Here is a 72,089-nt window from a genome sequence, read left to right as displayed (position 1 = left end):
TCTGAGCTTGAAGAACCTCCAGAGACTGATAATGCAAGTGCTAATCGTTAGCATCTCCCAGAATTCTTGTAGTTCTCATCTCCTCCAGTTTTTCCGGCTGCTGTTTGTGTAATTGAAGAAAACAACACAGCCAAAGGGAGGCAATTTATCTTGCGAGCCTCCCTGTAGTAGAGCAAACTAGCTGGGTTGCATAACAAAAATCCAGGCAAAGAAAATAATTGATCATCAGGGGCCTATGGGTGTGGTCTCTCCTGTTATATAATAGACCTCAATTGTAAGATTTTCTAAAAAGTAGTTTTAAGAGGAATTAAATTTCTTTGGACTTTAAGGCAGTCTTGAAGAGGCGTCTTCCTGCCAGAAAAAGCAACCTCAGCAGAGAGACCTGCAGGAAGATCTGCATTTATTATTCAAAGCCCAATAAACATTGGGGAACGACATCTTAAGCCAAATAGTCTATCTTGTGCTCACTGGCTTTGAATCATTAAGTTGAAAGGGTACTGAAAGATTATTAGTGTAACATAACCAGTTACATGCAGAGTATAAAGTATAATACAAGCGTGCTGACAGCATCTTGATATTTAGTCTGCTATTATTTTCTTGCCTATCACAATAAACATATACTCGTAATACCGCAATCCAGAGAACAAAAGTCAAGTCATTTAACTGCCAGACTAAAGGACACCACAAATTTACAGGTCAGACATTCTTTTACAAAACTCTCTAGGTATTCAGTTAAAAATGCAAGTGATCTCAAAATATCTTTAGGGTTTTCAGTTCGTCTGGTAGCTTGCAGGGCCACTAAATATACAAAAGCCACAAGAAAAGAGTGGGCCTAACATCTACTTAGCAATATTAACATTTTCAGCATCACCTGGAAAGGTGTTAGAAAGCACAACCTTGAGCCCAGCCCCAAACTTACTGAATCAGAATCTGCATTCTAACCTGGGCATACACAATGTACGTGGTGCTCTTAATTAATTTCCACTAGTTAGCCTTCTAAAAACTTTACTTCTGTCAGCCATGCCCGAAGTAAGAATAATAATAAAAGTATACAAGTGTACATTAAGGATAAATGGGATCTGAAATATTATAGAAAGACATCACAAAATCTTTTTGGTCAGTTTAGAGGCTTATTTTTAAGTTTTTAATATGTATATAATTTTTAGCCCTGATTTATTTTTCTCTTTCAGCTTTACCTTCTGCATGTAGACTAAATTCTGGCACCATCATCCCAACTTGTCCTTTTTTGCATGGGGGCTGAGGAGCTGATGCTCACCTGGGGTACAATGGCTTCGTGGTTATTAAGCTTCCACTGATGGAGTTACACCTCACCCAAGCCACTTATTATAAGGTCTCACTTAGCAAATCTCCCTTTATCTGATATTACTTCAATTTACCCTCTTACTAGTACTTCCTTCCCTAATGTTTTATTGGGTCTGTCCTCCCCTGGGTGAAGGTGACCCCTGAGATGAGACTATATCAGTGTGATTAAGGTAATCATGCTAGACAATTAAATGACTGGAGAGGAAGCTAATCAAAAGTGAGCTCTTAATATGGTCCTCTGAAAGCAAATACGTTATCAAGGCCATAAAAGTGCTAAATATATTATCTCTATCCCCCATATACCTTGGTCAGAGTAGAAGATTGGAAACAGTAGGAAGTCTTTAAGGCTATTTTCAACTAATTGGTACTAACAACCATATGCATTTACAATCTTAACAATATCAAATAAAAGCTCAAAGCTAAGGTACTAAAGAATTCTTATGCAGCCCTGTATGGGAGTTGCTTTCTCATGAATTGCCAAAGAAAAGGGACCAAAAAATTAATAACCCAGAAAAAAAGTTAATTATAAACAAAGTCCTACTAATACAAATTTCAGTGGGGTATTTGGGTGAAAGGAGGCAGGCTGGGCTCTAAACAATATAAGTGAAACCAATGACTATGAGAATAAGGTGGAAGAAGCGGCAGGATACTGATGATAGGATCCAAAAGATGAGAGTTCTTCCTATGAAACCAGTTTACTGATTAAAAGAAAAAAAATTCTGGCAAAATTCACAAGAAATGGCAAATTAGTGAATTGTTGCCCATGTTTTTATTTTTTTTATTTTTTTTATTTTTTTCCTGAGATGGAGTTTTGCTCTTGTTGCCCAGGCTGGAGTAGAGTGCTGCAATCTCAGCTCACTGCAACCTCTGTCTCCTGGAATCCAACGACTCTCTTGCCTCAGCCTCCTGAGTAGCTAGGATTACAGGTGCCTACCACAATGCCCAGCTAATTTTTTGTATTTTTAGTGGAGACAAGGTTTCACCATGTTGGCCAGACTGATCTCAAACTCTTGAGCTCAGGTGATCCTCCCGCCTTGGCCTTCCCAAAGTGCTGGGATTACAGGCATGAGCCACTGCACCCAGCCCAATGTTCTCATTTGTAATGTAAGTGCATTATATCATGTATTTGTCTGTATTATTGAAACTCCCATATTGGAGAATATTCAAACCAAGATTTAAGTAAGCAAATGCATACTATGTGCTGTTCTATTGTTCAAGCCTTTAGAAACTGCAGATGAATGGCTGCAGTTGCCAGTTAAACAAGTTGATGATTAATTTTAGCTGTGCATACACTCAGATCTATGTTTGGAGTTGGAACATTTTATGTGTTGAGCATAATATCAACTTAGAACACTCTCTTTACCAGATATTCTGAAACAAAATACAGTAACTTCTTAATCATAGCAAAATAGCTGTTTCTGTAGATTGCAGCTTATTTTCAAGAATTTAACTTATTGAAAAAAGGATTCTTACTTAAAAATAATTAAAGTTAGAGTTCACTGACCTTCTCAAATCTACTATTTTTTTCTAACACTTGGCAAGAAGGACCACTTCCTGGGATATCTCTTTCATGAAGAAAGGATTCAATCCCAAGATTTCAGATTCAGAAACCTCCCTGTTTGATTACAACCACCTGTTTCTTCTTGGTTCTTTGCTCATGTACTTCCATTTTGACCTTCCTCTAGCTTCATTCTGAACTCTCTATCCCTGGCTTCTCTACATCCCCTCAGTTAGAAGTTTCATTGGCTTCCATTTGTAGACTGCAGACCCCCACCAATTATTTGCTCATTCCTAAAATCTTTCAGAGGTTTGTCCTAGTGCCAATCCTCAATCATGAGTAAGTCCTAGCACCTCCTTGACTAATTAGTGAAAAAGAGAGGTCTCCCAGTCAGTGCCCAGCACAATTTCTGGTTTATTTTTTTCTTTCCTCTCAGCCAGGTCCTCAGAATTATTAGGAATTAATTCATTTTATTTACATTGATTTCTTTCATGCTTCTGATAGAAACCATCCCTATTATTCTCCCCTTTTCCCCTTGCTCTCCACAGTTTACCCCGCTTCTTCCATGATTGGTGCCAGGTCAGAGATAACCAAGTCCACACATGTTTGTGTCTTTCCACAATGTCAGACATTTATTGATGCTATTTCAAACACAAAAGCTAGGAGCTACATGGAGCTCCCAAGGAGGCAAATCCCCGCATTACTTCCAGATCACTCGGTAGTCACAGCCACAGGCATACAGGCTCAAGCCACTCTACAAGTCAGTCCATACTGCAAACCATAAAGAGAGTAAATCAATATATTAATATTATGGATTAAACATTCCACCACAAACAAGGTAACATTTAACATCAAGAGAAAGCGGATAGGAAAAAGGATTAATGATTCCAGTCCAAGGAGAGCGGTATACACAAAAGGAATCCCCTGGTCTGGGCCAGGCGTTCTGAGAGTCATGCAAGGAACGGTCTTTGATGTGGGCAGAGCCTTTGCTGATAGATATTAAGTGGCTTAACACAAATCACAGCAAGACAGTGTCAATTAAGATGACCATTTTGAGCTGAAGTCCCTCTTTTTATGGCCCCCGGGCCCCCTGATGAGAAGTGTTAGTGGAAGAGTGTGCTTGTTTATGCCCTTATCTGCTAGGATGCAGTATTTATTTATTTATTTTTATTTTTATTTTTTTTTTTTTTGAGACAGAGTCTCGCTCTGTCGCCCAGGCCGGAGTGCAGTGGCGTGATCTCAGCTCACTGCAAGCTCCACCTCCTAGGTTCACGCCATTCTCCTGCCTCAGCCTCCCCAGGAACTGGGACTACAGGTGCCTGCCACCACGCCCAGCTAATTTTTTGTATTTTTTTTTTTTTTGTAGTAGAGACGGGGTTTCACCGTCTTAGCAAGGATGGTCTCCATCTCCTGACCTCGTGATCCGCCCACCTCGGCCTCCCAAAGTGCTGGAATTACAGGCGTGAGCCACCACGCTGGACGCACAGTCTTTATTAAGCAAAGCATCTGGTACCTGTTGGCAAAGTGCCTTAGGAAACGTAAGATAGAATCTCTTTCTAAGATGAAGTTATTTATGTCAAAGGTGCTATATACACTTTCTAAGAAAACTCCATCTATTTCACATGAGCTCCTTTGACTTCTGGTCTACGTCTTCGGGAATCTTCCAGTATCCTCCTTGGTAAAGCAAATCCTTCTACTTATTTCTTGAGTCCCATGACCACAAGACTCCCTGGCACCCTCTTCTTTCCATTATTCTCATGCCTTCAAGTTGTTCCTTTGTATTGGTCTTCGTTCTTTCTTTCCAAATATGATTGAATCTCCTGCCCTAAAAGGATGATACAGTTATCTTCCTGAAGACATAAATTTATTCTCCACCTGGAACAAATTCATTTTGTATCCTATCTCACAAATAGTTCTCTCAGAAGAATCCCATACACTTACCAGTCTATATGCACTTTTCATATGTCATTACTGCAACAGAATTAAAAAAAAATTAACCTACACATCTTAATTCCTTGAACTTAATTTACATTCAGTAGCAAAGAAGGATGTGATAGAACTCACTATAACTTGGACAAATCTCTGAAACAATAGGTTGATCACAAAGTCTAACCATATGCAGCTGCTCTAAAAGGAAAATGAAGCTAGAAAGGCCCAGACCAAGAAGATACAGAGAAATCCAGAGAGTAGAAGTCAAGACAAGCCTGTAAGTGCTAGTTCTTTAATTTCTTAGTGCTTAATTTATAGGAGGATCAACTGAAAAGTAAGATATTTTTTAATGAGTTTTTGAATATTTAATGCATAAATTTACTTAAATTTAGCTAATATTTAACACATAAAATCCTATAAGTCTTTACAAAGATTTCTGAAAAATAAAAATATTGAAATAGCCATTGGCTCACTATCAACAATGGCAGATATGGAACCAATAAGATATAATGTTCTACTTATTTTTTATATTGGCATACTTTTTTAACAGAGCAAATTAACTGAAGTTTGAGTAAAATAAAATTAAGCCTTTTCATTTCAAAAATGATTTCCTCAGCACATTTTTTCTAGCTTATATTGCTTATTAAAAGAAATACTAGAAAACCTAAAAAGAAATTTAAACATAAAGTAATATGTGATCTGCAAAAAGACCTTTCTTTGTTCAGATGATTTCTGACCAATAATAACATATGTTAGGAAGCTTTCACATTATGTGATAACACTTTACCCTGCCATATTATAAAACAACCAAATCTCTCCTATTAGGCTACAGCAAAATGTGGATGGAGAGTATATCCATGAGCCTTCTGTTCTTGAAACAATATGTAGAGCACCCTCACACACATTTTTTCTCATCTCATTCAGTACAGAATCACTCTTCAAGCATATGCCTCAGGTAGTTATTTGCTGTTTTAAAAGACAGAGTGATGTGGGTGTTCAGGTCTTTAGTTTTCACTCCAAGGACAACCACAGAATTAGCTCTTACGCAACCTTCAGATATAAAAATTTTATGAAATTATAACAGGGACCCAAAGTTCTCACAGTGTCTTTTCTTACCCATCTGTCATCCTTCAGAAAGCTACTAAACATAATACCTTTCCACATTTCGGCTCTAAATATATTAATCTAAAATATTTTAAGCTCCGGGTGATCTATCCATGAAGCAAATGTGTAAACTCTTTATTTTTAAAAAATCAAACTGTTAGTTTTAAACGAGAATTGCTGTGAAAAGTAAATTCAGTTGAAATGATTTTTCTTGTCCAGAGCACAAATATCGCAAGCACAAAGGTAAAATAAGGTGTAGAATTTGAGACCGAATGTTCAGAATTATTATCCTTGTTTTAGCAAAGTATATAGAGGCTCATTTTATTGCAAATACTCCCCATGTAAAAATATTTTTTTCTTAATTAGTGGGCTTCGAAATTCTTTAGTGGGCTTTATGTTGTTTAAAGCAGCAATACTGACTGCACATATGTTAAAATAGCTGCCAGATGATGGCTGTTCTAGGACACTCCCACAGTGTGTAGGAATAGGGTGGGAGAGAGAGAAGGACCAATGCAGAACTGATGGTCCTGATAGGAGCAGATGGTGGTGAATACTCAAAAAGCTTTTTAATACATACCATTCCTTATTCCAAGCAATTGTATGGGGACTTCCTGTATGCCAGAGTTTTCAAAGCTAATTGCCTTTGTATCTGCTGCCATAACTGTGTTTGACTAAGGGGAAAGCAGGGGGTGGGGGGACAGAAGATAATATCATGTGAACTTTTTGACACTCTACTACTTATTTTTCAACTATCAATTATGTAATTTCACAGTTCATTGATTTCAGAAGGTGCAGCAGGAATAGATCAGATGTCCTTGGGGGCTAGAGAGTGGAAAAAAAAAAGAATGGAGAAGGGCAAATATTGGAAATGGCTATGTTTAATTTTATTAGAAAACCATTAAATCAAACGCATTGTTGGGAAAAAGCTATCTTCATGAAAAATAAAGTTTATTCAAAGAAAAGGTAGGAGAGATTGAAGGTTGCTCCTGTAACTAGTTGAGAGTTTCTGAAGACGTATTCTTCCTGTACATTTTCTGTGGGAAATGTTTCATTTCCACAGATCATCTTTAAAGCACTTTCTGTCCATCATTTTTACTTATAGAGCAACCATTCCATGCTGTTTGGGAACTACAAAGGATGGCAAACACACCATGTATTAGTGTTTTCCAGAGAAACAAACCAATTGTTTGCGTTCTGCAGACTAGAGTAAGCTGGCAGGCTGGAGACCCAGGGAAGAGTTGATTGATGTTGCAGATTGAGTCTGAAGACCACCTGGAGGAAGACAGAATTCTCTCTTCCTTGGGGATCTCAGTAATTGTTCTCTTAAGATCTTCACCTGATTAGATAAGACCCACTCAAATAATGGAGGGTAATATGCTTTTACTCAATGTCTACAGATGTACATGTTTATCTTATTTTAAAAATACCTTTACAGCAATATCTAGACTGGTATTTAACTAAATATCTGGGTACCATAACATAAAGTTAACACATAAAATTAACCATTACTCACCTTCCTCGATTAACTAAAAATGGAATAATCTCCAGAAAGGTGCTCCTCAAGGACCCATCTCACATTCCTTTACATAAAAATGTCCGTCTACAGGGAAGATCTGTTTAGGAATATGAAACTTTGTTAACCCAGTTTCCTATGGACATTATTTAAATATTGTTTTATTTTTAAAAATAAAAATTCTGAAATATCAAAAAATTCATCAGTTTTTTTCTTCTGATATTCAAAAATATCTTTCTCAACCCAGTTCTCAGTTGTACATAATTGACTTAAAAGCAAAAAATATTGCCGTTTCATAAACTTTGGGGCTTCCAAAGACCTGGATAGCCTAAGGCTTAATGTTTTAGTTCTGGTTATCAAAAAATCATTACGATTGGTATAATGTGTGTGGAAGAGGTAGAGGGAAGAGAAGAAGAGACAGGTAGATTTCCTGGTTATTTCAATTCATGTCACTGACTGAAATGCCATTGGGTATAATACATTAAAATTTTCAATCTCTGCAAATTCTGAGTGAGAAAGAAATAAAGCTATGTACCTTTAACTAAGAATGTGTGAATAATAAATGTAAAAGTGCAATTTATTTTACGTGCTGCTTCATTGTTGACAAAATGTGTTATCTAGTTACAATTTGCTCATTTGGCCTCACCAAGCTTTTTTTAGGCCATGCAGGGCAGCTACTGTTGGATCCCTGTTTCAGAATTGGCAGCTGAGGGTGAGAGCAATCATGAAACTTGCTTTTAGCCACTTAGCTGGTAAGCGGAAAAAACAGGATTTAAATCATGTTTATCTCATTCTAAATTTAAAGAGACTTAAGGGCTGGTCAGCTGCATATTAAGCTCCAGGTATGTGCCTTGCTTTCTTCATCTATTGAATGGGAATAAAATAACACATCACAGAATTGTTTTGAAGACTACGTAAGGTAGAGCAGGAAAAGTGGTAAGTGCAGTTTTTGGCCAAAGAAAATATTCCATTCTTGCTATTCTTTGGAATTCTTAATTGGCAATAGCTACAACTTTGTCAATGAGCCACTCAACCCCAGCAGCTAAACAAGAGACTGCTTGTTCTGCACTATAGGGTTGCTCAGCTGCAGGGATCCCCCATTGTGGAGAATACAATGTATTCAGTGTGAAAGGTGGCCCTTGGAGTTGAGCAGTCTCTGGTTATTATGGCAGTACAGAAGCAGCTGCCACTTTACTGTCAGTAGTCAAAATGTTATTAAATGTAAGAATAGCAGCTTGGAAAAAAAGAACTGGGCGAGAGATGGCCAATTGAAGTAACACCCACTGGGGCTGAGTACTTTAAGGTTTCTTGTGGCTGACAGCAAGGAGAGCTGCATGAGGCCAAATTTTGTAATGTTCTCTACCCCACCACACCCTAGTGATATGATGTCTTTCATGTGCCTCATTCTTATCTCTTTGTATAATTTTAGAGATGGAAGTTTATAAGCAAAATTAAATTTTTCATCACTTAAAATTTGTGGTTAAGTACAAAAATCAAATTAAACCTTTTCTGACAAATTACTTTATAATCCCATATTTTAAAATGGAGGATAAATGAATGCACTTGGTATATAACGAAACTGAGAAATGCAGAACTTAATTAGAATGTACTTAGATTTATAAATCAGTGAAAAAACCCAGAATGAAATTCAATTTTTTTATTTATATTGTCTATTCAAAGAATCAACTGGCATCACTTACATTTCAGAAAGAACAGTAGATCAACCTAAATTTCTTTCTCAAACCCTAGATAATATAACTCTACTATTCCAAAATTAAAATAGCATCTTAGATTAAAATATCAATATAACTGTCTTCAGAGGAATAAAATAAAATATTAAATCTAAAAGAAGTTTGTTTATACTGACAGGCTCAGTGAAAAATATCAGTTTTTCTAAGGAATAAACCTATGAAAATCAAGCTGCCAGACACAAATGCTTACGGGCAACATTGTCTGTCGTTATGGTCCTAAACAAATACTGAAGACAGCAAGACAATACATCTTGAGCATGTAAGACAATGATTTACCATTCTAATTTTTTCTGCTACCTTCTTTTAAACATATTTTTGAATAGCAAAACTTGAGGAAGACTGACTGCTGAGAAAGAGACCAGTCTTAATTTAGAACTTCCTGATTCACTGAGCAGCTAACAATTCTTGCTATTTCTCCATTTTTTTCGTGCAGCATCTTAAATGTGTTTAGCTTTGAGCATGGTTAATGGAAGGAAAAGATGTTCAGTTCTAGCTTCTGGCTTACAATGGGTTTTTTCAGATGCTACACTGTTATACTAAGATTTACCTGCAAGTAATCTGGGTGATAATCCCAGAAGAGTGAAGAAGTGGGACATGGAAGGGAAAGAAGCCTAGGAAGCCAAAATAGGGTGCTGAATAAGCAAGCTACTCTTGTGGAACCTAGGTGAGGTACTTTTGATAGATGGTGAGAAATATGGCCAATGCTTTTACAATGGGAGGGGAGAGAGAGCTGGGTTATTTATGCACCAATTCCTATTTGTCATTTGTGGGCTGCTGGTGGTTAGGGGTCTTGGTGGTTAACTCCCTGGCACTTCCAGTCTACCCTTCCTCAAGGCCCTGTAGCCATAAAAAGCCTTTGGAGTAAAACCTGAAAGTATTTGCCTTCTCAAGGCATTGAGTGCCAAGGGGATATAGTTTGAAAACTCACAGTACCTGTTATCAGTTCTTAGTCCTAGACATAGACTGGATTCATAAATATCATGTGCCCATCAATCTTTGACACTTCTGGTGCACAGTCTCTCTTCAACTTACCTGAGCGGTAGCCTGGGAAAGGAATTCTCAATTACCCTGATAGAATCATATGTCATGAGATATGCAGCACTAACATGTGACTGGTAAGAGTTCAGATATCAAAATTTAAAAATTTTAAAGTTTCAAACTTTTGTTTTTTTTGAAACGGAGTCTCCCTCTACCACCCAGGCTGGGGTGCAGTGGCGTGATCTCGGCTCACTGCAACCTCCGCCTCCCAGGTTCAAGCAATTATCTGCTTCAGCCTCCCGAGTAGCTGGAATTACAGGCACCCACCACCACGCTCGGCTAATTTTTGTATTTTTAGTAGAGATGGGGTTTCACCATCTTGGTCAGGCTGGTCTTGAACTCCTGACCTCATGATCCACCAACCTCGGCCTCCCAAAGTGCTGGGATTACAAGCGTGAGCCACCGCGCCCAGCCCAACCTTTTTAATTCATTAAACAAAACCAAAGATTATTCTTTGGAAATACTTGTTTTACTCCCTGGATTGATATTAAGTGAAACAGTGAGATTAGAATGAGAGCTTGTGTTCTGAAATGCTTATAAACAAGAGTCCATTTGTCCTATACCACAAACTATAGTGTCTTTTTTATGGAAAAACATTTATTTTGTAGTTTATGTATTAAAAGTGTTGAGAGTCACTGGTATAGTGTCTTTTTTATGGAAAAACATTTATTTTATAGTTTATGTATTAAAAGTGTTGAGAGTCACTGATAAAGGCAATAATTCATCTCATATACATTCTCTCTGAGTCACATACTTGCAAAGAAACTGTCATGCAAAAATCCACAAAGAGTTTGAGGCAAATTCTATTTTTGTGAAAAAGTTTAACTTTTATGAGAAATTTAGTTTGACATCAGATCAAGTACTTTTCAGAGGGCAGGCAATTATCAAGATTGCAAATAGCATTCAAAATGGGAAAAGATTACCATGTTATTACATGCTAGTTAAACTGGTCATAGAGAAGTATAGTGCATTATAATTTTTAGCCACTTGGAAGAACAAAGAAAAAATATATACACTTAATAATATTTAATAAAATTTCTCAAAGGAGAATTTGTTGAAATTTTTAAGATGTTCCAGAGATCCTATAAGAATGGACAGCATGTATTTTGGTGTTATTTGTGAAACAGAATCAGAGTAAAAATTGTTTGAGAGACCATCATTAGGAAAGATACTAAATATTAATTCAAAACTTTGAAAATTTCGTACTATGCTAATAAAATGAACTTGCCCTTACAGAGTTTAATTCATGTGAAGAAGTCTGAATATGCACATCAAAATTTAAATGATAGTAAAAGCATCAGACAACTGTGTATAATTATTTGGAAATGACAGATTGAGACAATAAGTGCTAGAAGATCATAGGAGGGCCTTATCACTAGTGATGACCATGGAAAAGATGAAGATTGAACTGCACCTGAAAAATTGGTACAGCTTGGATAAGGTCAAACAATCATGAGGTTAAGGTCAAAAGGAAAAAAAAACAGTAAGTATAAAGGCCTTAAAAAAGTACTACTTAGAACAGCATCTCACATAATGATTATTGATATAGTAAATATTTAATAACACAATATTCAATATCTCAATATTATTTTTAAGCATTTAACAATCATCAAAAGGACAGAGCCATGAGTTTGAGATCCATTTTAGAGATATAATGCATCTCTGCCTTCTGTTTAATATTTATATCAATCCTTCTCAAGCATCAGGCTGTAGGTCACCAATTAAAGGATTTAATGCTACCATATTTTGAAAAGTGTTTCTTCGAGACAGGAGGAAAAAATGTCCTTGTTAAAGACAACTGTAAATAATCTTTAACCTGCATTATTCAGGGCTTCATTTTCAAGTCAATCCAGATTGTGGTCCTCTGATAAAAATAGTGAATAAATTACATAGACAACAATAAAAACCTTGGCCCCTCTATCACTGATTTTGCCTTTTTAATAAGGAGCAATAGAGAAATTTTTTTATCTTTAGGGACATTAGGTAGCTATCTAGACAATATAAGTTGGGCAAAATTATCTCAAAAGGAATAATACCTAAATGTCATATATTCATTATTTTCTAGATGCCACACTGATAATGTCCCTGAAATCTCCCTTGATAACCTGAGTTACCTGACACCATAAATATAGCTAAAATTTAATGGGGTTTAAAAATTAGATACCAGGAACATTTTTTATGATATGCTGTATCTATATTCCCATTTATTCTTTACAATTACCTTAGGTAATATTATTATATCTATTTTACAAATGAGGAAAAATAAACTATAAAAAGGCTAAGAAATTTTCCCAAGATTTTTAAGGTAGTAAGATTTGAACCCAAGATATTTGAGAAACATGCCTGAATTTAGTTTTAATAATATTAACTTTCTTTACTATAACTAATTTTGTCTGCCTTTGTCCTGTCAGTGATTAATCTGACAAAATTTTCAACAATAATCACATATATTACACCCAAAATGTATCACCTCTATCATAAAATGTTCACCATTTTTCTTCTCTTGTTCGGATTATCCTTCTGCTGCTGAGGTCTCTGGTACCTGTGAAGCCTCAAAAGGGCTCTTAACATGACGATTGCTGATACTGTTTATCATTATGATTAAATGTAAATGGGGCTGTTCTGTCTGAACATATTGTCATACTGTAACAAATTAGTGGAATGAGTGACACTGCTATGTGGCACCCAACACTGTACACTGGATGCCACTATATTCATGACTGGGTACTAAACCAGCTACTAGGACATGTTACTACAGGAGAAAATGATCCTAGTAATATTCGCTGCCAAGCACTTAAATCATGCTGTATTCTGTGACTAATTGAAGAAAATTCCTGTTGGTTATGTTATTCTTGTGTTGGCTCCAAAGCAATAAATTTTATGTAACTTAGTATCTCATAGGAATTTATATACAAATAGCACTTTTTTTCCACTTTATTTTAGGTTCAGGGGTACATATGCAGGTCTGTGATATAGGTAAATTATGTGTCATAGGGGTTTGGTATACAGATTATTTTATCACCCAGGTAATAAGCATAGTATCTGATAGGCAGTTTTTTTATTCTCTCCATCCTCTTACCCTCCATCCTTTATGTGTCCCTTTATGTGCCCACGTGTACTCACTGTTTAGCTCCCACTTGTGAGAACATGCAGTATCTGGTTTTCTGTTTCTACATTATTTCACTTAAGAAAATGGCCTCCAGCTCCATTCATATTACTGCAAAGGACATGATCTCATTCTTTTTAATGACTGCATAGTATTTCATGGCATATATGTACCATATTTTATTTATCCAGTCTACCATTGAGGGGCACTTAGGTTGATTCCATGTCTTTACTATTGTGAATAGTGCTGCAATGAACATACATGTGTATGTGTCTTTATGGTAGAATGATTTATCTTCCTTTGGGTATATGGCTGATAATGGAATTGCTGGGTCAAATGGTAGTTCTGTTTTATATTCTTTGAGAAATTCCCACATTGCTTTCCACAAGAGCTGAACTAATTTACATTCTCACCGGCAGTGTATAAGTGTTCCCTTTCCTCTGCAACCTCGCCAGGATCTGTTATTTCCTGACTTTTTTTTTTTTTTTTTTGAGAGGTAGTTTTGCTCTTGTTGTCCAGGTTGCAGTGCAGTGGCGTGATCTCGGCTCACTACAACCTCCTCCTCTCTGGTTCAAGCAATTCTCTTGCCTCAGCCTCCCTAGTAGCTGGGATTACAGGCACCCGCCACCACACCCAGCTAATTTTTTGTATTTTTAGTAGAGATGGGTTTCACCACGTTGGCCAGGCTGGTCTGAAACTCCTGACCTCGGGTGATCCGCCCACCTTGGCCTCCGGTGGGATTACAGGTGTGAGCCACCATGCCGGCCTTCCTGACTTTTTAGTAATAGCCATTCTGACTGGTGTGAGATGTTATCACATTGTGGTTTTCATTTGCATTTCTCTAATGATTCCTAATGTTGACCATTTTTTCATAGGTTTCTTGGCCATGTGTATGTCATCTTTTGAAAAATATCAGTCCAAGGCAGGGATAGTGTGAGGAGAAATACTTAATGTAAATGACGAGTTGATGGGTGCAGCAAACCAACGTGGCACATGTATACCTATGTAACAAACCTGCACGTTGCACACATGTACCCTAGAACTTAAAGTATAATAATAATAATAATAAAAGAAAATCAACACAAAACAATAAAAAGAGCTGAGATCACGGCATTGCACTTCAGCCTGGGAGACAAGAGTGAAACTCCATCTCAAAAAAAAAAAAAAAAGAGAAAGATCTCCAAAAAAGAAATTCCCAGGCCAAAATGGCTTTACTGGAAAATTAATAAAAACAACACAAAACAATAAAAAGAGTCTATTCATGGATTTAAGTAGGAGGGGTAAGGAGGTTGATACAAATAAAAACTCAGTAAGAACAAAAAAAAGAAAAATGTCTGTCCATGTCCTCTGCCCACTTTTCAATGAGGTTGTTTGTTTTTTCCTTGTTAATTTGTTATAGATTCTGGAAATTAGACCTTTGTCAGATGCAAAAGTTGCAAATATTATCTCTGATTCTGTAAGTTTTCTGTTTAGTCTGGGGATAGTTTATTTTGCTGTAAAACAGCAGTCTTTATGTGGGCCAGAACCAGAATCTATGTGTACTAGGCTGGAGGGAGTCAAATTGGTGTGACTGACATAGCACTGATTTCAAAATTGCCTCCTCTTGTTCAGAGACTTGAGCACATGACTTCTCAAGCATGAGTTTTTTCCTCACAGGCTTTTCAGTTCCCTTGCATCTGAAACTCTAGTTCTGGGCATTATATAGATCCCCAAATACATTGAAAATTGTAGAAATTAGACAAGTCCAATGGAGAAAATGTGCAACTATCTTATAATTCACCTGCATTTTTGAAATAGATTTTTTTCTAGGTATAAAATTCTAGGTTGATGGGCTGTTGTTTTTTCACTTTGTTTTTTCTTTCCTTGTATTAAAAACTGCTTCACTGTCATTAGGCTTGAATTGTTTCTAATGGAATGTCTTCAATTTCACTTATCTTTGTTCCTCTGTGGGTGCATCTTTTATTCTATGGCTGTTTTTAAAAAGGTTTTTTTTAATATATATATCATTGGTTTTAACCAATTTGATTATGATGTGTCTTGGTGTGTTTGGCATGAGACCTACTGAATTTCTTGGATCTATAGGTCTACAGTTTTCTTTAAATTTGGAAAATGTTCAGCCATTATTTCTTCAAATATTTTTTCTTCCTGCCTCACTTTGAAATTCCAATTTTATGCATATCAGGTCACTTAAGATTGTCCCACAGCTCTTTTTCTCTGCAGGCTTTATTCTGAATTGATTCTATTGCTATATCTTCAAGTTTACTAATCTTTTCTTCTGTAGGATCTCATCGCACCAGTATAATTTTTATCTCAGACGCAGATTTTTTCATCTCTAGAAATTTGATGTGTGTATTTTTTGTATGTTTTCTGTCTTTCCTTAACATACTCATGCTTTCTTCTAACTCCATGAACACATGTAATATAGTTATAATAACTTTTAATATCAGTGACTACTAATTCTATAATCTGTGTCATTTATAGACCTGTTTATTTTGACTAACTTTTTTCCTCATTATGAATCATGTTTTTCAGCTTCTTTGCATGCCTGATAATTTTTGGTTGGATATCCAACATCATGGATTTGGTCTTGATAATGATTTTTTGTATTCCTTTAATTCTAGAGCCTCATTGTGAGATTCAGTTAAGTTTCCTGAAAATAGTTGGAGACTTTTGATGCTTGCTTTGAAGTTTTGTTAGGCAGGACCAGGGTCACCCTTAAGGCAGAGCTAATTTTCCCCATTATTGCTGCAATGCCCTTAGGACTACTCCACTCTATTCCATGTATTATGGGATTTTGTTTCTTTTACTTTGGCTAGTTGAGAACATAAAATATTCCCAGTCCTGTATGAGAACTGAATATTGTTCTATTTGTTTCTTTTTCTTGGTGCCCCACCCGCCTCCACACACACACACACACACACACACACACACACACACACACACACCCCATCAGATGCATGCCCTAATTAATACTCATTTGAAAACTTGAGGAGAACCCTCTGCTTGTCTCCAGAATTCATACTCTATGTAGCTGTTTCTTCCCACTATTATACCCTCCAAATTCTAGCCACTTTGGCCTTCCCGAATTCTTAGCTCTGTCTTCTCAATTCAGGAAGACTAATAGGCTCTCTTTGGGGTTTGCATACCTGTACTGGCACTCGAAAAATCTCCTCAAACATTAAGGGAGAGCAATTTTAAGGACCACTTTGTGTCCCTTTTCTCAGAGATTCTTGTCCTATGGTACTTGTTGCACAAAGTCTGTAAACCAATGTTTTCTTTTCTTTTCTTTTCTTTTCTTTCTTTTCTTTCTTTCTTTCTTTCTTTCTTTTTCTTCTTTTGTGCTCTCTCTCTTTCTTTTACTTTCTTGCTTATTTTTTCCCTTTCTTCCTTGCTTTTCTTTTTCTTCTTCAGAATTTTAGTTACTTAACTCAAACAGATTAAGCCAGCCCTTATTACTCTATCTTAAATAAAAATAGAAAGACTGCTGGAGATACACATTTCCAGAGCTCTAATTCCAGGCATCTATCTACTAGTGGTAAGCATTACATGAACATTAACTGGTAGGGTTCAAAATTGTTATAAACCTTCTTAGAAGTCAAGTTATGAGCAGGAAACAAATAATTTGATAATCTGAAGAGAACTTAATAAAGATGATTTAGTAAAGTATAAATATTGTTTATAAAAAGCAACAATAAATGGTTCAGTACCTCAAGACTAGTAGTAGGAGGGAAACTGTTATCACTATACACCTGAAAGCTGAAGAATAAGGAGTACTTATAGAATACAGAAAATAACTGTCCCTGAGATTTCTCAATAGAGAAATGCAGCTGACCTAAACTTACCTAGCAAAAAAAAAAAAAAAAAAAGAATTAGGTAAATATAAATGTCCTCCTCACAATAATCCCACCTTCAAGATCTCCTGCCAGTACATTCTCCAGATACCAATCACAAGCTAAAAGTTAAAAGAGTCATTTAATCTGTTCTAATTGTCAGTTTCCAGCCTGGAGAATAGAGACTCGAGCTGGAAGAACAAATAAAAAATATCCAGGACACTCCATCAAGATAAATTGGAATGATGATGTGTACATTATTACCAACTCTAGGAATTACTGGAGATGAGCTGAAGGGAATAGTCTGTCACATCAAATATAACTACAGTAAAAAATGGTGACCATGTTAGCAAGTCTAAATAAACAGTATCTTAATAAAGCATCCACAGCACAGATAATTATATACAAGGAAATTGGAATAGGCATTGTGTCTACTCACAACCAACTTAACTACTTAATCTTTTGTTTTAACAGTGATTTAGTAAGTAGTTGTTAATCTATCAGTCAGCAAATACTTAAATACTCAACATTATACCAAGTAGGGTTATATAAAGAAGCAAAATGCATGGTTGGTGTCAAGGACTCTACAATATACTTGGGAGAATAAACTACACAAGCAACTAAATAATCAATTAATTACACATACATGGCTGCTTGCAGTGGTTCATGCCTCTAATTCCAGCACTTAGGGAGGTGGAGGCAGGAGGATCGCTTAAGCCCAGGAGGTTGAGACCAGTCTGGGCAACATAGCAAGAGTCTGTCTCTACAGAAAAAATATAGCCAGGCACAGAGAATCATGCCTGTAATCCTAGAGCTTTTGGAGGCTGAAGTGGGCGGATCACGTGAGCCCAGGAGTTGGAGACCAGCCTGGGCAACATGGCGACATCCCATCTCTACAAAAAATACAAAAAAATTAGCTGGCCATGGTGGCACATGCCTGTAGTCCAAGCTACCCAGGAGGCTGAGTTGGGAGGGTCCCTTGAGCCTGGGAGCAGACGTTGCAGTGAGCTGTGATTGCACCACTGCACTCCAGCCTGGGCAAAAGAGAGAGACTCCATCTAAAAAATGATAATAATCAATAAATAATATATAAAATAAATATCTGTGAAGGTCAAATTAGAATCTATTAAAAGTTGAATTCTTAGTTTCAGAAGCCTCTGAGACATCTGGAAAAGTTGTTTTTTAATGATAGCTCTTCATGCAGATTTCACAATGCAATGGATTAGATCAGAATTTCCAAATTGGTACTGGCTGAACATTTCTGAAATAGCCCTTCATTTTGTAGATAGTGCCTGATATTTACATTATGTCTGATTGAAAAAGAGTTCCAATAGCTTCAGATCAACTTCGTGTTAATAAAGAGAAAGTTGGCTGGGGTGGTGGCTCACACCTGTAATCCCAGCAGTTTGGGAGGCCCAGGTGGGCAGATCACTTAAGGTCAGGAGTTTGAGACCAGCCTGGCTAACACAGCAAAACCCCATCTCTACTAAAAATACAAAATTTGCCGGATGTGGTGACGTGAGCCTGTGGTCCCAGCTACTCAGGAGGTTGAGGCAGGAGAATAACTTGAACCCAGGAGGCAGAGGTTGCAGTGAGCCAAGATCGCGCCACTGCACTCCAGCCTGGGTGACAGAGCCAGACTCAGTCTCAAATAAATAAATAAATAAATAAATAAATAAATAAATAAATAAAGAGAAAGTTAAATGACAATTTAGTAGCTCTGGGTTGATTCAGTCAAAGAACTCCTAAAGTATCTGAGAGAGAGCTTTATATCATTAATAAAAAAATCTTTATTACAGGTGATAGAGACATCTGTCTTATCTATTGGAAGACAAAACAAGAAGAGGAGTATCAGAAGGTAGCTCTAGGTGGAAGCTGATCATTTACATCTCTATTGATTGTACAAATTACATTACCACATTTATTGAATGACTGCATGGCTCTAAATCATGTATGTGAAAATCAGGTTTTAGTCTCTGCCAAGTAAATCAGGATAGCTACTTGATAAGGGAATAACATGCTTTATCAAAACAATATTCCCATTTGGCCTTTTGGGACCCTTTAATAAAAAAGCAAGTTTAAAACATAATTTTTAAATTTGATTTTAGATATTTTACTTCTGAATCATTTATTAAACTAAGATCCCTTTGGCCTTACTTTTCTGATTTGTAGTATCTATTTGTTTTTATATTAGAAGCATAATAAAAACTGATAGATTTAATATCCATTGACATTTTTCTATTTGTCTTATAATTTAGACTCTAGCAGCTGTTCATACGCACGTCACTAGTTAGTATTCATTGATATTAATGTTCTGGGAAGAGCCAAATAAGAGGACATTGTTGCTGAGTTGGGACCACAGGAGCACGCCACCACACCCGGCTAATTTTTTAATATTTTGTAAAGATGGGGATCTTGCTACGTTGCCCAGACTAGTCTCAAAATCCTGGCAACATAGATACGCCTGCCTTTGCCTCCCAAAATGCTGGGATTATAGGCATGAGCCACTGCACCCGGCCTTTACAGATACTTGATTTAAGAAGGGTTGAGCAATTTGTGAAATCTGTATTTTCTGTTTTGTAGTATTAGAAAAAACATTTGAATTCTTCCCAGAACCAAATTATTTGGCTTTTCAGTTGCACAGAAGGTAAGTAGGTTGCTTATAGGCATAGAGAGTACCACTAAAAAATCAGGAAAAAAATTGTATTCCCTAGTGTAAGTTTATTACAGTTTGTTTTCTATTGTTTCCCTTTATTTTGGAAAATATAGAATAGATAAAACCTTCTCTTACAAATACCATCACTCAGAAATTCTAATAACAGACTGAGTGACAAAGGAGGAATAAAGAATATATGCTACCATAGTTCTTTAAAATTTCACCTAAAATTTCTTAGCTAGGAAGTTATTTAAAATGAAATAAGTGAGTCTTCATCATTTAAAAAATAAAATTAGATTCAAATACTTCCCAGAGGAAGTTCTTTCTTTACAAGATACCAGTAGTTCATTGGATCTGACTCAAGCGGATCAAAGTTTTTTCCCTAAATATTTTAATTTTTCCTGTTTATATTTTAAAATTAAAGAGTCCTTTTGTGGTGACAATCCACATTTTCTCTTCAATCCCTACTTTTTCATATAAAATTTTATCAGAAAAAGGTAGAAAAGATGTATGAGTAGAGATAGTAAACTGAATTAAACCATACTTAATCTGTTTTCAATTACTGTAAGCCTCTTTAAAAGGTAATTATTAAATGTTAAGATCACATAAATTTTTTTAAAGAATTCATTTTACTCCATTTGATAAAAAGCTTTAAGGTTCACCAGAAACTCAAAGCCATATGTTTCATAAGATTAAAAGCAAGTGGTAAGTGTTTCTATATCACTATAAATGATCTGTTTCAGGGGAAAAAAGATGATAAAAAGGGAAAAAAAATACTACCAGCAATGAGCTTGAGTAATGGACTCTTAGAAAAAGATAATCAGACTCTAGTTAAAACTATAAATTGGGATGCTGCATGATTCACTTTCTGTGCAACTACATATAAATTTGAACTGCTATTTATAAGTGGGTGGTTCCATAGTGAGGCCATGTAATGTGCAAAGATATTTAAGCAATTTATCAGTGATATTAAGAAGTATTATATAATGTGCTGCAGAATACTACACATTGTACATGGTGACACTCTTAGAAATTGGACTTAGAATAATAATCTCTGTTCAAATGACACAGTGACTTTTGAAGGGAAAGGAGAGGACTGTGATAAACTCCATCAGTCTTAAGACCTCAGCTTCCACAGGGAGCTTATTATACACTGCTTTTAAAATCATGTGTATAATCTTGAAACAACAGCAGGAAAGAAAAGTAGCCAATGCTAAACAAAGTTTGAAATCTATACTAAATACATAAACAAGACTGATACCATTTATGAAAATCAGGAGATGGGGAGTTTTCAGCATATTTCTCAATGGTAAGCCCAGCCAGCAAGAGAGCCAATCATAGCATGTCTCTTTCTTCCAAAAAACTCATCTAACTTCCCCCACTGCAACCCTAGTTTACTTGAGACATCTCTCACCTAAACAAATTTTTAAGAATTTTATGTTGCATTAGTGATTGTTTTCACAGTGGCATCTCCCCAGTGAGTTATGAAAAAATGCAGGGAGAAAGATATGCTTAGAAGGTACAAAATGCCACAGCACACATGGCCATAGAAAGAACAAGCAATTGAAGACTTTATGCAGACTTAAACTTCTTAATTCTGCATAATTCTTAATTTTGCATAATTTTATATCATTCTTAAATTAATTTTCAAATAAATGTGGATTAAGTGGTATTCTTCCTCCCACTAAATCTACATTTATCTGAAAATTCACTAGAACTTAGGAGACAAGCTTTTAATTTTTTTCCTCTTCTTTCTTAAGAGAGAAAGAAGATTAGGTTTATAGGCTATCTAGTATGATTGTTACACTTTTGACCCATTCCAAATAAAAAATCCAAAGGATGTGAACTATAATTCTACATATCTAAAATCAAGACTATCGAAAGAGAAAGAAAAATGAAAGACAGCTTGGAGATCTTAGCTGCTGAGAAAAGCATGGGATCTGAGCGAAATCAACTTAATAAAAGCTGAATGCAAATATTAGGCTATCTTCTGCATAATTTTCATGTTCAGGTTAATTTTCATGTTCATGTGAAATTCTAATTTCTTAGACATTGAAATTCTTGTGAACTCAGTAGGACAGTGTTCCAGATGTCATACTTTGGTGAGTCATTTAAATGCACTAAGCTAATGATAGCATTCTCCAATGTTACCAAGAAAATAAGATATGTTACAAATTGTGGTAGAATTCCAGATGAAATTGCTGGGGGAATCTGCTATTGTATGAAATAAATTATTGAACCTTTTTGTTTTGTTTTGTTTTGTTTTGAATACCAGCCCTAAGGATGTGCATGTTTTGAAGGCAGGGACCTGGAGCCAAAGCCCATCTAAATCAGCGTGGACAGTGCAACTGGGACTTTGTAATTCAACAGGTTTTACTGCCTTCCACTCACATTGCAAAGAGAATAATGTAAATACCACAGGAATGAGCTTCCTTTTCCCTGGCTTTATATTTCAGCTTAGACGACATCATTTAGTGTACCTCCCTTGTCACGCACTCATTCACTTCTTCCTAGGAGAGAAGTACATTTTCTCTTTGGTAGGTTCAGAAACACACCCTGAGAATGTTCAGCTCAACCTGTTCTCTTCCTTTTATTTTTTGAGAATCTGCCAGTGCATGGGAAAAATTTTCTCTGGTATGCCCCAAGCTAAAGAAAATGTTTAGCAGAAAAGGCTTTCCTTCTGCCTGGGAAACCGATGAATTATCCATCACTGCCTTGGATAAGCCTGTTTATGTGTGTGGTTCAGTAACAGAAAGCACATATAAGACAGACACCATATGTCACCAGTAAATGATTAAAATATTAAGTTCATGTGACTCAAAAATAAATAACCTACATGATAAGTGATCAATGATTCTGGTTTACTGTTGGAAAATAATATATATTAAATATATAGTTATTTGATATATAGTGTGAGGAGTTTTATTGAACACAGAAGAACCAAACAATTTTAACACAAGGAAAAAAAAGTTTACAGGAAATTACGTATAAACTAAATCATAAAAGATAATTTAAAGTATCCTGGTTGAGCAGTTTATGTAGCATAGTACACTGGAGTGGTGGTGGAAAAGTGACAGAAGAGTCATCCCAGATATATCATGATAAAAAACATAGATACGAAATTTCAAGTACTCTTAGGAAAGCAAAAAATGGAGATGAGAAGCAAAGTGTATGGGAGATAAAATACAAGATGATACTGTGCATGTAGGGATTTTAGCCTGGAGGAAATGAAAGCTCATCAAAGTTTTCTCATATGGGCAGGAATATAACCAAATCTATAGTTTAGATATATTATGATAAGTAGTGAGTATAAACTTAATTTTATGAGTTAAAAGTCTGAATATAGGTGCAAATTTGGCAGTTAAAGAGACTAGAGGCAGGTAGACAAGAGGCTCTTATAATCATCCATGCATGAGATAATAAGGGTTTAGAGATGGTGGAAGATAGTAAATGAGGAAAGAGGTTAAAGAGACATTTTAAGGGAAGAATCAACACAGCATTGATTTGGTTATTATATAAAGGGGAAAAATAAAAGAACAGAAAATAAATTAATTTTTGACAACAATAAAAATGATAATTATAACTATTATAATAGCTATTACTTATGTGGCATTTGTGTGTAAAGCAATGTCTTATAGGCTTTGCACAAATTAATTTGCTTACTCCTCCAAATAAGGTAGATACTATTATTAGCTCCATTTACTGATAGAGGAAGACACTGGAGCATAAAAAGTGGTTATTTAACTAGTCGCTTGTCTAGTCAAAGACTTAGTAAGTGGCAGAGTTAAGATCTCAATACAGGTGATCTAGCTTCAGCATCCACATTGGTAATTACAATAGTATGCTAGGCTTCAGTTAGTATTCCACTTGAATAATCTCTCATAGCATTTCAATCGGCACAATGCTAAACATCCTAAAATATGCAAAAAATCAATACAACTCCTAGTCATAAATACCATAAAATGTAATGGAAAAAAAATTGGTCATAATAGCAACAAACTTGAAAGATGTAAGAAGAAACCTAATATTTTAAAAATGTAAAAAAAAAGGAAAATTATAAAGTTATTATAATTGTTTGGGCTGCAATAACAAAATACCATAAGCTGGGTGGCTTAAACCAACAAAAATTTATTTCTCACAGTTCTGGAGGTTGAAAATCTGAGATCAGAGTGAAAGCAGGATCACGTTCTTGATTAGGGCCTCCTTCCTGATTTTATTCCTGGTGTAAAGACAGCCATGTTCTTGCTGTGTCTTCCTACAGTGGAAAGAGAGCTAGGTAGCTCTCTGGCCTCTTCTTATAATGGCATGAATCCCATTCATAAGGGCCAAACCTTCATGACATAATTATCTCCCAAAGGCCTTACCTCAAATAGTATCACACTGGAATTAGGATTTTAACATATGAATTGTGGCAATACACAAATATTCAGTCCTTCTCAAAAATGTTAGTGGAAAATATAAAAGAGAAATGGAATAAGTGGAGATATACTGTTTATAAACAAAATATAATAAATTTAGTATTAAAATGCCATTTTTCTCAAAATGAATCTATAAATTCCATTCAATGTCAATGAAAATCCTAGAAGAATTTTCCTTACTGACTTCAAAAGACTGATACTAAAATTTATATAGTTAGGTAGTAACATTAGGAATACCAAAAAAATTCTAAAAAGTAAACTAAGGTGGGGAAATTACCCTACCAACCACCAAGGCTTATTATAAAACCATGAAATTAAAAGGGTGATGGTGAACTTTAAGTAAACCGAAGAATATTCTACACTTAATAACAGAAACGTTTAAGATAATGATGAGGGAGGGGAATAGAGAAAGTTTAAGAATTTTAGATAATATTTATACTGGGTAAAGTTTACACCAAATAATTTTAATTTGGCTGGGCGCAGTGGCTCACACCTGTAATCCCAGCATTTTGGGAGGCCGAGGCCGGTGGATCACCTGAGGTCGGGAGTTCGAGACCAGCCTGACCAACATGGAGAAACGCCATTTCTCCTAGAAATACAAAATTAGCCGGGCGTGGTGGCACATGCCTGTAATCCCAGCTACTTGGGAGGCTGAGGCAGGAGGATCGCTTGAACCTGGGAGGCGGAGGTTGCAGTGAGCTGAGATTGTGCCATTGGGCAACAAGAGTGAAACTCTGTCTCAAAAAAAAAAAATAAAATAAATAAAATAATAATAATTTTAATTCTTTATTATTTGACATGTGTATAGCCTTACAATATCACATTATATGTGCGTATTTCATAATAAACTTTAACCTAATCAAAAATATTAAAAATAGAAAAATCCTGTATTGACACAGAAAGTGACAAATACATCAACAGAAAAAAAAATAAATCAAATAATATGGAAATCTGAAACATAGTATGATATTCAAATTATTTGATAAAGTACAAATTATTGTACCTTTTGATACAATTAGGTAACCACATAGAAAATAATATATTAAATGACTGAATATACAACAGACAAAATAAATTTCTGAGTAAAGACTTCAAAACTATTTAAATATAAGATATATCTGTATAATATTTTGTTCAGATAGTATTTCTTAAACAAGATACAAAAAGCATTACCATAGGATAAATTATTATTAAATTTGATTAACTCAATTTTGTTTCATTTAGAGAAAAATGATAAACAAATAAAAGGACAATAATAAAATTGAAACAATCTAAGAGAATTGTAGAAGAAAATAACTACAAAACAACAAGGAATTGTTATCCAGAAATTTTTTTAAAACATACACACAAAAATAACAAAATGTCATAGACACTATTGCCTGAAAGAAACAGACTGGTTAACTCAGAAAAAAAAAAAAATAGCTAAAAATAGCAGAGAAACAAACAATGGGTAAACAAAGAAATTTTTTAAAAATAAAAAGAGTAAAAATATCTGAATAAAAATGACAATGAACACACAATGTCCCCAAATTTATGATATAGAAATATGTGCCTACATTAAAAAAGGAGAAAGATCCAAAATAAACAACATAATATTATATCTCAAAGAACCAGGAAAACAAGATCCAACTAACCCCAAAGTTAACAAAAGGAAAGATATATTAAAGATTTCAGAGCAGAAATAGGTAAAATAGAAAGCAGGAAAACAACAGAAAAAATCAACAAACTAAGAGTTTATTTTTCCAAAAGGTCAACACAATTATAGCTAGACCAAAAAAAAAAAAAAAAAAACACACCAGAAGACTCAAATATAATAAAAAAAAAAGAGACATTGAAACTGATACCACAGAAATGGAAAGGATCATAACAGATGATTATAAACCAGTATGCATGAATAAACTGGACAATCTAGAAGAAATGAACAAATTCCTAAACACATACAACCTACAGAGAATGAATCCCAGAGAAATTAAAATCTGAACTGACTAATAATGAGTGGTAAGGAGGCTGAATCAGAAATAAAATGTCTCCCACCAAAGAAAAGCCAAGAACCAGATGGCTTCACTGATGAATTCTACCAAACATTTAAAGAAGAAATATTATCTTTTTTTCCCAAACTCTTCAAAAAATTAAAAAAAGATGAAGTACCTCCAAACATATCATACAAGGCCAGCATTACCTTAATAGCAAAGCAAGGCAAGGACACTAAATGAAAAGAAAATTACAAGTCAATATCCCTCACGAACATAAATGCAAACATCCTCAGCAAAAAAAGAAAACAAGTTTTTTTTAACAGTACATTTAAAAGGATCATTCACCATGATCAACTGAAATGTATCCCAGGGATATAAGAATTGTTCAGCATATGCAAATCTACAAATATGGTACACATAATTAAAAGAATGAAGGACAAAAAAAAAAACATGTAATCATCTCAATAGATGCAGAAAAAGCATTTGACAAAATTCTGTATTTTTTCATGATAAAAACTCTCAACAAATGATGTATAGAATGAATGTACCTCAATACCATAAAGACCAAGTATGACAAAACCACAGCTAACATTATACTCATCAGTAAAAAGTTGAAAGCTTTTCTTCTAAGATCCAGAACAAGACAAAGGTACACATTCTCACCATTCTATTTGGCACAGTACTAGAAGTCCTAGCCAGAGCAATTATGCAGGAGAAAGAAATAAAGCATCCAAATTGGAAAGAAAGAAGATAATTCAACCTTAGTTGTGATGACATGATTTTATATATAGAAAACCCTAAAAACAATTTCAAAAAGCTGTTAAAAACAATAAACAAAATCAGTAAAATTACAGGATGCCAATTCGACATGCAAAAATCAGTAGCATTTCTATACACTAAAAACACAGTATTCGAAAATGAAATCAAGAAAGCAATTCCACTTACAATAGCTACAAAAGATAATCAAATACTTAGGAATAAATTTCATCAAACAGAATAAAGACCTGTACACTGAAAACTACAAAGCATTGATGAAAGAAATTGGGGGAGACACAAATAAATGAAAAGATATCCCATGTTTATTGATTGGAAGAATTAATATTGTGAAAATGTTCATATTACTTGCTGTGGTTTGAATGACACATTCAGCATACGTTGAAAAATTAATGCCAAATGCAATAGTGTAGACAAGTGGAGCCTAATGAGAAGAGATTAGCCATGAGGGCTCTTGTGAATGGATTAATGTCATTATCTTAGGAATGGGTTTAGTATTGCAAGAGTGGATTTTCTATAAAAGAATGAGTTCAGCCCCCTTTGGCTCTCTCCTCCTCTCTTTCCCCTTTCACCTTCTGCCATGGGATGACACTGTAAGAAGGCCTTCACCAGATGCCAGCTCCTCAATCTGGAACTTCCCAGCTTCCAGAAATGTGAGGAAATAAACTTCTGATATTGATAAATTACCCTGTTGGTAGTATTCTGTTATAGCAGCATAAAATGAACTAAGACACTATCCAAAGCAATCTATAAATTCAATGCAGTTGCTATCAAAATTCAAGTGACATTTTTCACAGAAATAGAAAACAATGCTAAAATTCATATGGAATCACAAAAGACCCTGAATAGCCAAAGCAATCTTCAGTAAAAAGAACAAAGCTGGAAGCATCACACTACCTTACTTCAAAATATACTACAAAAATATAGTAAACCAAACAGCATAGTACTGGTATAAAAAATGAACACATAGAACAGTGGGACAAAATAGAGAGCCCAGAAATAAGTTCACATATTTACAGTCAATTGATTTTTTTTTTTTAATGGAGAAAGGATCTCACTTTGTTGCCCAGACTAGAATGCAGTGGCACAATCACAGCTCTCTCTACCTCCTGGGCTCAAGCAATCTTCCAATCTTAGCCTCCTGAGTATCTGAGACCGCAGATGTACCTTCACACCCAGATAATAATTTTTATTTTTTTTGTGCAGGTGAGATCTCTCTATGTTGCCCAGGCTGATCTTGAACATCTAGGCCCAGGTGATGAACTGATTTTTTATGAAAGCGCCAAGAACACACACTGAGGAAAGCACAGTCCCCTTGATAAATGATGTTGAGACAACTAAATATCCACATGCCAAAGAAGGAAATTAGACCCTTATCTTGTACTATATTAAAAAATCAAAATGTAAGACTTGAAATTGTAAAAATATTGGAAGAAAACATAGTGGAAAATATTCATGATGTGGGCTAGGCAATGATTTTTTGGATATAAATCCAAAAACAAAAACAAAAGGAACAATAGACAAATGGGAATTCATCAAACTACGAAGTTTCTACACAGTCAAGGAAACAATCAACAAAGTGAAGACACAACCCACAGAATGGGAGAACATATTTGCAAACCAAAAATCTGAAAAAGCGTTAATATCCAAAAGATACAATGAACTCAAGCCAATAGAAGACGACAAATTAATTCTATTAAAAATCAGTGGGCTGGGCATGATAGCTCATGCCTGTAAGCCCAACACTTTGGGAGGCTGCAGCAGGAGGATCACTTGAGCCCAGGAATTTGGGACTGGCCTGGACAACATAGTGAGACCTCATCTGTATATAAATTTTTAAAAAATAAAATAAGTAAATAAATAGTCTGGTATCTGACTAGATATTTTGCAAACAAGACATAGAAATGGCCAACATATTTAAGAAAAAATACTTAAAATAACTAATCTTAAGAGAAATGTAAATTAAACCACCATGAGATATTACTTCATGCCTGTTAGCATGGCTATTATCAGAAAGACAGAAGATAATAAGCGTTGGCCAGAATATGGGGAAGAAGGAACCTTTGTACACTGTTGATAGAAATGTACGTTGGTGCAGCCATTATGAAAAACAGTATAGAGTTTCCTCAAAAATTAAAAATAAAACTACGATATGATTCATTTATTCCTCACTGGGCATATAAACTAAATTAAATCTGTATATCAAAGAAATATCTGTACTCCCATGTTCACTGCAGCATTATTCATGATAGTCAAAATATGGAAAAAAATTTAGGCTCCATCAACAGATGAATGGATTTCTAAAAACCTTGGCATATATGCACAATGAAATACTATTCAGACTTAAAAAAGAAAGGAATCTTGTCATCTGTGACAACATGGATGACCCTTGAAAACATTGTGTTGAATAAAATAAGCCAGGCCCCAAAAGATAAATGAAATGATTTCATTTGTATGAGAAATCTAAACAAGCTGGATTCATAGAAGTAGAGAGTAGAATAGTGGTTAACAGTCTGGAGGATGGGGGATTAGAGAGATGTTAAGGTATGTAAAATTTTAGTTACATCAGAATAAACTGGCAATATCTATTGCACAACATGGTGACTATAGTTAATAGCAATGTATTGTATCCTTGTCAGTTGCTCAGAGTAGATTTTGTGTTCTCAACACACAAAAAAGATATGAGATAATGTATATGTTAATTAGCTCAATTTAGCCATTCCATAATGTATTCATATTGCAAAAAACATGTTGTACACAACAAATCAGTGCAATTTTTATTTGTCAATTAACAAAATAACATGAGAAAGTATGCCATAAATATCTATAACAAAAACTTCTTATAATGCTAGCCCCTTTATCATCTCTCTAGATCAAGCCACCCTTTTTTTTTTGCAAAATAATAGCAGTAGCCTTTTAATTCATAAACCAGCTTCTATTTTTCTCTTCTTCAGTCTACCCTTAAAACAACATTTCATCTCATTAAATCAGGAATTAGATTACAACAAATCTGAAATAAGTGTTTATTTCATCTCAATTTGAGCCAATTCCATAGAATATAGGGTAATTATAAATCCAAGTTTGCCCACAAGACTACTGATTTACATTTTTTGTCCTAATCCATATATTAAAAATGCCGCTTTTCATTATTTCAAATATTCTATTAGATGATAAATGTATAGTTATTTGGTGAAATCCAATTACTGCTAAATCTTTTTTTCTCATCTTGTACCACTTTCCACCCCAACTATTCAGCATCAGCACCATTCCCTACATGTCCTTGCCTCAAAGATTTTTACTTGCATCTTCCATTTTCTCTGCCTGGAACCCAAACATCTCTTGTCTGCATCTCTCGTTTCCTCAAGATTTTTGATAAAATTTCAACTTATAAGTGAAAGGTTGTTTTATTTATAGTAACACTATTCTCCTCACACTTCCACGCAATACACTCCATTCTCTAACTCTGCTTTATTTTTCCATGACAGATTATACTACCTTTTGACATGTAAAATGTTTGCTTATTTTTTCTCTTTACTCATCCTACTAGAATAAAATTACATTGGGAGCAGGAATTTGTACTTGTTCATTCACCTCCATTGGTGCCTGTCACATAATACATACTCAATAGAAATATGTTTAATTAAAAAAAAGGCCAACTATATTGAAGAATATTATGCATGAATGATAAAATTTATGTAAAATATTAATACATAAGGAAATGGTACTATATGCTAGTCCACACACAGCAAACTTTTGATGATAGTTTTTGAGGAAGAAGAAAAAAAGAAAAATATGGCTGGGAGTGGTGTCAATGGTCATTTCAGCCTTATCTGAAATATCTTTATTAACCTTTATTAACAAAAGATAGGGTAAGTATGAGCAGCTTGACAGTTTTACATTCACAACAGTGGAAAAACTAATATTTTCTTATCATTCTTTGCACTTTTCTGTATTTTGATTTCTTGAAAGTGTTATATGTATCAATTATTATCCCTCTTATAAATTGAATAGCAGAGAATTGTGATTTTTTTCTCATTCACCAGTTAATCATTTATAAAGTCTTTGAGAAGATGCAAATTGATTTGAAGAAAATGTTTATTAAGCCAACATACCCTTTTGGATATTGCATTTAGTGAAAAATATTGAAGCTAAAATCATAAACTAGAAGTAAACAAATAAGGTTCCAGGGTGCTATTTTCTCTGTAATTGAAAAAGTACCTTTTATTTTAAATTACATTAGCAATTCTTACTAAATTGCTCTCCTAGTGTTTGCTCCTGGCATAGCTCTTGCTAGCTCCTTACTTTCACCCATGTCTCTCTAACCCTTACTCAATAAGCTCCTTCTGTCATTTTCCTGAGCATGAAAGGAAAATCATATATTACTGAAGTCATTTAACTTCCAAGTATTTTCCTCATGAAGGCAATAAACATAAGACTCTGTTCCACCAATCTCACAGAACTGACATTCTGTTTGTGAAAAGAATTTTATGAATTCTAAATCATTATATGCTCATTAGGTCTCATCATTATTCTCTAGGAAAATAACAATTCTCCTAAAATTTAGTGATAATTTTTATAGGGGAGAAGATGTGAAAGAAAATTAAAGATAAATACAGGGGTTAATAGAGACAGATTTTTCCACTGACCCTAAATTAGTAACTAGACTAGTAACAGGAAATCCTCAGCTGAAGCTCCTCTCCAGGTCTTTGACACAAACTTCTCTTTTATTCACTTTCTTTGGTACTAATGTAAGCTAAATATGTTTCAGGTGGCTCACAGAAAGTAATATATTTTAAGTGTTTGTTTTTAATAACAATAATAAGGTACTTAGAAGGTTCCATTGATGGGAACTTTACTTGAAAACAAATAATATAGAACCACAACTGGATACCATGTCATTGCCAATAAAAATAATTTCAGCAAACCTAGAAAAGGCAAGCAATGGTTTGGGATTTTTATCTTTTTATCTTTCTGATACTGAAGAATCTATAAAAATCAATCAAGCAACTCAAAAGAAATGAAAACTTTAAAGAAATTGTTTTTCAAGTATACACACAGAAATAATGAAAGATACCAAATTACATAGAAACATGTACATTGTAATCAGAAATACTTCAATTGGAGGCTACATTTTCAACAAATTACATTCTATGAAGAAAGGCTAAAATTATCACTAGATATGGTGATAATATCATTCTATCCAAAAAATAAAGTAGAATCTACTCTTTCAATGATTATTTTTTCTTTTTATGATTTAGTTTCTTTCTAGAATAAAAAAATATTTTGAATAGAATGAAGCAGTGATATGAAACAGAATGATAGCACACTAGCAGAAAACTGATTTTTATGCATGAAAAGAAGATAGCCTGTGCAGTATTTCTGTCTTCATTTACAATCAATTCCACTCAAATGGCTGCATAGAATGACTACCATGTGCAAGACACATCATTACAAATAAAAGATTTCCTTGTCTTCAACTTTAAGATATCTTGTGACTAAAACTTTCCAAAATTAGAATCTATGTTTTCAACATTCAATAATTAGCTATAGTTATTCCAAAACTATTTCTAGAACTTGCCATATTGAAGCTTTAAACATGTCTATTTGAACTTCATTGTCACCCAGTTTATGTCTTCAGTATATGGAGTGATTTATCATTTGATATTAGTGAAAAATAATGTTTTTGTTTTTATCACCTGGTTTATAAGGCATCTACTACAAGGGGCTTGAAGTGCAGAGATTTGTCAGTTTGTCATTACATCCAAGGTGCCTATCATAGCACCAGATAGTAAGAAAGCACACTGAATTAATAAATGAACAAAGTAAATTCCAAACTTTTATTGAAGTATTTAAAATACTTGATAAATGGAAAGATAATCCTTTCCAAATTAATTTAGAGATTCCATCTAACTGTAATCTACTTTCCCATGAGGTCTTTCTAGAATTTTCCAAGGCGATTCTAAAAGTTATACAAAAAGAAAATAATAATTGCTAAGACATTTTTTAAAAAGGATGACTAGCGTCAGGGTGCGGTGGCTCATGCCTGTAATCCCAGCACTTTGGGAGGCTGAGGCGGGTGGATCACCTGAGGTCAGGAGTTTGAGACCAGCCTGGCCAACATGGTGAACCCAGTTTCTACTAAAAATATAAAAAAAATAGCCAGGCTTGGTGGTGCACTCCCATAATCCCAACCACTCAGGAGGCTGAGGCACGAGAATCGCTTGAACCCAGGAGGCGGAGATTGAAGTAAGCCAAGATTGTGCCATCGCACTCCAGCTTGGGCTACAGAGCAAGACTCTGTCTCAAAACAACAACAACAACAAAAACAACAACAACAACAAAAACAAACAAACAAAAAGCTTGACTAGTGGTGAGATATTTCTTCTATATTAAAAGCTAAATTTACAATTATCCAAAAAAGTTATGGTATATATATATATTAATAGCATAGAATAGTTAGCCTGATATATTAGAAATTATATATACAATAAAAGTAGCATCACTAGAGTAAAACAAAAGTTTGACTTTTAAATATATTGTACTGAAACAATTGGTTAACCACTTAGAAAAAATTAAATACTTTCTTCACACTTTACCTCAAAATAGATTTCAAGTGGACTAAACAAATGCAACAAATAGAAACATTAAAACCTGTAGGTAAGTATTTGTTGAACTCTCAGAATGGACAGTAACTTTCGATTAATTTGTAAAGGAAGAAGGTCAACTGGTTTTAGTACATACAATTTTAACACATCTATATTTCAAACTAATTAATAAAATTAAAAACAAATGACAAAGGTGAGGAAGACAACTGTAACAACTATGAAAGTTAACATATCCTTAATAAATATTGAGATATAAAATTAATTTTAAAAATAACTTTTCCACACCCAGTTAATCTACAATGACCATGATCAAATCACTCTCAAATGGGAAGTGATGAAGGCAACTATAAAAAATATCCAACATCACTAATGAAGAAATGTAAAATAAAATACCAGATATGATTTTCCACCTACTAAGTTTATAAACTTTTTTGCAAAATGATAATATTTCATTGTTCTGTGAAATCAGTGATACAGGCATTCTTATATCAGGCTAATGAAGAGACCACATTAACCTTACCCTTTGAGAAAGCACTTTTAACAGGGATAAGAGGACAGCGACATTTCCTTACATATGTGTAGAGCTTATGAAACCGTGACATAATGTCATAGCTAAATATGTGCTGTCTGCAATCACAAAATAATTTCAAAACAAAACAATTTCTTCTATTTCTATAACATTTTTATGGAGTTATATCTTAGACCAGATTAATATTTCTTTCTTTTTTTATTTTATTTATTTATTTTTTTAGACAGAGTCTTGCTCTGTCACCCAGGCTGGAGTGCAGTGGCACAATCTCAGCTCACTGCAAGCTCCGCCTCCTGGATTCACGCCATTCTCCTGCCTCAGCCTCTGGAGTAGCTGGGACTACAGGTGCCCACCACCACGCCCGCCTAATTTTTTTGTTTTTTTTCAATTAGAGACAGGGTTTCACCGTGTTAGCCAGGATGGTAGATTAATATTTCTTAAAATTATCCTTTTTTTTCCACTATCTGATCCCTTACTCTGAAAAGGAAAGCTGCCCTCTCCAACACATCATGAAAGAACACACTATACCAGCCCAGCAGTATGTCCCTCTACACTTTCTTCCTGCCACCCTCCAATTCTGCACCAACAAAATAAAAAAAAAAATAATGGATCTGGCAAATCAGGACATTAGGGAGAAGAGAGTGAGTCAAGAGAATTAAAGGAATAGAACTAGAATTTTCTTTCATTAGTTGGGTAGATGAAAGACTTAGGAACACTCCTAAATTAATATTTTGTTCTACCACACAAAGGAAGCAATCAATATACTCCACAAGATTCTTGTACAAAAAGGATCCACATGCAGCATTTAAAGTCTGTCACATGCATCCGTGTGAAGAGACCACCAAAAAGGCTTTGTGTGAGCAATAAAGCTGTTTATTTCACCTGAGTGCAGATGGGCTGAGTCCAAAATGAGAGTCAGTGAAGGGAGATAGGGGTGGAGCTGTTTTATAGAATTTGGGTAGGTAGTAGAAAATTACCATCAAAGGGGGTTGTTCTCTGGCAGACAGGGGTGGGGATCACAAGGTACTCAATGGGGGAGCTTCTGAGCCAGGAGAAGGAATTTCACAAGGTAATGTCATCAGTTAAGGCAGGAATTGGCCATTTTCACTTTTTGTGATTCTTCGCTTGCTTCAGGCCATCTGGATGTATATGTGCAGATCACAGGGGATATGATGGCTAGCTTGGGCTCAGAGGCCTGACATTCCTGTCATCTTACATTAATAAGAAAAATAACATAAAATAGTGTTGAAGTGTTGGGGCAGCAAAAATTTTGGGGGGGTGGTATGGAGAGATAATGGGCAATGTTTCTCAGGGCTGCTTTGAGCGGGATTAGGGGTGGTGTGGGAACCTAGAGTGGGAGAGATTAAGCTGAAAGAAGATTTTGTGGTAAGGGGTGATGTTGTGGGATTGATAGAAGGAGCATTTGTGGAGAAGGTGAGACTGACTAATGAGAAGGAGAAAAACTGCCATGAGGGATAGAAGATGGAACACTAGCTGCTTTTTTAGCTACCTTATCAGCATAAGTGTTGCCCTGAGTGATGGGATCTGATGCCTTTTAATGGCCCTTGCAGTGAACGACTCCAGCTTCCTTCGGAAGTAAAGCGGCCTTGAGAAGAGTTTTTATTAAAGAGGCATTAATGATGGAGGACCCTTGCATAGCAAGGAAACCTTTTTCAGCCCATATAACAGCATGGTGGAGCAGGATATGGAAGGCATATTTAGAGTTAGTATAAATATTGATGCGTAGTCCCTTCGCAAGAGTGAGGGCTCAAGTTAAAGAAATGAGTTTGGCTTGCTGAAAGGTAGTAGAGGGAGGCAGAAAGTATATGCATCAGGTGTGAGAGAGAACATACATTTTGGAAGTTATGAGAACTGTAAAGAGTGAGTTGAGCATAGTTTGTGATTTTCAGGGCCTCTAAAAGTATTAGAGCAGTGGCAGCCGCCACATGCAGACATGAGGGCTAGGCTAAAACAGTAAGGTTAAGTTGTTTGGACAGAAAGGCTACAGGGCACAGTCCTGGCACTTGTGTAACAATTCTGACCACAAAGCCCGGCACTTCGGCTGTGTGCAATAAAAAAGGGTTGGGATGAGTTAGGGAGAGCTAGTGTGGGAGCAGCTTTTGGGACTGTTTTTAAAGAATGGAAAGAGGAGTGGGGAAAGGATTTAGGATTTATGGGGTTAGCTAGGTTTCTTTTTGTGAGTTTATATAATGATTTAGTCAGGATGGTAAAACTAGGTATCTAAAGGTGGAAGTACCTAACCATGCCTAGGAAGGAAAGGAGTTGTTGTTTTGTAGAAGGGGTTGGGTTTGAGAGATTAGCCGGACATGATCAGCAGGGAGAGCACGTGTGTTTTCATGAAGAATTATGCCAAGATAGGTAACGGATGAGGAAGAAATTTGGGCATGACTGAAGTAATGGGGGCTGTCCATGAAGTCTTGCCGCAGTACAACCCAGGTAATTTGCTGAGCCTGATGGGTGGGTGTCAGGGTCAGTCCAAGTGAAAGCAAAGACAGGCTGGGATGAAGGGTGCAAAGGAATAGTAAAGAAAGCATGTTTGAGATCCAGAACAGAATAATGGGTTCTGGAGGGGTTGTAGAGGGAGGTATTGAGGATAGGAGAGTATATGGGTTTGGTACCACGGGGTGGATAGGCAAAACAATTTGGCTGATAAGGTACAGATCCTGAACTAACTTGTAAAGCTTGTCCAGTTTTTGGAGGGGTAAAATGGGGAATTGTAAGGAGAGTTTATAGGCTTTAAAAAGGCCATGCTGTGACAGGAGAGTGATAACAGGCTTTAATCCTTTTAAAATGTGCTGTGGGATGGAATATTGGTGTTGAGCAGGGTAAGGGTTATTAGGTTTTAATGAGATGATAAGGGGTGTATGATCAGTTGCCAAGTAGGAAGTAGAGAAGTAGAGGTGTCCTATACTTGTGGATTAAGGTGGGGAGATACAAGGGGAGGATGCGAAGGAGGCTTTGAACTGGGGAAAAGGGCAGCAATGAGGTGTGGCTGTAGCCCAGGAATAATCAGGGAAGCAGATAATTTAGTTAAAATGTCTCAACCTAATAAGGGAGTTGGGCAGGTGGGCATAACTAAAAAGGAGTGCATAAAAGAATGTTGTCCAAGTTGGCACCAGAGTTGGGGAGTTTTAAGAGGTTAAGAAGCCTGGCCATCGATACCCACAACAGCTATGGAGGCAAGGGAAATAGGCCTTTGAAGAGAAGGTAATGTGGAGTGGGTAGCCTCCGTATTGATTAAGAAGGGGACAGACTTGCCCTCCACTGTAAGAGTTACTGAAAGTGTCTGTGATGGTCCAGGAGGCTTCTGAGCTGATCAGGCAATGTCAATCTTCAACCGCTAAGCCAAGAAGATCTGGGAAAGAGTTAGTCAGAGAGCCTTCGGCCAGAGTTCCAGGGGCTTTGGGAGTGGCTGCTGGGCAAGTTAGACTGTCCAATTTCCAGTGGGGTCCCGCACAGACGCGACATGGCTTAGGAGGAATCCCGGGCTGCGGGCATTCCTTGGCCCAGTGGCCAGATTTCCAGCACTGAAGTAAGATCCTGGGAGAGGAGGTCCTGAAGGATGCTTGACTGCTGCAGCTTAGGCATTTTGAATTTCTTGTGTGCTGGAGATGTGGCTGGGGTTTCTCTCACAGTGGAGGCAAGGAATTGCAATTCAGAAATATGTTGCTACTTGGCTGCCTCTACTCTATTATTGTACACCTTGAAGGTGAGGTTAATTAAGTACTGTTTTGGGGTTTGAGGGCCAGAATTTAATTTTTGGAGCTTTATTTAATGTCAGGAGTGGATTGGGTAATAAAATGCATATTGACAATAAGACGGCCTTCTGACCCTTCAGGATCTAGGACTGTAAAGCATCTCAAGGTTGCTGCCATAAAAGCCATGAACTGGGCTGGGTTTTTATATTTGATGAAAAAGCGTCTAAACGCTAACTGATTTGGGAGAGGTCAAATAAAGAAAAAGGAGCATTAACCTGGACTATGTCTTTAGTTCCAGCCGCCCCTTTTAAGAGGAAATTGTTGGGCAGGTAGGGGAGGGCTAGTTGCAGAACGAAACTGTAAACTGGACCAGGTGTGAGGAGGGGAGGTAATAGAAGGATTATAGGGTAGGGGAGTGGAGGCTGAGGAAGAATTGGAGCCTGGTTCAGCCTGGTGGGGAGTGACCTGAGGAGCAGTCTGGGGATGAGGGGAGAGGTCAGATGAGTCAGTAGAAAAGGAAGATTGAAAAGACTCAGCGATGCCTGGGGTTGGAACTGAGGGGACAGGCAGGGAAGAGAAGGAGGTTTTGGGACAAGTTGTATTGGGAACAGAGACTAGGGAGGGACTGATGTGTAAAAGAATGCATGGATGTTAGGCACATTAGACCATTTGCCCATTTTACGACAAGAATTATCTAGATCTTGTAGGATGGAAAAATTGAAAGTGCTGTTTTCTGGCTATTTGGAAACACTGTCAAGTTTGTATTGCAGTTAAGCAGCACTGCAGAAGAAAATAAGGTGTTTAGGTTTTAGGTCAGGTGTGAGTTGAAGAGGTTTTAAGTTCCTGAGAACACAGACTAAGGCAGAAGAAGGAGGAATGGAGGGTGGAAGGTTGCCTATCGTGAAGGAGGCAAGCCCAGAGAAAAGAGAGGGTAGAGACATGGAAAGAAGGGGTGGGGGGTGCTTACCCCCTAGGAAAGTGGTGCTTGCCACTAAGGGTGAAGGATCAAGGCAGGCATCCCTGCGGTGATCAGACACCTCTGAAACGTGGGTGAATAATCAAGCAGGTGTCCCAGCAGTGATTAAACACCATGGGAAGACTGTCTTCCAGAGTCCATGACCGGCGCCGGAGTTTTGGGTTCACGGATAAAATGTGTCTCCTCTATCTCTACCAGAAAAGGAAAGGAACTGAAATTAAGAGAAGGGAGAGACTGAAGGATGGCACCATGATTGAAAGGAGAAAGAGGTTAAGGGATAGTGAGAGAGGCTGGAGAAGAGAGTAAAAAGAGGCCACTTACCTGATTTAAAATTGGTGAAATGTTCCTTGGGCTGGTTGGCCTCAAGACCAGAGGTCGTAGGTGGATCTTTCTCATGGAGCAAAGAGCAGGAGGACAGGGGATTGATCTCCCAAGGGAGGTCCCCTGATCCGAGTCATGGCACCAAATGTCACATGTGTCCATGTGAAGAGACCACCAAAAAGGCTTTGTGTGAGCAATATAGCTGTTTATTTCACCTGGGTGCAGACAGGCTGAGTCCAAAAGGAGTCAGCAAAGGGAGATAGGGGTGGGGCCATTTTATAGGATTTGGGTAGGTAGTGGAAAATTACAGTCAAAGGGGGATGTTCTCTGGCGGGCAGGGGTGGGGGTCACAAGGTGCTCTGTGGGGGAGCTTCTGAGCCAGGAGAAGGAATTTCACAAGATAATGTCATCAGTTAAGGCAGGAACCGACCATTTTCACTTCTTCTGTGATTCTTCACTTGCTTCAGGCCATCTGGATGTATATGTGCAGGTCACAGGGGATATGATGGCTTAGCTTGGGCTCAGAGGCCTGACAATGTCTATGTCTATCAGTAGGTTAGAGATTAAGTAAATTATAAATCGTTCACACAGAAAATATTATACAGTGATTAAAACGTATGTATTTGAAGAATAATTAATTACATGAGAAAAATATAAGTAGAAAAAAACCAGAATAGAAAATGTATTTCCAATATGACAATATTTTTACAGGGAGAAAACTGAAAGAGGTACACCAAAAATGTTGCTATCATATTCTAGGCTTTTTCTTCTGATTCCTTGTACATTATGTATTTTCTAATGCTCTGGAAGTAAATGTATTTTATTTTAATATTTTAAAGGTAAAATGAAAATATAGACAAATGATACTTTTGAATACTGGGTTTTATTTTCATCTCTGTATCCATACTGATATAAAAAAGGTGGCTAACTGCCAGTCGTTCCAAGTTACGAAGAAGTTAAAGCAGTAAATTTTCTTCCATTACATACAGTTAAGCATTAACATTCCTGTTGTTTTTATCTCTGCTATTAGTACAGCAGTGAGAGGAAACAGCATAATCATGAATCTAAACTCAGGATGATGACTGACAATCTGTTGGTTAAAGAAACTAATTTACCTAGCATAAGTCTAAAGAGGGACCAAAGAACTAATTTATCTTTTGATATGGTCCCAATTCTAAATCAGATGAGAAATGGCAATGCATTAGTCTATGTCTCTGATGTCACAGTTCTAATTTAACATATTACTGAGAAGATAAATCTTTGAATACGTCTTGCATAAATAACATATTGTTGTAAGTCCATTAATAAACCATGAACAATTAGCCTGGGAACCTCTAGCACTCTTTTTTTTTTCATTTTATTCTTACAAAATATTAAGTATATGCAAATATTTAAAGAGTATATTTAGGGAATAAAAAAATAGTGATGCATGGATGCTGACTTTTAAAATCTCTGTGTAACCTTCTCTATTTAGCTGTAAATACTTTCCTAAATTTTGTATTAATTATGTGCTTACTGTTCTTTCTTGATTTACTAGATGTTTGTATCTCTAAAATTATTCTGTTTAGTTCTGAATGTTTTGAACTTTATATAATGAAATGTACTGTATTTATCTTTCTGTAATTTTTTCCTTGACTTGATTTTATGCCCCAGAGAGACTTCTTTGTTCATATATTGATAAAATAAATGCAATTTTTCTTTTCATTGGGTAGATATTATTCCATTTTAAGAACACAGCACATGTAATGTATCTTCTTTATTATTATCTTTCCTATTACTGATGGATTTGATTGGCGGATCTGAGTAATTTACTTTTTTTCTCTTTTTTTTTTTTTTTTTGCTGTGACAAGCAATGTTGCTTTGACATCTTTTACATGATTCATGGCACCCAGGAAAAATAGTTCCTAGCATATATATCTAGCATATATATCTAGAAGTGGAATTGTTGGGACATAGGATAATTGATGTTTTCTAGAGGATTTTTACCTAAAAAATACTTGATTTATTTTATACATTGCTAGACTTTATTTGCTGACATTTTTAAATTTTGATTCTAGGTTCATATCTCAAGTTAGCCTGTATGTTATTTATCTGTAATGTTCTTCTTAGGTTTTGATATCAATATTATATTAATATTACAAAAATGATCAGAAAAGTATTGCTGTTTTTTTCCCTAAAAAAAGCATTTAAAGTGATCATTATTTGTTCTTGAATATTTTGTGGCTATATTTAATTAAACTACATGGACCTAAGGAGATTATAGTTTTAAAGTTTTAAACTAATGATTTATATTTTAATTGTCATAGGAATATTTTACCACCCAGGTACAATATTTAATTGTAATAGGATTAATTTTTATAGAATTATATAATTACTATTTATTATTATAGATTATTATAGTCTTTATGTTTCTTGAACACTTTAAGTTTTAAAATTATTGGAATTGATATTTAATGGCAATGTATTTTTATAAACTATTGTATCTGTAGTTACCTTAACATTTCATTCTTAACGTTTTTGTGCTTCTTTGCTTTTCCCATGATCAAACTTTTCAGAGAATCACCAATACAGTAAAGGGTACCAATCATTTTTTGGTACCCTTTACTGTATTTATGTTTTATGTCTTACTATATTTTTGATTAATTTTCTTCCTTCTTCTATAACTTTTGAATTTACAACCAATATGGTTTGGCTGTGTCCCCATCCAAATCTCATCTTCAATTCCCACATGTTGTGGGAGGGACTGGATGGGAGATAACTGAATCTTAGGGGCAGTCTTTCCTGTGCTTTTCTCCTGATAGTAAGTCTCATGAGATCTGATGGTTTTAAAAATGGGAGTTTCCATGCACAAGCTACCTCTCTGCCTGCTGGCATCCATGTAAGATGTGACTTGTTCCTCCTTGCCTTCTGCCATGATTGTGAGGCTTCCCCAGCCACGTGGAACTGTAAGTCCACTTAAACCTCTTTCGTGAATTGCCTAGTCTCAGGTATGTCTTTATCAGCGGCATGAAAACAGACTAATACAGTAAATCAGTACCAGTAGAGCGAGGTACTGCCGGAAAGATGCCCAAGAATGTGGAAGTGACTTTGGAACTAAGTAAAAGGCAGAGGTTTGAACAGTTTGGAGGGCTCAGAAGAAGACAGGAAAATGTGGGAAAGTTTGGAACTTCCTAGAGACTTGTTGAATAGCTACCAAAAGCCTGATAATGATATTGACAATAAAGTCCAGGCTGAGGTGGTCTCAGATAGGGATGAGGAATTGTTGGGAACTGGAGCAAAGGTGACTCTTGTTATGTTTTAGCAAAGAGACTGGCAGCATTTTGCCCCTGCCCTAGAGATCTGTGGAAGTTTGAACTTGAAGAAAATGATTTAGGGTATCTGGAGGAAGAAATTTCTAAGCAACAAAGCATTCAAGGAGTGACTTCGGTGCTATTAAAGGCATTCAGTTTTATAAGAAAAGTAGAGCATAAAAAGAAAATTTGCACACTGACAATGTGATAGGGAATAAAAAAACCATTTTCTGAGGAGAAATTCAAGCTGGCTGCAGATATTTGCATAAGTAACGAGGAGCCAAATGTTAATCCCAAATACAATGAGGAAAATGTCTCCAGGGCATTTCAGAGGTCTTCACAGCAGCCCCTCTCATTACAGGCCCAGCGGCCTAGGAGAAAATGGTTTTGTGGGCTGGGCCCAAGGTCTCCCTGCTGTGTGCAGTCTAAGGATTTGGGGCCCTGTGTCCCAGCCACTGTTGATTCAGAGGGTAGAAGCCTCAAGCCTTGGCAGCTTCCATGTGCTGCTGAGCCTGCAGATGCACAGAAGTCAAGAATTGAGGTTTGGGAACCTCTGCCTAGATTTCAGAAGATGTGTGGAAATGCCTGGATGCCTACGCAAAGTTTGCTGCAGGGGTGGGACCCTCATGGAGAACCACTGCTAGGGCAGTGCAGAAGGGAAACATGGGGTCAGAGCCCCACACAGAGTCCCTACTGGGGCACTGCCTAGTGGAGCTGTGAGAAGAGGGCCACCATCCTCCAGACCCCAGAATGGTAGACAGCTTGCACCATACACCTGGAAAAGCCAGACACTCAATGCCAGCCAGTGAAAGCAGCCAGGAAGAGGGCTATACCCTGCCAAGTCACGGGGTGGAGCTGCCCAATGGACCATGGAAACGCACCTCTTGCATCAGTGTGAGATGTGAGACATGGAGTCAAAGGTGATCATTTTGGAGCTTTAAGAATTTGACTGCCCTTCTGGATTTGGACTTGCATGGGGCCTGCGGCCCCTTTGTTTTGGCCAATGTCTTCCATTTGGAATGGCTGTATTTATCCATTGCCTGTACCCCTAGTGAATCTAGGAAGTAACTAACTTGCTTTTGATCTTACAAGCTCATAGGTGGAAGGGACTTGCCTTTTCTCTGATGAGACTTTGGACTGTAGACTTTTGAGTTAATGCTGAAATGAGTTAAGACTTTGGGAGACAGTTGGGAAGGCATGATTTTTTGAAATGTGAAGACATAAATTTGGGAGGGGCTGGGGTGGAATGATATGGTTTGGCTCTGTCCTCACCCACATGTCATCTTGAATTCCCCCACGTGTTGTGGGAGGGACCAAGAGGGAGGTAACTGAATCATTGGGGCAGATCTTTCCCATGCTGTTCTGATGGTAGTAAGTCTCACAAGATCTGATGGTTATTATAAGGGGGAGTTTTCCTGCACAAGCTCTCTCTTTGCCTGCTTTCCATATAAGATGTGACTTGCTCCTCCTTTCCTTCTGCCATGATTGTGAGGCTTCCCCAGCCTCGTGGAACTGTAAGTCCAATTAAACTTCTTTCTTCTGTAAATTGCCCAGTCTCAGGTATGTCTTTATTGGCAGTGTGAAAATGCACTCATACAACAACTTTGGTTTTTAACTTTTTAAATTGATACCTGCTTTATTCCTTTCCACCTTCTATTTTTCCTAATAGATACAACCAATGCTAATAACAATTTTTCCTTACTTGTACACAAATTTTGATACTATGCGCTGTTTTGTTGTTGTTTACAGTTTTATATTTTTTTCTTAATTTGCATTTTAGGATTTTTTTCTTTGAACCATGAGTTATCTATTTTCTGACACATATGTGTGTGTATGTGTATATATATCCATATGCGTGTGTGTTTATGTAATATATATATATATGTATATCCAAATCTGTTAGTTGTATTGGTCAAATCTTCTACGTTTTTAAAATTTATTATCTGCTTAACCTATTAGTTATTAATAGAAGTGAATTAAAACTAATGCTGGATTTTTAAACTTATCTTTATAATTTCTGCCAGTATTTGCTTTAAATATTTTTGAACCTATATTATTAGGTGATTAAGTTTATTATTATTATTTTGGGGTGAAGTGAATACGAATATGGTCTAGAGGTATCTTTATGCTTTTTAATACTTACTGTTTTGCTTTAAAGTCTATTTTGCCACATATGTTTATGTCAGCTTTTCTTTGGTTAATATTTACTTTGTGTATCATTTTTGCTATTTTTCTACTTTCATTTTCTGTAGTTGTGATTTAGACTAAATAGCATTGTAATATATTCTGACAGTCCTTGTGTGCCAAATAAAGAATTTACTCATTTTATATCTGAAATGATATTCTAAGACTATTTTCTACCATTTTATTTTGGCACTTCAATTTCTTTCATCTTTTCTGTATTCTTTTTTCCCTTTTCTTTCATTTGAATTAATTATTTTCTTCTCCCATTTATATTTGTCTACTAGATTGAATGTTATGCAATCTGTTTTTAGTTTTTAATAATTTACTTATACATGTTAACATGAGTAAAGTCTAAAGCTCTAAATGTAAAAAATAATAAAGAATCACAAATTAGTTAACATGGGAACATCTAAATAAATATTGACAGTAAAATAATAATTTATTTCAGGTTTTAAAATATACATATGTAATAAAATACACATATGTAATATGTAATAAAATACTGGAAAACAATAGCATACAAGTTGGGAAGATGGAATTATATGGAATTAGGTGTTCTGATTCTAACACATATATTATGAATTATGTATTATTTAAATATAAATTACATAACAGTATATAAGTCAAGATATCTCTGCGTAACCATCTACCCACAGTTAGTCAAATTCAAAGTTAAGGGCAAAATTCTCCACAAGACTGCCTTCACTTTAAATACTAGCCACAAGCTCAAAGATTCTCATGGCCACACTCACTTCTAACCAGTGGCTACAAAATAGGGATTCCAACAGCACTCTTAGTTTTAGTAATTCACTAGACCAATTCATAGAACTCAGCAAAGCTCCATACTTTTAATTACAGTTTTATTACAGAAAAAAGAATCAAGTTAGAACTAGTCAGAATAAAGATACATAAGGAGAAATCTGGAAGCGTTTCAAAAGTGAAACTACTATAGTCCTTGGGGACATGTTTGCCCTTCCAGCGTTGAAGTATCATTATAACCAAAGAGTACTGTCAACCAGGAAGGTCATGTGAATTTTGGTCTATAACTTTAATTAGAGTTTCCTTACCTAGACATAATAGAATAATTGCCCGTATGACTCAGGTTCAGCCTGCTAACTTGCCTGGAGTTTGGGCTGATATTACATAACCTAAACTTCTAATCACATGGTTTGTCTTTCTGGCGTGGCTAGACTTTATCCTAAGTCATCTCATTAACATAAACCATCTAGAGCTCACCATGGGTCACCTCATAAGCATAAGCTATCATTTGTGGTCTGAGAGGTCCAACATAAATAATAACGACACTCCTTATCACTCAGGAAATTCCAAGAACTTAGAGATTACCAATAACTGAAGACAAAAGCCAGCCAAATTATTTATTATATACTAAGAGAATTTTTTAAAAATGTATAACTACTCAAAAAGAAGAGAAAACAACATAAATAAAAATATAACATTAATAAATTAAAAAGTAGAAGACAAAGGACACAAAACGAGAACATAGAAAAGGTAACACAAAAAGCAAAACTGCACTATGCTAGATTTGAACTTATATTTTCTAAATACTCAAATTGAGTGACAAAAAATGATATACCTAGACTTAAAAGAAAACTAACATGCAGTTTATAGGAGACATACCTAAAATGTAAGAATAGAGGAGAAATAAGAGTAAAACAATAAAAAGAATTCTAACACTAATCAAAAGAATGCTTGTGTAGCTATATTAATATCAGGCAAACTTGTGTCATGGGGAGTTATTGTACAGATTATTTCATCACCAAGCTATTAAGCCTAGTGTCCATCAGTTATTTTTTCTGATCCTCTCCCACCTCCTGCCCTCTACCCTCTGATAGCTACCAATGTGTGTTCTTCCCCTCTTTGTGTTCATGTATTCCATGGTGTATCTGTACCACATTTTCTTAATCCAGCCTGTCATTGATGGACATTTAGGTTGCTTCCATGTCTTTGCTATGTGAATAGTGCTGCAGTGAACATACATGTGCATATGTCTTTAAGGTAGAATGATTTATATTTCTCTGGGTATATACCCAGTAATGGGATTGCTGGGTTGAATGGTAGTTCTGTTTTTAGGTGTTTGAGGAATCACCACACTGGCTTCCACATGGTTGAACTAATTTACACTGTCACCAAAAGTTTATAAGCATCACTTTTTCTCCAAAACAACATCAGCATCTGTTTTTGACTCCTTAATAATAGCCATTCTGACTAGTGTGACATGGCATTTCATTGCAGTTTGCATTTCTCTAATGATCAATGATGTTGAGCTTTTTTTATGATCATTTGCTGCATGTATGTCTTCTTTTGAAAAGTGTTCATGTCCTTTGTCTACTTTTTAAAAGGGTTAATTTTTTTTTTGTAAATGTGTTTGTTTCTTAAAGATGCTGAATATTAGACCTCTGTCAGATGCATAGTTTGCAAAAATTCTCTCCCATTCTCTAGGTTGTCTGTTCACTCTGTTGATAGTTTATTTTGCTGTGCAGAAGCTCCTTTGTTTAATTAGATCCTACTTGTCAATTTTTGTTTTGGTTGCAATCGCTTTTGGCATCTTCTTTGTGAAATATTTGCCCATGCCTATGTCCTGAATGGTATTGCTAAGGTTGTCTTCCAGGGCTTTTATAAATTTTGGGTTTTACACTGAAGTATTTAATCTATCTTGAGTTAATTTTCGTATATGGTGTAATGAAGGGGTCCAGTTTCAATCTTCTGCACATGGCTAGCCAGTTATCCCAGCATCATTTAATGAATAGAGAATCTTTTCCCCGCTGCTTGCTTTTGTCAAGTTTGTCAAAGATAAAATAGTTGTAGGTGTGCAGCCTTATTTCTGGGTTCTCTATTGTCTTCCATTGGTCTGTTTGTCTGTTTTCCTACCAGTACCATGCTGTTTGGGTTACTATAGCCCTGAAGTGTAGTTTAAAGTTGGGTAGCATAATGCCTACAGCTTTGTTCATTTTGCTTAGGATTGTCTTGGCTATTCAAACTCTTTTTTGGTTATATATGAATTTTAAAATAGTTTTTTTTCTAGTTCTGTGAAGAATGTGAATGGCAGTTTAGTAGGAATAGCATTGAATCTATAAATTTCTCTCAGCAGTATGGTCATTTTTAAGATGATGATTCTTTCTATCCGTGGGCATGGAATGTTTTTCCATTTGTTTTTGTCATCTCTGATTTCTTTGAGTGGTGGTTTGTAGTTCTTGTAGGGGTAGTTCACCTTCCTGGTTAGCTGTAACCCTAGGTATTTTATTCCTTTTGTGGAATTATGAATGGGAGCTTGTTCCTGATTTGGCTTTAGTCTTGCCTGTTGCTGGTGTATAGGAATGCTAGTAATTTTTGTACATTGATTTTATACCTTGAGACTTTGCTAAAGTTGTTTATCAGGTAAAAAGCCTTGGGGCTGAAACTATGGGGTTTTCTAGATATAGGATCATGTCATCTGCAAACAGGGATAGTTTGACTTCCTCTCTTCCTATTTGTATGCTCTTTATTTCTTTCTCTTGCCTGATTATTCTGGCTAGGACTTTCAATACTATGTTGAATAGGAGTGGTGAGACAGAGCATTTGTGTTTTGTGCCATCTTTCAAGGGGAATGCTTCCAGCTTTTGCCCATTCAGTATGATGTTGGCTGTGGCTTTATCATAGATGGCTCTTATTATTTTAAGGTGTGTTCCTTCAGTACCTCGTTTATTGAGAGTTTTTTAACATGAAGGGATGTTGAATTTTAGTGAAAGCCTTTTCTGCATCTATTGAGATAGTCATCTGATTTTTGTCTTTAGTTGTATTTATGTGATGAATCACACTTATTGATTTGCATATGTTGACCTAACGTTGCATCTGAGGCATAAAGTGTACTTGATTGTGGTGGATAAACTTTTTGATGTGCTGCTGGATTCAGTTTGCCATTATTTTGCTAAGGATTTTTGCATCAGTGTTCATCAGGGATATTTGCCTGAAGTTTTCTCTTTTTTATTGTGTGTTACTTCCAATTATGTGATCGATTTCAGAGTATCATGTGGCAATGAGAAAAATATATATGCTGCTGTTTTGGGGTGGAGAGTTCTGTAGATATCAGGTCAATTTGACCCAGTGCTGAGTTCAGGTTCTGAATATTTTTGCTAATTCTCTGTCTTGATTATCTGTCTAATACGGTCAGTGGGGTGTTAAAGTCTCCCAATATAATTGTGTGGGAGTCTAAGTCTCTCTGAAGGTCTCTAAGAACTGGCTTTATGAATCTGGGTGCTTCTGTGTTGGGTGCATATATATTCAGGACAATTAGATCTTCTCATTGAATTGAACCCTTTACATTATGTAATGCCCTTCCTTGTCTTTTTTTTTTAATCTTTGTCAATTTAAGGGCCGTTTTGTCAGAAATTAGGATTGCAACCACTACTTTTTTTTCTGTTTTCCATTTGCTTGGTAGATTTTTCTCCAACCCTTTATTTTGAGCCTATGTGTGTCATTACATGTGAGATGGGTCTTCTGAAGACAGCATAGCAATGGGTCTTGTTTCTTTATCCAGCTTGCCACTCTGTGTCTTTTAATTGGAACATTTAGCCCATTTACATTTAAAGGTAGTATTGATATGTTTGGATTTGATCCTGTCCTCATGATGTTAACTGGTTATTTTACAGAGTTGTTTATATTGTTGCTTTATAGTGTCACTGGTCTGTGTATTTCAGTGTGTTTTTGCAGTGGCTGGTGATGATCTTTCCTTTCCATATTTACTGCTTCCTAATTAGGAGCTCTTGTAAGACAGGCCTAGTGATAACAAATTCCCTAAGCATTTACTTGTGTGAAAAGAATCTTATTTCTCCTTCACTTATGAAGCTTAGTTTGACTGATATGAAATTCTGTGTTGAAATTGCTTTTCTTTAAGAATGTTGAATATTGGCTCCCTCTGGAGCTCTTGGGCCTATCGAAGTTTGGAGAATCAGATGGGGAAGCAGGAAAAATAACTAATGGGTGTTGGCTTAATGCATGGGTGATAACACAATCTGAAAAACAAACCCCTATGACACAAGTTTACTTATATAACAAACCTGCACATGTACCTCAGAACTTCAAATTAAAATGTAAAAAATTCACACACACACACACACACACACAAAAACCAAAAAGGGTATCCATGGCTTCTATTATAAAATATTACTTAAATAATTGATAACTCAGTTAAAAACTCAGGTACCAATCCAATGGTTCTCAAAGTGTTGTCCAGTGACCCATGGGGTCTCTAAAACCCTTTTAGTGGCAAAAAAAAAAAAAAAACCTACTAAAAGTTTTGTTTTTCACTGCCATGTATTTATGAGGGGGGAAAAAAGCTATTTTCATTTAAAAAATGTCCTTACTGAGCAAAAAAATCCCATTAATTTCATTAAATCTTATCTGCTGAGCACACATTTTTAAATATTCTATTTTATAAAACATGAATTATGCATACAAAATTTCTGCTCCAAACAAAAGTATGGTAATTTTCTAAAGAATAAACACTTGTGCTGTTCTTTGGATTGTGAGCTGAACAAAACATAAAGAACCATTTACTTGAAAAATTGACTGACAAAATATTGTTATTTAGACTTTAGTAGGTGACAGACATTGTTTATTTCAAAAACAAATTATGAGTCTATGATTTCAAGGAAAACAACTGCCAGTACTTTTTGTGAATGGAAAACTTGTATCTGCCACCATGATCTCGAGTGCTTCTCAGTACTAAAAGGCTTTTATTATAAGTTTGGTGATGATATTAACAGATGTGATGAGGGATACTGTATAATGAAATGTATCAATATTTAGAAGATCTTCATATCGCTATTATTATCAAATTATCAATGTATAGTATTATAAAATCATGCATGGATAAAGATACATTTGAAGTGCAAAAGAGACCAACGAATTTTAACACAACTGAATAAAAGTTTTATGGATATGTTTTTAAATTCCACATTGTAACTGACTCTTATGGAACTACCAGTTGTCAAATTGTAGAATGCTTTAAAAAAAAGATTTTCTACAGTTATCTGAAAATGCTACTAAAGTACCTTTTCCTTCTTACACTACACATTCATATAAATTTAGATTTATTTTTCCCAACCTCATCTAAAACAGTAGAGCCCAACAGGTTTAATTCAGAGGCAGATGTGAGACTACTTAATCATTAAACCACACACTAAAGAGATTTGCAAAATTGTAAAGCAATGCCACTCTTCTCTCTAAATTCTTTTATTTTGGGAGATAGGGGACACTTTTTTATTAAAATATGCTATTTGTTTTGATATGTAATCCTTTAATATTATTTTAAATAATTTAATACAGATTTTTACATTTTTGAGTTTTAATTTCTAAGGTAGGTATTGATAGACATAACTCATGTAAACAAAAGTTCTTTGTGTTCTCAATAATTGTAAAGAGTTTAAAGAGGCCCCAAAAGTTCTCTGCTGTAGAACAACTTAACAAATAGTTTAAAAGTCTAGTTAAATTGACTTATTTAGCTAAGTACCTAACCACTTAATACTACACATTCTTTAAAAGTATATACATTTAGAAAAATTAATGAAATGCTGGGTCATAAAGGAACTCTCAACAAATCTGAAGGTACAGAGTACCTTGAACTACAGAGTATGTTCTTTGATCACAGGAGATTTAAACTAAAAATTCATTAGACAGTAACCATCATATGTTTAGAAATTAGAAAATGTACTTTTCAATAATCTGTGAGTTAGAGGAGAAATCAAATGTTGCTTACAAATTATTTAAACAAAATGGCAATGAAAACAGGGTATATCAAATCTTAGGAGATGCAGCTAAAGCCATAGTGACAGAGGAAATTATAGCCTTAATGCATATATTAGAAAAGAAGAAAAGCTAAAAATTGATGTTAAGCATTAATCTCCAAGTAAGATTAAAAAATAAGGGCAAATCAAAACCCTAACATTTTAGAATGGGAAAATTAATAGTTTTTTAAAAATTAAAAACAAAATACACAAAGAACCACCTTTGCTCACAAAGCCAAAGGTAGTTTTTTAAGTGTAAAGTCTGTTGAGGCATAATTTGCATACAGTAAAAGCCACCCTTTTCGAGAAGCAAATTCCATAAATTCTGACAAATACATAGTTATGTAACTAAGCACCTTATTCCCTTACCTCCCCACCCCCCCCAAATTCCCTTATACGCCTTTATGGTCAGTTTCTTCCCCTTACCAGAGTCCATGACAATCACTTATTTGTTTCCTGTATCTATAACTATAAATGGAATCATACAATATGCAGACATTCGTGTTTAGCCTCTCAGCACAATGAATTTTAGATCCTTCCATGCTGCTGAATTTATCAATAATTTATTTTTATTGCTGAGCTGTATTCCACACTACAGGATGCACCATAGGTTGTTCATCTATTCAGTAGTAGTTAGATATATAAGTAGTTTCCGTATTTTGTTGGTTATGAATATAGCCAGGACTGACCTCATGGGCATGTGACCTGTGCAGTTGCAGGGTGCCTGCAATCTGAAGAGCCTTATGCCTGGTTTAATGCTCTGTTGTTGCCATCTTGAAATTCTTAATGATTTTATGTTTAAATTTGTGTTTTGTAAATGAAGTCTGATGAGACAACAGAGCATGGGGTAGAGCAGAAGAGATATGTGCAATGTGTGTATCCACTGTCCTTGCTACCTGACTCATGTCCACAATGCCCCATAAGCACAGAATTCTGGTGGGCCTTGATGCTTCGGCATTCAGTGAAACTCAAAGCAAGTACAACTGTATGTCTACCACTGAAGCAGTGGTGCTGACTGTCCTGCCAAAACTGACATAAGAAATAGAAAACCTGAAAAATTTATTCTTAAAGAAATGTATAACAAAAATACTTTTCAGTGAAAATGTCAAATGGCTGTATTGCTGAATTACTCTAAACAGTTAAACAGACATTAATTCCAATCTTGCACATACTCTTTCAGGAAAAAAAAGGTGGAAATACTGTCAAATTCCTTGTATTAGACCAGAATAACATTGACATCCAAACTTAACTATGACTTTTCAAGAAGGGAAAAACTGCATGCCAGTCTTACTCACGAACATAAATTTAGAGATCCTAAATAGCATTTAAAAACTGAATCCAGCAATATACAAAAGGAACCTTATGACCTGGTTAGCTTTATTTCAGTAATGTAAAGCTGGTACGTCAATTCAATAATTAATCAATATAATTCACTATATAAGAAAATTATATAATCATTCCATTGATGCAAATAAAGCATTAACAAAATTTAAAATTAATGGAATAAAAATTCAGCAAATAAGGAACTGAAGAAAAGTTTCTTAACCTAAAAACACTATCTACAAAAAAAAGAAAAACACACCTATTATACTTAATTGTGAAATGTTGACAGAATTTCTTCTGAGATTAAAAATTAGAAATGGATTACCACAATTACCCTTTACAGTCAACATTGTATGGAGGTAAGAATATTGAATTAAAATAAAATTGTGAAGATTATAATCTATGAAGCAATCTGTCATTATTTGTAAGCTATGTAATTGCTCATGTAAAAAAATCCAGAAGAATACACATTATTAGAATAATTGAGTACAACATAGCTGCTGGATATTAAGTCAATATGGAAACACACTAAAAGTATAAAATTTAAACAATAGTATTTATGAGAATTTCAAAACATATTTAATGCTAAATCTGTGAATGACATTAGCAAGAGGGCAGAATATAAATACTCCAGATTGACTTGCTCACCACGAGAGGGCATGGGAAGCTGTTGATCAGAGTACAAAGTTTTGGATAGCTAGGGGAAACAGGTTTTGAGATGTATTGCACAGGAAGGTGACTGTAGTCAATAATAATGTATTGTACATTTCAAAATAACTAATGGAATAAATTTCAAATATCTCACCATAAAAAATGATAGGTAAGAGGGCTGATAAATATGTCAGTTATCTTGATTTAATCATCCCACATTGTATACATACATCAAAACATCACAGTGTCCCCATAAATGTATATTATAATGATTTTTAATAAAAATGTTAATAAAAATGAAATACAAAAATAGCTATTATTTCTTGACAAAAAATGCTAAACCTATGAAAATATTTTCAACAGGTTTACTCAGAATACTGTAAGTCCATTTTGAGATAACTAAAAGAAGACCTTAATAGAGTAATAAACTAAGTTCAAGGATCAGCAGGCTCAATATTATACTGACATTAATTCTCTATGGTGTGTTTACTAGTTTTCTATTGCTAAGTAACACATTATGACAAACAACAGATTAAAACAATACCCATTTATTATCTCACAATCCTATAGGTTAGAAGTTTGGGCTGGGCTCAACTATGTTCTCTGTTCAGGATGTTTTGAGACCAAAATTAAACTGTCAGCTACATTCTGAGCTAAAACTCACATAGTTGCTGATATATTTTAGTTTCTTGATGTTATAGGACCAAGATCCCTGCTGGCTGCTGGCCATAGTTGCTCTCAGCTCCTACAAGATGATTCTTAGGTCCTAATAGTATGCTATTCTCACAGCATAGCAACTTGCTTCTTTAAATCCGGCACGTAATTTGCACTATGCTACAATGAAGTCTTACTTAATGTAATGTAAACACATGTGTGACTATCCTATTGCATTGCTCATAGGACATAACTGAATCAAGGGAGAAACTGTAGCATAATATTCACAAGTCCTGCACATATTCAAGGGGAGAAAATTATACAAGGCATGTATATTAGGAGGTGGTAATCTTGGGAGCCATCACGGAGTCCAGGAGCAAAGACATCTGCTTCCCAAAGCATACAACCCCAATATAAATCCTAAATGTTTCTGAATAAAACACAGGGCCAGGCACGGTGGCTTACGCCTGTAATCCCAGCCCTTTGGGAGGCTGAGGGGGGCGTATCACTTGAGGCCAGGAGATTGAGACCAGTCTGGCTAACATGGCGAAACCCCGTCTCTACTAAAAAAAAAAAAAAAAAAAAAAAATTAGCCGGGCGTGGTGGCACATGTCTGTAATCCCAGCTACTCAGGAGGCTGAGGTGAAAGAATTGCTTGAACCCAGGAGGTGGAGGTTGCAGTGCGCTTAGATCACACTGCTGCACTCCAGCCTGGGTGACAGAGCGAGACTCCATCTCAAAAAATAAAGAAAGAAAAACAGAATCTAAAGTTAAAATGGAAATATAAAAATTGTGAAAAAAGAGACAAAAATGGTAGGATTAATGTTACTAAACATCAAAACATATTATAAAGCAGAAATTTTTCCATAAAAGGGCACTCATTTACTGAAACAATAAGAAATTCACTAACGAAAGGGACATGAGCATCCTCAAGACTCTCAGTGACAGCTGCCGTCTATTGGCCAGGACTCTGATAGGAGACAATATTACAGAACTAGGTTCCTAGATATCAAGGGTGAGGATGGAATAATAAAACAAAAAAAAAAAAGCATGGTGCAAAAAAAAAAGGTGCAATTATTCTAATGACTGTTAAGGATGGAGTAAAATTCAAGAATACAGATATGACTTAAAAATGGAGTAGTTTAGCAAAAATAAATTGGAAGGAAAAGATGTGGGAAATTCTCAGCCTATGCATATTGAAAAGATTGAGAAAGCCTGTTTGGGAGAGAATACTGGGGTTATGGCTAAATGGCCACTTGATAAGGTGAGCCAACCATGTCAGCAAAAGCCAGGGGTCAGAGATTATCAGGGCTGTCTTTCCCAACACAGGCCCAAACTGCAAGGGCATGGAGGACAGAGAGGTCTTAAAGTACGGGGTCATGTCTTCAGTTCAAGCAGACTAGGATGCTACTGCCCAGTGCCACAGGGGTAAACACATTCTTTTCTGTCACTCTAAAGAAGTTGGATCAGAAGTGATTCACATTCACAAGTATAGGCAACTGTATGCAATTATGGTTTTATCCCAGGTATATTAACTCTTTCACTCTATGTTTAATATACTTTTAAAAGGCTTAAACCATTGATTATTCCACATAATATCACATTGGTTCAATATGTTGATCCTTTATGATGATCAGGGTGGATGAACAAAAAACGGAAAGCATGCGGTGGGTCATTATAAGACATATGTTCTCCAGGCCGGGCGCGGTGGCTCACGCCTGTAATCCCAGCACTTTGGGAGGCCGAGGTGGGCGGATCACGAGGTTAGGAGCCAGGACCAGGTTAGGAGCGAGGAGGTTAGCCAGGACCTTCCTGGCTAACACCGTGAAACCCCGTCTTTACTAAAAATACAAAAAGAAATTAGCCAGGCATGGTGGCGGGCACCTGTAATCCCAGCTACTCTGGAGGCTGAGGCAGGAGAATGGCGTGAACCTGGGAGGTGAAGCTTGCAGTGAACCGAGATCGCGCCACTGCACTCCAGCCTGGGCGATAGAGCAAGACTGTCTCAAAAAACAAAACAAAACAAACAAAAAACAAAAAACAAACAAGACATATGTTCTCCAGAGGATAAGAGATAAACCCAAAGAAGATTCAGGGTCCTACCATATCAGTGAAGGTTTGTAATAGTCCAGAAGTAACAGAATGCAGAGACATGCTTGAAAAAGTCAAGGAAAAGTCATCGTGTCATTTACCTTCCACTAATTAAGAACGAAGCACAACCCCTGGTTAGATTCTTTGGGTTACAGAGGCAAATACCATTTTGACCCATTTACCTACTGATGTGGAAGGCAGCAGGTTTGAGTGGGACCAGAGTAGGAAAGGACTATTCAGCAAGTCAAGATTATGACAAATGCCCCTCTTCTACTTGGGCCAAATAACACAATAGGTCCTGTGATAGGTATCTGTGATTGGCCGGGCATTGTGGCTCACACCTGTAATCCCAGCACTTTGGGAGGAGGAGGCAGGCAGATCACTGGAGGTCAGGAGTTTGAGACCAGCCTGGCCAACGTGGTGAAAGCCCTTCTGTACTAAAATATACAAAAATTAGCCAGGCATGGTGGCATGCACCTGTAGTCCCAGCTACTCGGGAGGCTGAGGCAGGAGAATCACTTGAACCAGGGACGTGGAGGTTGCAGTGAGCCAAGATTGCACCACTACACTCCAGCCTGGGCGCTGAGTGAGACTTCATCTCAAAAAAAAAAAAAAAAAAAAGTACTGTGGTTGCAAATGACACTTTTGGACTTTATGACAAGCCCTAATAAGAGAATCTTAATGTCAGCCCTAGGTTTCTGGAGGAAGGTCCTGCTTTTGGTAGTGGAGAATACACCATTCAAATAACTGCTGGCATGCTACTAACCCTGGTAGAGATGAAATATCTGGTCATGGGATATCAATTGACTATGAGTCCAGAGGGGTCCACCATGTGGTGAGTTCTATTAGATCTACCACCAAATCATAAATTTGGGTAAGCTTGGCCACAACCCACTGTAAAATGGAAAAGATACATTCAGGATCAAGAAGGCACAGAGAACACGAGTAAGCTACATCATGAAGTGGCCCATTCACCTTCAACTCCCTCACCTTTGGACCACCCATGCCCCTCTCTCAACTCAAAATATAGCCACATGTGGGGTGCCTAAAAAGTTTCTGTTTTTACTTAGATTTGGCTTCTAAGTAGCCTTTACTTCCTGTAAACTCATCAATGTAGTTTAAAGTATGTATTTCATATTTTATGTATTATTTTATTCATATTTATTGAGACAGTCAGTAAGGGAATGTTCTCTGACACACTGCTAAAAGTGGAATACCGTTATCTCTCTATAATGCTAAATATAAACAATTAGATTATTAGATTACTAATCATGATGATCTAACATGACTGACAAACCAGCATTTTATGTACTGCTTAGTCTATTTTCCTTTCAGTTACGCCTTTTGGCCTGCAGCACTGACAATCTTGAAAGCTGAATTAAAAGATCTGGAAAGGGAATAATGACATATATGACAAAAGAGAGGGAGAACACTTAGATTAGTTTGTTCTTATTTCAGGGCTCCATAATTCAACAAAACAATCCGTCAGTATTTGGATAATTAAATCTTTCAAATTAATTTTTGCAAACATAGTTGAAATGTGCTATTAAACATATTCATCTTTTGCTTTTATTTCTAACTGAAATATGGAAAAGCCATGGCACAATTTTTTGTTTGTTTTTGAGACAGAATCTCACTCTGTTGCCCAGGTTCAAGTGCAATGGCTCTATCTCAGCTCACTGTAACCTCCTCATCCCTGGTTCAAGCGATTCTCCTGACTCAGCCTCCCAAGTAACTGGGACTACAGGTGCGTGCCACCACGCCCAGCTAATTTTTGTATTTTTAGTAGAGACGGGGTTTCACCATGTTGGCCAGGATGGTCTCCATCTCTTGACCTTGTTATCCACCTGCCTCGGCCTCCCAACGTGCTGGGATTACAGGCGTGACCCACTGGTCCTGGTCAGCACAATTTTAAAACATGGAATAGGCATTTACATTTTAAAATTCTATCTGGAAAAATAATGCATTATTCGATATATTAAAATATGTGTGTATATATGTACATATTTTTCCATATTTCTATATATTTTATAAGCAAAAAAAATGTGAGAATTCACCTACTTATTTTGAAGTTTCTGAGAAAAGGTAGGTGGCAGGAAATCCAAACCAAAGCTTAAAACATACTTTTCCTGGTTTTAATAACATTTACAACAGATCCACATTTTAGGCTATGAAATAAAATTATCATCGTATGAAGCAAGTACTTAAAGTTAATATGTTTCTAAGTGTTTTGCAATTATTTTTATTCTAGTAATTTACATAAATAATGGGATAACTTAATAAGGATTATCAAATACTCTATTGCAAATTGATGAGAGGGCAAAGAAATAACTAAAATTCTGACTCACTAAATATGCTTTGTATATTACCCTGGATGCTAGATTTAACAAATGAATGTCTTTTTAAAAGCATAATTAAGGGCCAGGTGGGGTGGCTCACGCCTATAATCACAGCATTTTGGGAGGACGAGGCGGGCGGATCACGAGGTCAGGAGTTCGAGACCAGCCTGGCCAACATGGCGAAACCCCGTCTCTATCGAAAATAGAAATATTAGCCAGACATGGTGGGGGGCGCCTGTAATCCCAGCTACTCGGGAGCCTGAGGCAGGAGAATCACTTGAAACCGGAAGGTGGAGGTTGCAGTGAGCAGAGATCCCGCCACTGCACTCCAGCCTAGGCGAAAGAGTGAAACTCCGTCTAAAACAAAAAAAAGTGTAATTAAGAGCTGAAATAATGTATATGGGAAGCGGAGGAGCCAAGATGGCTGAATAGGAACAACTCCGGTCTACAGCTCCCAACATGAGCCACGCAGAAGATGGCGATTTCTGCATTTCCATCTGAGGTACCGGGTCCATCTCACTAGGGAGTGCCAGGCAGTGGGCGTAGGTCAGTGGGTGCAGTGCACCGTGCGTGAGCCGAAGCAGGGCAAGGCATTGCCTCACTCGGGAAGTGCAAGGGGTCAGGGAGTTCCCTTTCCTAGTAAAAGAAAGGGGTGACAGACAGCACCTGGAAAATCGGGTTACTCCCACCCGAATACTGCGCTTTTCTGACGGGCTTAAAAAACGGCGCACCAGGAGATTATATCCCGCACCTGGCTCGGAGGGTCCTACGCCCACAGAGTCTCGCTGATTGCTAGCACAGCAGTCTGAGATCAAACTGCAAGGTGGCAGTGAGGCTGGGGGAGGGGCGCCCACCTTTGCCCAGGCTTGCTTAGGTAAACAAAGCAGCCGGGAAGCTCCAACTGGGTGGAGCCCACCACAGCTCAAGGAGGCCTGCCTGCCTCTGTAGGCTCCACCTCTGGGGGCAGGGCACAGACAAACAAAAAGACAGCAGTAACCTCTGCAGACTTAAATGTCCCTGTCTGACAGCTTTGAAGAGAGCAGTGGTTCTCCCAGCACACAGCTGGAGATCTGAGAATGGGCAGACTGCCTCAAAATCAATGTACAAAAATTACAAGCATTCTTATACACCAATAACAGACAAACAGCCAAATCATGAGTGAACTCCCATTCACAATTGCTTCAAAGACAATAAAACACCTAGGAATCCACCTTACAAGGGACGCAAAGGACCTCTTCAAGGAGAACTACAAACCACTGCTCAATGAAATAAAAGAGGATACAAACAAATGGAAGAACATTCCATGCTCATGGGTAGGAAGAATCAATATCGTGAAAATGGCCATACTGCCCAAGGTAATTTATAGATTCAATGCCATCCCCATCAAGCTACCAATGACTTTCTTCACAGAATTGGAAAAAACTACTTTAAAGTTCATATGGGAACCAAAAAAGAGCCCGCATTGCCAAGTCAATCCTAAGCCAAAAGAACAAAGCTGGAGGCATCACGCTACCTGACTTCAAGCTATACTATAAGGCTACAGTAACTAAAACAGCATGGTACTGGTACCAAAACAGAGATATAGATCAATGGAACAGAACAGAGCCCTCAGAAATAACGCCGCATATCTACAACTATCTGATCTTTGACAAACCTGAGAAAAACAAGCAATGGGGAAAGGATTCCCTATTTAATAAATGGTGCTGGGAAAACTGGCTAGCCATATGTAGAAAGCTGAAACTGGATCCCTTCCTTACACCTTATACAAAAATCAATTCAAGATGGATTAAAGACTTAAACGTTAGACCTAAAACCATAAAAACCCTAGAAGAAAACCTAGGCATTACCATTCAGGACATAGGCACGGGCAAGGACTTCATGTCTAAAACACCAAAAGCAATGGCAACAAAAGCCAAAATTGACAAATGGGATCTAATTAAACTAAAGAGCTTCTGCACAGCAAAAGAAACTACCATCAGAGTGAACAGGCAACCCACAAAATGGGAAAAAATTTTCACAACCTACTCATCTGACAAAGGGCTAATATCCAGAATCTACAATGAACTCAAACAAATTTACAAGAAAAAAACAAACAACCCCATCAAAGAGTGGGCGAAGGACGTGAACAGACACTTCTCAAAGGAAGATATTTATGCAGCCAAAAAACACATGAAAAAATGCTCACCATCACTGGCCATCAGAGAAATGCAAATCAAAACCACAATGAGATATCATCTCACACCAGTTAAAATGGCAATCATTAAGAAGTCAGGAAACAACAGGTGCTGGAGAGGATGTGGAGAAATAGGAACGCTTTTACACTGTTGGTGGGACTGTAAACTAGTTCAACCATTGTGGAAGTCAGTGTGGCGATTCCTCAGGGATCTAGAACTAGAAATACCATTTGACCCAGCCATCCCATTACTGGGTATATACCCAAAGGACTATAAATCATGCTGCTATAAAGACACATGCACACGTATGTTTACTGAGGCACTATTCACAATAGCAAAGACTTGGAACCAACCCAAATGTCCAACAATGATAGACTGGATTAAGAAAATGTGGCACATATACACCATGGAATACTATGCAGCCATAAGAAATGATGAGTTCATGTCCTTTGTAGGGACATGGATGAAATTGGAAATCATCATTCTCAGTAAACTATCGCAAGGACAAAAAACCAAACACCACATGTCCTCACCCATAGGTGGGAACTGAACAATGAGAACACATGGACACAGGAAGGGGAATATCACACTCTGGGGACTGTTGTGGGGTGGGGGGAGGGGGGAGGGATAGCATTGGGAGATATACCTAATGCTAGATGACGAGTTAGTGGGTGCAGCGCACCAGCATGGCACATGTATACATATGTAACTAACCTGCACAATGTGCACATGTACCCTAAAACTTAAAGTATAACAAAAAATAAATAAAAATAAGACTAGAATCAAAACATTTTACAAAAAAAAAAATATATATATATATATAAAAATGTATGGCACAGTGAACTGGAAAAGATACATGTCTTCTTTTATTTTTGTGAACCCAATGTAAAGTCATCAAATTTTAATAAAGCTGAAAAATCTGAAAAAAAAAGTATATGGGAAGCAAGAGTGATGCAATCAGATAGATTCTTCATGCTTCATAAAACAATTGTGAATCTTTGTTATTTAATGGCCACATAGTACTAGACCAACTGAGGTTACGTCTGCATAAAAGTGTTTAATTTCACAGTGCTGATAATTGAATTAAATCAAATTTACATGTATAGTTTCTGTCCTCATTTTTTGTGGATTCTGTTTTTGTGAATTTGCTGACACACTAAAATTTACTTATAAACCCAAAATCAATATGTATTTTGTTTACAGATTATTCCCTAATATGTTCAGTGCTAGAAAAATTTGAGTTGTCTAATGCACATATTCCCCGCTGAGGTCCCACAAGTCCATTCTCTGCCTTGTTTCAGCTTTCATACAGAGATGACCAGAGAATGGAGACGGCAGGGGGCAGTGCAAAGCAGTGCAAGAAGACCAGGCTCTAGGGGCCGGTTGGAGAGTCTGAATCTTAACTCTGGCACCTATCTGTCAGTTGAGCAGCCTGAGGTAAGTCACACAACATTTCTGAACCTCATTTCCTTTTTGTAAAATAAATAGAATGTACCAGGAAGAGTTAGTTTTAGGTTTTTAAGATCTAAATCATAATCTATGTCAGTCATGTTAATATACCACACACACACACATTTATTTCCCCTAGGAGCAATGATTTAATATTTACTAATTTAGTATTCACAGAAACTTTATAGAATATAACTACCATGTGCAACTATGTTTGACTGATTTTACATATATAGGTATATATATGCATATATATATATACACAAACACATGCACATATATGTATATATAAACTTCTAGAATTTAACTCTGACTTATACATAAAGATATAGCCTGAAATAGTCTTAAATTGAATTTTCTTCTACAAGTAATAATGACACGCTCTTGTGTGAGCAGAGCCACAATGCTGATATTATTTAGTATTTAAAGTGAAAAAAATAATGTACCAATGATAAAATAAATCATAGATTCATGGTTAATATTTTGCTGAATTAAAAATGTAAAAGCAAACAACAAATTAAAAATGTAAAAGCAAACAACAAATTTAAGTGCCTTTTAAAATATGAAAAGAATACCAGGAAAAATATATTGCCTATCACAACAATTTACTAATGATAGCTTTAAACAGCAAATTCAAATTTGCTCTTCAAAAGCAAATTTTATGAGGCCAAAAAGAGATTAATCTCTAATTAATTTAGTTTCTAATGTAATGAAAATTATAGTTTTAATTTTATTTTCACATAATCAGAGGAGTGATGTCTTTTATTCTATATATTTTGTTACTTTTATTCCACTGTTTATAATAGATATTATTGATAATAGATATGATGAATGATGGAACTACATTACAAAGACATGACATAAATCAATCTCTGTTTTATGCACTATCTCCACTGGCAGCAAACATCACCTATGGCCTATTGCCACTTTAGAAAAAGAAAAGAAAAGAAAGTATTCTCAGTTTCTTTTAGAGTATAATGATGTAAAATCCATATTTTTGACTAATAATGGAACTAAAATTTCTTAAACTGGTAAAAACAAAACACAATTTTAAAAACTATTATTTAAAATTGTGACGAATATCTGCCTTCTAAGATGCATCAGTCTTGAAATTGCCTTTGCAATAGACTCCCTTCTGTTGTGGAAACACACTACAATGTGTCTTACAATTATACTAATACAGACAGAAAACTCTCTATTTTTCTTGGGGAACATCTGAATGCAGTGGTTTGAACATAAAAACTTGAGTCATGGTTTTTATACTATTGTTTGAGATTTGGAAATGGTTAACAGAGTGTACTGGGTATTCTTTCATTGGAATGCTTGGTGTTTTCTAGTAGATCTTCTGGATATTACCTCATTCTTAAATGATATGCATCTCTGATTAAATTTCTGTTATATTATTTTGTTTACTGCAATGAAAACTATTCCTGTTCTTAGCAATGAAATAAATTCAATGTGGTAGATCATATAAGTATCCATATCAAAATTATAATTTCAACTTGTTTTAACAACTTACTGGTTTCCATATCAATGAATAAGTTGAATAAAGTCTTTAGTACACATTAATTTTATATTTGCATGAATCATAATTTTATATGGAATAATTATACCTTAAAACTATGAAGAGGATTTTTTATGTAGACATATGCAGCAAGTTTTACTGTTTTTTTTTTCCTAAATAGAAGACTATCTCACCATATACCCCATGAATATCTCTGATTCTCATAGAATTTTGTGTGCAGGGTATCTGGTAATGCAATATTGAGATCAATAGAAAAATACAGATAGGCTGTTGCCCTTCAAGTAATAATGAGAAAAGTCTGAAAAAACTGAACTAAATTATCTCATTAACCTATTAATTTCAACTTTTAATTTGGAATTAATTAATTTTAAAAGTGGAAACAGGGAATGATCATAAGACAGGAAAAAACAAAACAAAGTGACTAGCGCAGAGTACATACACAAAAAAATATGGGAGATTTGGTTGAAACATATAAGAGAGCAGACTGACAATGGCTGAATATCACAGGCTGAGTAAATTTCACTAATCTGTAAAAAGTACAAAGCCACTGGGCATAAGGCCTATTGGAGTGAAAGAATCAGAGTTAGAAAGAAACAAAAAATCAAATTCAAATCTAAGTTCCATGCTTTTTCTGCTGTGTTACATTGAGGAAGTTGTCTAAAATCTCATATCCTTGAAGGACCTTCGAATGTGCCTCTCAGGATTATTATGAGAATGAAGTGGGATAGAGTATAGAAAAGCACTTTGTGAACTACTCAATGCCATACAAATGTCAGTTTTTGTGTTCATAAAAACCACAAGAATAACTTTTTGAACTAAAATAGCTGTTCATTCTAATGGAGGATTTTTGAGATGTTCTCATTTTCCCTTTAGTTATATGTATGCTAAAATTAAATAACGCATCTGTGTATTTCTGCTCTTTCCATAAATTTTAGGTTGACCTTTTCCCCATAATATTATTGTATTTTTTTCTGTTACATTAAAGAACCTCATATTCTGAAAGTACTTTATTCTCTACCACATAAATCTAGCTAATAATTTCAGCTCCATATTATCTAACTAGCTATGGCTACACTATACCTTTTAACTTCACTGATAATTTTTTTCCCAGTTTATTAAATCACTCTCATTTAGAAGTAAAATCAGTCTTTTATATTTCCACCTATTGATTTTCATACTCAGAAGAAAAACATTTGAACATGAAAGGTGTTGATGTATATATATGGCCAACTCATTTTTTTTTTAGTGGGTTGTGATAATACCTAATGCCTACTTTGAAAATATTAGGTCTACTTGCAAAATCTTGAGAATTTGACAGATGAATGTTTCTTGGACAATACTGCAGTTCTATCTCCTCCTCATAAGCAGGCTTTCTCTGTGGCTCAACCATCCAGAAATGTTGGTGTTATCGTTCTTTGAAGGGCCACAGGTTTTTGGATGTGACTTTCTGACATTGTCTTTAACAAATTTCATTTCTTAGATATTTTCAAAGAAGTCATTTTCTCTGAATATCCAGAATATTGTTATACTTTTTTTTCAGACAAGTGTTAACTTGAATATATTATTTCCTCCAGAATAGTATTGCAATTGCACGACTTGTTATTTCTCTATCCAGTTAGGCTGTGGTTTTCATCACATAGTACTTGTCTAGTCTACTTTCATTTATATTCTCTTTATTTAAAATATATTTTCTAGGAATAGTGCAAAAACACTTTTAGCGACAATTTAATCTTTCTTGATTTTTTGGGGTATTTTATTATTACTTCTTAATATATTTACTATTCATTTAAACAGAAACAATATGTCTTTGAAAACTTATCAAACCTAAACATCTCTATCTGGTTCTTTTCTCCTGAATTTTCAATATCTTTTTAACTAATTATAGTTCATTGGTGTTTACAGTGTTATTATACTGTTTGAAAGTTCTACTCTGATAGTAAACTGAATTCATATACTTCAAAGTAGCATTTCTCAGGGGGTGTCTCATTTCTACCTCCTGAGAGGTGGCTATGGAGAGCTAGCCACTATGTATACACAAAGACTCACACACTAAGCAAGCCATTTTCATGCTGTAAAGACTCTTACCCATTGACACTGGTTCTCAGAATGCATAGTTTTTATCTTAGCATATGTGAAAAGCCTGATAAAAATTGTGCCAATTAATATTTAGTTCACATAATTATTTCTTATAGAGATTTGAGCTTTGTGAAACAAACCTTTAGGCTTGAAAATTCTGAATCTGCCATTGTAACTCCAATATGTGTATGATCTTAAGTTACATAAATTCTCTGTTTCTTAATTTAGAAAATAGGAATAATAATAGTGGCTGTTTCACAGAGTTGTGAAGCATCAATGAGATGATGTACTTGAGAGCATTATAAACAGTGTGATATTGCATGAAAATGTGCTCATTCCTTTATGTTATTTCTAGTCATAACACCCTCACTTGCAGGTTTAGGTAGTATGGCATTAAACAAAAGGGTGCATACTTAAAAAGATGATTATTCCTATATTTCCCAATATATGATCACCAGATAAATAAAATAAATTAAAAGATAAAAAAAATTTGGCTGGGCGCAGTGGCTCACACCTATAATCCCAGCACTTTGGGAGGCCGAGGCGGGTGGATCATGAGGTCAGGAGTCTGAGACCAGCCTGGCCAGCATGGTGAAACCCTGTCTCTACTAAAAATACAAAAAAAAAAAATTAGCCAGGCATGGTGGCACGCCAGGCATGGTGGCATCTGTAATCCTAGCTACTTAGGAGGCTGAGAGGCAGGAGAATTGCTTGAACCCAGGAGGCGGAGGTTGCAGCGAGACGAGATTGCACCACTGCCCTTCAGCCTGGGTGACAGAGCGATACTCCGTCTCAAGAAAAAATAAATAAATAAATAAAATTGTAAATATAATAGGCAAATATATTTTATTTGATGTCACAACAATGTGAATGAATATTTTCTTGTCATGTTTAGTTGATAAACAACTAAATTAGTTTTATATGGGTATTGTCTTACAATATTATATCAATATTATAGAACTTAAAAGAACATATTAAACGTGTAAGGGTTTTATCAAATAATGATACATTTTATTGGCTTTGGCTACACTCCTATCCCATTCACTCCTCTCTTTCTGCTTGCAAGTTTTCTGATCAAAGTCAGAATTCTTAACCTTGTTCGTCATTAGTAAGGTGCCTTTTTCCTCTGGTTTCCCTCCAGGTGTTCTCTTTGTCTTTGGTTTTATGTAGTTTACATATAGTCTAGGTAGTCTTTTTATCTATTTGTTTTATTTTACGTTATTGGTATTTTATCTCTCTTTCCATTCTTATTCTTTCTTTGTATTCTTTCTTAGTATTCTTTGTATTTGTATTCATGTTTTATCTTTCTTCAAATATGATGAAGACTGTGGTTTGGTGTCTTTAATTTTGGAAAGTACTCAGCTATTATTTCTTCAAATATTTCTTCTGCCTCATTCTTTCTCTCTTTTTTCTCTTCTGGTATTCCAATTACGAGTATCTATACATTTTCATATTTCTCCACAGTTCTTGGATGCTCTGTTTATTTTTTAAATTCCTTTCACATTTCTATTTGAAAAGTTTCTATTGAGCTATCTTTAAGCTCACTGAGGTTTTTCTTTGTCTCTTCAGACTATTCTTTCTTGCCTTTGGTATTTGTTTTATCGTTTTGTTGAAAGTAGCACATGCTGTATAGGATAAAATATACTGAAATAAATAAGCTTTTAGTGAGAATATTTGCATGAATCTGACTGGCATTTGGGCTGTGTTTAATGTTTGCTGTAGTTATAGGTACCAGAAACTTCAAATTTCTCTAGTTTCTTTGTTTTTGTATTTCCTCTTGGCTTTGTGGCTTCTTGTTATACTTCTCAGAGAGCATTCACATTTAGTAGCTCTTCTAGTTGTAATCCACTAAAGAACACTACAGGCTCACTGGTGTAGTGGTAGGCTGTGGTAGAGGAACGTCGTCTATAGTCTCCCAATTAAGTCTCCTCTTTTAGTAGAACCATGTCTGGGAGGTGTTTCACACTTCACAAGTGTTTCTGTCCCTCCTACACAAATAGAGAGTTTTTTTTTTCCTTTCTCATCTTTTACTCTTTTCCCTGGATAATGTTCCAGATTTACTTTCTTGCATCCTGGTGACTACATTTCAATGTTTCCCCTCCACCTCTTAGGTATGACAGAAAGGCTAGAAGAACATAGGTAGAAAAATATTTCAGCATTGCCCTATAAGAAGCCTTTCACTCAGAGTTGCCCTTTGTTATAGAGAAGAATCTGGGAGGATTATATCAACACTTTGGCTACTCTCCCAATCCCCCTGCCAAAGGCTTGAGGGCATTTCTATCAGATCTTCACTGTAAAAGTCTGATGAGGTTCATGGAGAAGAACTCCATGATAGTGTGGAAACTCCCGTGATTGAAGCCCCCAGGAATTTCTTACTCTTAGCTTATACGTGCTCCACCTCTGGCAATTCACTCAAATTATTAATGAAGTTGTCCTACTGCTATGGCTTCCAGTGGCTTCCACTCCATCTAAGCAGATTTCAAGTACTGTATCTCTCTCAATGTGCCTGTCTCTTCAGATTTTGTTGTGGTAGTTTTCTAGGATCTCAGTCCTTTTTGAGTCCATGAAAAGTTGAAGGATTTCAATTTGTCTAGCCTTTATTTGTTGACATTCTATGCTATTCACACTACCTGGTTCACCATGTTATATGATTTCAGATGTGCCAATATTTTTAAACAAATTGCCTTTAATTGACAGAATTATCACTTGCAATTTCATTCTTTGCATAACTATAAAGCTTTACTTTTGCAGCATACAAACCACTAACAGGTCACTGAATTAACACAACTCTTGATTTGTTTTCTTTTTCTATTTTAACTTTCTTTCCTCATATCATTCAACATTTAAAAAAGAAAAAAAAGCATGCCAGTCAATTCCTGTTACTCCTGAATCTTTTACTTACTAAAATTGAAGTGATGTCTTCTATTATTTCCTATCAAAATGAATGATGAATACAAAATTGGCTTTGACACTGATGTCTGGCCAACACAATCATTGGTAATACAAAAGCATTAATATGATACATGCCTAGGGCTGCCAGTTCATCTAAAATAGCATGTTCCAGAAGAGGATTAGAGAAGGAGAAGAACCATTCCATGTGGGCTCTGTCATCATAATTCATCATGCTGTCCTGGACAATTGAAGGACATTTCTGTTATTTCTTGCTACTTGCATTTAAATCCAAGTCAACAAGTCTGTTTCTCTGGAGCGCATTCTGATAAATCTTCCCCAATAATTCCAACTTACTTATCTCCACTAAACCAGGAAAATGTGTACAACCCAGAAAATGAGGGGTTAAAATGATGGTGAGCACAATGGTCTCTGGGTGACACTTCAGAGTGCAGGATTAATAGAAATTAATTCTAATTTCTATTGTTTAGTAATGATTGGAGTTAACAGATGGGGTGGGTTGGAAATAATTAAAAGTTTAGCTGGGAAGTGATTTGCATCACCTCCACCTCAGCAAAATATTTAAATTAACTTTAAAAATCACTGAACGATTCCGAAATGCCTTTTAGGAATGGTCTCACTATGGCTTTAACCAATTTTCAGAACGTCTACAGCTCTCTAGTTTTGTAGTTGACAGTTATATCTTCTTTTGTTCCTTGTTGGATAATTGGAGTATATTCATTATATTTTTATTGCTCTCTGGCTTTTAGTGGCCTTCTCACTTGAGTCACTGTTCTTTCCTTTTAGAAAGCCAAAAGATAGCAGAAACATACTATTTCAGACCCACATAACAATAGTAAAGTAATCGTATATGTGAGAAAAATGTTCTGGATTTGTGACTCACCCAGTTTACACATAGGTATTCTGAGTAAGCCCCCACTTGACAAGCCCATCATGGTTAAATGATACATGGTATCTTATTAAGGAAAGTCTAGGAATTATCTAGTGAAATTAAGTTAGAGAAACAATACCTTTAGGCAGATCTGATGTTAAATCCAGCCATTTTCTAGACTATCAAATTAAGATACACGTTTACACATTAAGGTAAGACTCATCCAACAATAAGATTCATCCCTTATATAAAATAAATCTGTAGATCAAATTCTACTTTAGAGAATTATAGCCTTCATTTCTATTAACCCCTTCTAATATCCTCTTCTGAGACAATTGCCTTCTCTCTCTGACACCCAAAATCACTCTAAACTTCCTTCCTGAATAGTCACATCCATAGGCTAAGTCTGTGAAAATACATTTTTTTTAGTTTAACTGAACACTCACGAAGTGCTAGATGCTTTACATGCTTTAGTCCATTTAAGCTTTACTACCTAGTAGCTTATTGATGAAGAAAGTGAGAAACAGAAATTTTGGGTAACCTGAAACGGGCACACATCTAATGAGCAGTTTCTCTACAATTAAAATGGAGGTATTCTGCCATATCCTGATGCCCTCTTCAACCTTCCTCGGCTATCCTGTTTCACGGATGGATACTCAGGATATGAAAAGTCATAAACCAAGAAAGAAATAGGTAGGTTTGAATATAAAGTAACTACATTTCTGTGCAATTTCTTACTGTTCATAGTAAGAGATTATAAGACATTCAGTTTGGAAGAAGTATACCACTGGATTTCTTTGCATGGTGAAAGTAGAAAGTTTTGTTTTGCATTAGTAGAAAATTGCATTAAAAATATACAAACAAATAAAAAGTGTCTTAAGTGTTAATTGAGTGATGCTGCCATGACAACTTTATAATCTTTGCAAAGCTTTTTTATTAGAAGCCTCTCTAAATTGCATATCATGGTAGAAATAAACTAAGCAAATAAATTATTTCTCTTATTACAGGAATGTATGATATCAAGGACTCATTTTCACTTTGAGATTTTAAAGTAAACATATAGATAGCATTAAGATATGAATAAACATGAGTGATAGATTGAGTTGTCTAACAGCCAGCCTCAAGTAGAAAAACCAACTGACTTGAACAAAGGATCTCAGCAGAGGGAGATTTATGTTATTCAGCTGAATTACATTCCTTTATAGACTGCTGCAGATGGGCTGCAGGAAAAGCAGCCATCTATCCGATTTAAATAGACTGTGTGCTAGTACTATAGATATACCATTAATTCATTGCTGGGTTGCTGTAGGCATGGAACTGGCTTTGTTCTTTGACAGTCTCCCTCAGATTAAATAGAAATGCTATTTACAGGAGTGTGAAATAAATAGGGTCCATATAACACTCTAATCAAGTTGCAATGACATTACATATTTAAGCCTCAATATTGAAAACAGTCAAGTCAGCAGATACTTACACTCTGCAGAACTCTGTCGACCACTGAAAGCTACTTGTCATTTTCCACATAGCTATTATCTTCTATATGTAAATAATAATACTGATATCTTTAATCTGTGCTGCATATTGTAGTTATGATGCTGATTCTCTTTTGTATAGACTCTCTTATTTAATTTTTTACAAGTTTCTGAAGTATTATTATCTTAGATTTAGGGATAATAAAATTGCACAAGAGAAATTAAGCAAGTTGTCTGAGGTTATAAAACTAAGAAGTGAAAACCTAGAATTCAAACACAAATATATTGTCTCTAATTCCAATATTCTTTCCATGGCATGTTGTTATGTGTTCTGGAATGGGGTTACTATAAATGAAGTATATTATGTTCTAAGTTGTGAGTAAAGCATACATACAAGTAACTATAATAGGAAAAAATTACTGCAGGCATTAACTATAGCTACATTCTTGAAGCATTTCTAGTGTCTCACTTACCCATGAAGTCATAACATAAAAGGATAGCGTTGCCTTAAAGTCACTCATGGGCAAACCCCTCTCAATAGCTTGGAATAATTAGAAACCTGGACTTAATTTTGAATACTAATAGAGACTGTTGTCTTCAATCCTATGTTACTAAACATAACTTGTTTACAGGCAGGTCACACAATCCATATGAAAGTACTTTAGGTCTCTTTTACACATATGGGTCTAAGAGGAGTGGGAACATATTGAGCTAATGTGATCAAGCACTGATGTTACTAATTTGGAATTATTCTGATATTAAGACCAAAAAGTAAAAACTTAAACAGTTTTGATGTTAGAAGAGATACAGAGTTCACTGAAATGTTTTCAAAGAGTGGATATGACAGTCTGATATTTATAAAAGCATGTATTTCCTGAATTAGATCCGACACTTTACAATTTAAAGCATTAATGATTCAGTATCTGCATTTCCAATTCAACTGGCAGCACATTGTCTTCACTCCACATTCCCATTACAGAGAGATGATCTGTCAACATTTAACGCTACATACAGACAAATCTTCACCTGCAATTTCATTCTCAAATGACTCCATACTAATGAGTAAGTATCAACACTTCAATGCAAAACCTCATTTAGGATGCATGGTGACCAGAATGATGAAATCATTCTTTTGTAGGTAATCAGTGGATTTGATAGCAAAAAAAAATACTTGTTCTGCCCAGTTAAGCCAGACCCTAGGTAACCAGATGTTTGGCATATCAATTGACATTCTA

At 35.8% G+C, this 72,089-nt stretch overlaps 1 pseudogene; it reads right to left on the bottom strand.

Annotated features, from left to right (window-relative positions):
* Nucleotides 1-35,410: 35,410 nt before the first annotated feature.
* LOC134758400 (uncharacterized) lies at nt 35,411-54,023 on the bottom strand (annotated as a pseudogene).
* Between the last annotated feature and the right edge of the window lie 18,066 nt (nt 54,024-72,089).

Source organism: Gorilla gorilla, chromosome 3 (assembly GCF_029281585.2).
Source record: "Gorilla gorilla gorilla isolate KB3781 chromosome 3, NHGRI_mGorGor1-v2.1_pri, whole genome shotgun sequence".
Lineage (NCBI taxonomy): Eukaryota > Metazoa > Chordata > Mammalia > Primates > Hominidae > Gorilla > Gorilla gorilla.
The sequence above is the reverse complement of the archived record's forward strand: the minus strand, read 5'-3'. Positions and strand labels throughout refer to the sequence as shown.